Here is a 72,089-nt window from a genome sequence, read left to right as displayed (position 1 = left end):
GATCTGTCAAGATGCTGTCTTCTCAGATCCTAATCCAGGTTTGATCATGATGCTGTCTAATCATTCCGCTTTGTCGATCTGTCAAGATGCTGTCTTCTTAGATCCTAATCCAGGTTTGATCATGACGCTGTCTAATCATTCCGCTTTGTCGACCTGTCAAGATGCTGTCTTCTCAGATCCCAATTTAGGTTTGATCATGATGCTGTCTAATCATTCCGCTTTGTTTATCTGTCAAGATGCTGTCTTCTCAGATCCCAATTTAGGTTTGATCATGATGCTGTCTAATCATTCCGCTTTGTTCATCTGTCAAGATGCTGTCTTCTCAGATCCCAATTTAGGTTTGATCATGATGCTGTCTAATCATTCCGCTTTGTTCATCTGTCAAGATGCTGTCTTCTCAGATCCCAATTTAGGTTTGATCATGATGCTGTCTAATCATTCCGCTTTGTTCATCTGTCAAGATGCTGTCTTCTCAGATCCCAATTTAGGTTTGATCATGATGCTGTTTAATCATTCCGCTCTGTTCATCTGTCAAGATGCTGTCTTCTCAGATCCCAATTTAGGTTTGATCATGATGCTGTCTAATCATTCCGCTTTGTTCATCTGTCAAGATGCTGTCTTCTCAGATCCCAATTTAGGAATGATCATGATGCTGTCTAATCATTCCGCTTTAAAATCTCCAAATCTCTGAGTGGCTTAATTAGATGCTGTCTAATCATTCCATTCTGCAATTTGTGAGAGTCTGTCTCACTATCCCTTGAGAGTCCATCTCAGTAGTCTTTTCGAGAATCTGTCTCGTCAATTCATCTTATCATTCCCTCTCGATGAGAATCTGTCTCGTCGATCCATCTCGTCACCCCCTTGCATCCCTTCCGTTCGAAATCTTGGGCCAGTCAAAATGTGTTGTCTGCTCGGCTTTGGCTTCTGTGCGACAAGCACACTCTGCCAAAGAGGGGCATCTGTAGACACCCCATTTTGACAAGGCCCAAAAATCCCCAAAATTGAATATCCAATAGAATTCCCGAATTTCGAGTTCCCAGATGTCCCGAAATTAATCTCGAAATTCCTGAGGGGCTGGCCCCAAAATGAGAAGAAGGCTCGTGTTTTGGGCATCTGGTTGTGCACATTTGTGGGTACAAATATCCCCGCATGTTGTTAATATCCCCGAGAGTGTCCCTGCAATTTTTCAAAAGAAAATCATACTAGAAATGGCAGATAAGATGGGCTAAATTGGTGTGATTATCAAATCTTGGCTGTGCTGTTATCATTTCCCCTATCTAAAGTAGGAGGGGGTGGTTTATAGAACCAAAGGGTGTGCCACTACTAACCCCAAATGCAGTAACAAGACTCAAAATATTAGTCCCATTGCTTCCCAGGCACCCCCTCCCTTATCGAGGAAAAGAGTAGTTAAAATGCATTAGATGGTGGTTGCCCATGGAGGATGGGGGGGGGGGAAGAAAATTCACCATTTCCCCCTATATATCATCGAACTAGGGTTTAGAGAGGAGGAGGCCTCATTCCAAAAAAAAAAAAAAAACAGAGAGAGGGAGAAGAACCCACAGCCACCACCTAGCCTCTTCCCCAAAACCCATTCTGCCCGAACCCACCACAACCAGCCACCATCGAACCCTCCTCCACCGGCCATTCCATCTCCTCCACCAAACCCACCACCACCACCGGCCAGCAAAACCCACTTCAAAAACAAAAAAAAAAAAAAAAAACAGCCGCCGCACCCCATCCAAACCATTTCCACCTCCTCCGGCAAGCCGCCATCACCGGAGCCACCATCTTCCACCGCCATCTTCAACCTCCTCTGCTTTTACTCTTTTCTATTTCTAACCTCTAGCAAAACCCACATCTAGCAAAGCCCAAACCCATAAATCCCAGGAAACCCACCGGAACCCAGTCGCCCTTCTCCTCCTCCATGGCCGCCACTACCTCCACCTTCCTCCATGGAAACCCCACCTCCACCACCATTTTTTCTACTTTTATAACCTTAAACCCCGGCAACCGCCACCACTCACACCACCACCAGCCACCAAAACCCTTCGAAAATCCTCCCAAGCTGCCGCCCATCCACCATCTCCACCCCAAAGCCGAACCCACTTTCTGCAACTCCCTCACCCCCAAAACCCATTTTCGAGGTCAAACCCCTTTCGAAAAACCCATTCGGCTTTCACCGAATCCCATCCACAACCCCCCATTTCTTCTCCTCCATTAAAACCCCCCACCATTCGCCCCAACCACCTCCACATCCTCCATGTCTTCATCCCATTAAACCCATGACCATCATCTCCTCTGTCCATCCCCAACCGCACCAAACCCATTCAAATATTTTCCCCTGTTTTTTTTATAAAAAAAAAAAAAAAAATCTTCGACCACCTCCAACATCGCCACCTCCTTCTACCTCCACCCTCACCTCCTAAAATCGCAAAAACCCCTTTTCTTTCTAGGGTTACTTCTGTTGTTTTTTGGGTTCCTCTTCCATGGCCTCGGCTGCTCTAAAATAAAAGGGAAGAGAAATCCTAATTTAAAGCGCATTTTGGGGTCCTCTATTCGCCTCTATTCAAGCTGTCGTGGGGCAATTTCGACTCTATTCTCTCTTTCGAAATCGGACCATGTAAATGGAGCGGATTTTGATGGTGGGTTCTGGTGGAGGAAGTTTATGGCCACATTTACGCGCACCTCATGCGAGCTTCTCTTGGAACCTTGGAGGTAATGCCTCTATGGAAGTATAATGGTAAGTATGAGTTCTAAGGCTAGAAATATGTCGCACCATGTGTTCATTTCTATTTTCTCTTAGCTTAATTGGTTAAGCTCAACTTCATTTGTTCTGTATTGATAACTTGTCCCATCTTTTGGTCATAGTCAGATTGTGGATGTTCCAGTTCATCGTCGTGTCCTTTCTCTTCGGGTTCGTCTTTAATTTTGATTGGCTTAGCGATGGCCCACTATCTTAGCAATTTATTTGGGTTTAGGCTATGACGGAACGTTTCTTGAGCCAACCCCTTCCCTTCCCGCCTTAGAGTTTTCGCAGGTTAAGGGATTTCTTCTTTTTTAGAGTCTGTCATAGAGAGTTTAGGAGTCTGTCCTTTCATCTTTCAGAGTCAGTCTTCAGGCATAGGAGTCAGTCCTTCAGTCTTTCAGGAGTCTGTCCTATCATCATAGGGGTTAGGATTCTGTCCATCCTCTCATCAAGTCGCGTAAATTTTATCCGCTCTTGCAAGGTATAGGATGCTGTCCAACCCTTGCAGAGTCGTGATTCTGTCCAATTCCCCCGCAAAGCATAGGATGCTATCTAACCTTTGCGGGACATCAGGAGTCTATCCTACCCTTATGATGATAGGATTCTGTCCTGTTGAGTCAAAAAACATCAAAAACATCTGAAAAATCAAAAATCTCAAAAATCTCGAGTCATTAGAGTGTAGTTAGGAAAATCTGGTCCGAACTACGGATGGCTTGATCCCTAGCTGAGGGGTACGTAGGCAGCTCAGGCGTGCTGCTGGCATCCTGAGTCCAGTCATCACCTTTTTTTTTACACACCCTTTTCATCACCATCTTTTTACACCATTTGTTTAAATCACCATTTTACAAATATTTCTCACCTTTTCGTCCACCCAAGTTCAGTCAAACCTTTTTAATAAATATTTTCAAGCACTTCAAAACAAAAGCAAAAATGGGCAAGGATGGTGATTGCCAGGTCACTCGGAGCCCTCTTTTCATTCCATTTTCGGTTTTCATCTTGATTTTTCGGTTTTCATCGGTTTTCTGATGTTTTATCGGGTTTTGGGATGGGCGATGACGTAGCGTGGCCCCTTTACAGGGATTGTCCTCGCTGAGCCCAACGATAGGTCATGACGATCGCGAGACTTGTTCGATCTTCAGCAGATTAGGACCGCTGGGCTTGATTCCTTTTGAATCGCCCTCTGAGCCTATCGTGTGTTCCATCTTCTTTCCCCTGGCATTTTTTGGTTCTCATACGCCGTTGATTTTCCGATTTCTTTCTTTTCTTACACCTTTTAGCTTGCTGTGTGCTTATTTTAGATTTCTCATGCATTCTAGTTTGTTTGTTCTTCTAGCGTGCGGTCGATTGCCATTTTCTTAGTCTTATCTCTTGCATAGGCTCGCATGCTAGTTTGTTTACTTTACTGTTTTGATTGCTTAGCTATAGCGTTTGTCCATTCGTCTTAGCTTGATTATCTGTCTAGAGTTAGATATTTGCTTTCCTTATCTCATTATATCTGTCATTATCTGCTTAGCTGTAGCTATGCATGCGATTGTTTATTGCTTTCTTAGATGTGATGCGTTAGGATTAGATGCGATGAGTTAGGATTTGGATGTTCACTTTCTTTGCCCATCTCCGGGTCATGCATGATTAGCTAGACGTTATCTCGGGGACATTCGTTCCCATTTCGCATGATTTTCTCCCAAAACTCTTCAAAGTTAATAATAAATGGCATAAGAGACCAGGTGCTTGCACTTGGGCGAATTGGGGGCGCCTAACCCCTTCCCCATTCGTCATCAGGCACGTACCTTTTATATCTCTGGTTATCTGTTGCGACAGAGCACAGCATGGGATTCAGGGCCTACTTCCTTGGATGGCGACTCTTTCTTTGTTTAAGGTGCGTCTCGGATCCGGGCCAGTCCCCGAATCGAGAGGTATCTCACTTTACATCGCCGCTCATGCTGTGAGGGGCACTCTTTCGAGAGTTCCTTGGTGGGGCTTTCCTTCACGTGGATGATCCTGAGACTCGCGTGGGGGCACGTCCCCCCGCCTCTCTCGGATCGGGGTCCACAGATTGGCGACTCCACTGGGGAAATTTTGAAACATTGCCTAACTCTGTAAAAATGCCATTTTAATTAATTTTGAAGAAATTTGGGTCAAAGCCAAGCTAAATGGGAACTTTATCGTTAGAATCCAGGGGCACCAGATAGGTGCGTAATTAAAACGAGGGATTCACACACTGCACATCATGCATCATCATATTCTTTATTTCTTTCATTGTTTTCATTATTATTGGCTCCACGGGATAGATTCGATGCGTGCCCGACTGGGATGTCATTACACCCTGATGGTACTGTTGAATCTATTTCCAAGCTATGCGCCTGTGCTGCAGCCGTAGACATTGGGCGTACTTTTGTCTACAGCAGCCGATGGGCAATGAAGCATACTATGTATAACATTGGGCGTACTTTTGTTATACATGTTAAGTATGTTTCATACGCATAGTACCCGATAGATTGAGTCCGGAGCCCTACTTTGTTTTATATATTATGTATATACTTACTGGCTTAGTGAAACCCAACTAGGAAGTACCCGTGTTTATATACATCTATATTGCATTCATATGAGGACGAACATGTGTTGCTTACACATGTGAAGCCTAGAGTTAGGAGCCTTGTCCCATTTGTAGACTAGGATGGCTCACCTTGCGTGGCTACAGCGCGGTCCTAGTACACTCACGCACATTTTTGAGTCAAGACATCCTTGACTCCGCTAGGTTAGACTAGGGATGGTGCCCCTGGTTAGGATATTTGTATATATGTGTATATGTATATATATTTATATGTATACATATTTGTTATTAGATTAGGGTTTACTTCCTAGTTAGGTTTTCCTTCATAATCTAATCAATTATTCCTCTCTATCCATTCTATGGATTATCATCAGATGCTTGGCTCTTTTAGCCATGATCTATCTCCCATGAGCTTGATCATTTAATTGATCCTGGTCAGATGTACTCCGCATGTCGATTATGAGTCTATCTTGCCATTATCATTACCGGAGTGTGCGTTCTTGCTGAGAGCCCTGCTTTATCTTGACCATGACAGCATACTCTTCATGTTTAGTTGCTGAGACCCTTCTAGTGTAGCTGTCATGCTGTCGATTTTTTTTTTTTGCAGAACCCTTGAGTGTGGTCATCATCCTTTTAGGCTTGTTGACGAACCATGTACTTGCCGTACCACATCTTCATGTACAGCCGTTATACTGTCTGATTTTATCCAACGGAAGGATGTATTGGTGCTACCTTTTGTCTCAACTTGCGCATTACATTGCCATGCGATTTCTTCTCATTGAACCTAGTGTTTGTGATGTCCATGATAGGAATCTTGCCCGGTTGGTTAATCATAGCTCTCGAAAGATTCACCTTTTCAAAACCCATTTGGCCTCGCCCAGCTTCAAGGCTTAACCGCAATTCTGCTTCACCCATTGCACCTCTCACATTGTTCAGATGGCTGAGTATACCGAAAGTCTCATCTTGGCAGAAATGAGAGAGATGATGATGAAATCCAGGACCTGATAGACAGAGATCCCCTCTCTTCTCGAGCTCAAATGCTTCCGAGAACTCGGCACCTAACCGTGTTGCACATCATTCACCCACCATGTGAACCATTTCACCCACTCAACCCTTCACATATCTTACCACCTTTACCTGTACCACCTCTGGGCTGGAAAATAATTGGGAAGGAAAAGGAAAAATGTCAGAGCTTGAACTCCTTGAAAACATCATACCAGAGAAAGCCTTGCCATTGTCAGGTGCCAAAGAGCAATTTGAGCTGGTTCAACAGAAACCGAAGAGGCCCTCCCTTCTGAGATTCCAACTCCAGGATTGCTCTCTCCAATCATTATCATCATTAATGAAGGCACGTTGTCCTTGAACTTTCAGCGCCAATCCGTCGCCTCCGATGAAGTGTCTCATCTTTGAAATTTATTTTGAAGTGTGTATACCAACCCTCCTGTCAAAGTTGGTAAGTCTAACCATGTCAATATCAATTCTAAGTATGTTGTGTTTATTGGTCTCTCTCATTGTGAGCCAATATCCAGTCTTTTGTTGAATTTGATGGAGAGCCTATCGTGGCGCGTCAAAAACCATTGTATATACTTCAAACATTCAATGCAACGAACATTTGATTCCAGTGTCGTCAGTATTCTTGTATATATTCGCTCTTGGATCTAATGTTAATAAACAAATTAAGACCCCTCCTCGGACGAGGATGCCGATGAAATTCTCCTCGAGATTTGAAAGATGATCAAACGAGAGGAAGGGCGTCGAGCAAAGCCACTTGAAGATGAAATCGATACCGTGGATAGTGGTATCCAAATCTGAAACTCGGGAAATAAGTATTGGCAAAATCTCCCGAAGAGCGCAAAGAATCGATAAACCTATTTAAAGGATTCAAGGAAGTGTCGCTTGGTCCTATGAGGATAAGCCGGAAGTGTGCCTTGGCACTGTTCAACGTAAGTCGCCCTCTGCTTCAGACATCAGGTCGAAAAAGAGAAAATTTCAAACGAAGAATTCCAGACATCAAGTGAAGTTAATGAAAAATTGAGAGAAGACTTTCGGACAACAAAGTCATGAGCATAGAGCATGAACCCAAAAAAAAAAAAATTACTTGGGCCATACGTTCCGATGGAATTTCAACTCAAAGTAATCAAAGGGTAAGGGCATTCCCGCATTTCGAATGAACAAAGAAAAAAAAGATAGAATCCAGAGAAGAAAGGAGAAGGGAGCATGCCCCACGTCAACTCCTCAAGAACGTCAGAATCGCAGGAAGCGGAGCCGATAAAGATTTCAAAATCTTCAGCATTCAGAGAAGACCCAGAGTCGTAGAATCCCGAATATCAGTGCAAGATCCCAAAGACAAAATGGGAATTCAACCAGTCTAGCTTGCGCAGTGCATATGAAGTCTCCATCTTGTCAGGAAATGCCGCCAGACTCCTCAAAAAAAAAAGAGAGAGAAAAAAGTTCAAAGCCATTGAACCTTAGCCATTCAAGAAGCTTGTATGCCAAAACATCAGAAGGCCATCCTTGGACACCTGCGCTTTAAATGCCAAAATCCCAAGTCTAAAAAAAAAATCCTTTTGCAAACACCTTCGAGCCTCAACAAAATCAAACATTCTTTTCAAACACCCACAAACCAGGGACATTTTGTCCGAACTACGTCTGACCTGATCCCTTTCTACAGGGTACGTAGGCAACCTGATCAATTCAGGTTCGGTCAACCTTTGGAATAAAAGTCAAATTATTCCCTTTCAACCTTTGGAATAAAAGTCAAATTATTCCCTTTCAACCTTTGGAATAAAAGTCAAATTATTCCCTTTCAACCTTTGAGCTTAAAAGCCAAATCATTCTGTTCCAAACCCCAGCGAACTACGCGGACTTGATCCTCCATTCTTGGAGTACTTAGGCAACCTGACCAATCCAGGTTCGGTCGCAACTTTGAAATCTAAAAGAAATATCTACCCTTTTGAACCCAAGCCCGCCTAGAAAGTCCTTCTTGTGAACAAGCAGAGGTTCAAAGTCAAGAGAAAAAAAGAGACGGAGTCTGAAGATCCGCTAGGCTGAAAACCCGAGAGGGCGGTCTAGGCAAAATTCAGGGTCATTCACCCGCTAAGTTGACAACTGAAAAGTCAGCTTAGGCAAAAGTTAGGGTATCGAGCCCGCTGGACTGAAAACCCGAAAGGGCGATCCAGGCAAAAGTTAGGGCAAGCGGTCCGCCAGATCGAAAACCTGAAAAGGCAATCTGGTCAATGGCAGTGACTTCCAACAAAAAGCGAATCATTGAGATGGAGAAACAGTCTTCAACCAGCGTACAATCTCGGAGTCCAAGTAGTGCCAGCAAGCTTACTTTAACATTCCTCTAAACTAGGGGCATTGAAACCGAGCAATCTGAAAGGGATAATAACCATGACATAAACACCGAAAGAGGAGAGTAGTGCCTCTTGACATGGTTTTTGAAATACTCTAAGAGTGGGTAAGCCATACCCTTGAAAAATAACACATCAGATCCAAGAGCGAAGTCGAAAGCGAGTCGAGTCCTTCGAGCAATAAGAGTCTTCTTTGATTGAGTCCTTGGAAATCTGTTCATCTTTCATATTTGTGTTCTCTTTCCTTGCAAAGTCCAAACTGTCGGGTGCTGAAAGAATGGGAGTATGTCCTCCAAAATGCGAAGAAAATTCAGAGTAAATCCTGGTTTAGGTATCAGAAGGGGCGAGAGACATCTTGTTTAAACCTACCAGAGACCTTAAGCCTCCAAAAGTGAGCAATGCGAAAGAAGAGATTCTCAGACTCGGCCATCATGGTGATTGTCCTACTCTCTCCATACACAAAAAAAAAAAAAACTGTGCAAACTCAAGCTTTCATGAAACGAAGCATCTTTTCTTCAACCATCATCGTTCCACCTCTTTAAAACTCTTGTCATGGAAACACAATATACTAGGGGCATCTTTTATGACTTGCGTCATAAAAGATGTCAAGCACACAAAGGCAATCAGTAAACAATGTCTCCAACAAGTTAAGATAAGAAGGGTACGAGCACATCTCAAGCCAAACCTCTAAACTCCTCAGTTGAGTCCACTCTTCGGAAGAGCCAATTCTCCAAGAAAATCAGTTTCCCTAGCGGAGTCTAGAATTTGCTCGCGCGGCCTTCAATCCCTGGCAAAATTCAGTTCTCTCAGAAAAAATGGTCAATACTCAAAACCTCAGCAGGTTACATGTGTCTGGTTCTCAACAGAGATCGCGCACTCCTAAAGTTCTCGGCAAGAGACAATCAATCCTGTAATGGAATCGATCGAAATCTCGATTTCTTGAATCAAAATTGTTCCTCCTTGAGTTTCGTGTTCTTGATTCCTAGAGTGGTTTGATCATGATGATTGTCTAATCATTCCGCTTTGTTCATCTGTCAAGATGCTGTCTTCTCAGATCCCAATTTAGGAATGATCATGATGCTGTCTAATCATTCCGCTTTGTTCATCTGTCAAGATGCTATCTTCTCATATCCCAATCTAGGAGTGATCATGATGCTGTCTAATCATTCCGCTTTGTTCATCTGTCAAGATGCTGTCTTCTCAGATCCCAATTTAGGTTTGATCATGATGCTGTCTAATCATTCCGCTCTGTTCATCTGTCAAGATGCTGTATTCTCCGATCCTAATTCAGGTTTGATCATGATGCTGTCTAATCATTCCGCTTTGTTCATCTGTCAAGATGCTGTCTTCTCAGATCCTAATCCAGGTTTGATCATGATGCTGTCTAATCATTCCGCTTTGTCGATCTGTCAAGATGCTGTCTTCTCAGATCCTAATCCAGGTTTGATCATGATGCTGTCTAATCATTCCGCTTTGTCGATCTGTCAAGATGCTGTCTTCTTAGATCCTAATCCAGGTTTGATCATGACGCTGTCTAATCATTCCGCTTTGTCGACCTGTCAAGATGCTGTCTTCTCAGATCCCAATTTAGGTTTGATCATGATGCTGTCTAATCATTCCGCTTTGTTTATCTGTCAAGATGCTGTCTTCTCAGATCCCAATTTAGGTTTGATCATGATGCTGTCTAATCATTCCGCTTTGTTCATCTGTCAAGATGCTGTCTTCTCAGATCCCAATTTAGGTTTGATCATGATGCTGTCTAATCATTCCGCTTTGTTCATCTGTCAAGATGCTGTCTTCTCAGATCCCAATTTAGGTTTGATCATGATGCTGTCTAATCATTCCGCTTTGTTCATCTGTCAAGATGCTGTCTTCTCAGATCCCAATTTAGGTTTGATCATGATGCTGTTTAATCATTCCGCTCTGTTCATCTGTCAAGATGCTGTCTTCTCAGATCCCAATTTAGGTTTGATCATGATGCTGTCTAATCATTCCGCTTTGTTCATCTGTCAAGATGCTGTCTTCTCAGATCCCAATTTAGGAATGATCATGATGCTGTCTAATCATTCCGCTTTAAAATCTCCAAATCTCTGAGTGGCTTAATTAGATGCTGTCTAATCATTCCATTCTGCAATTTGTGAGAGTCTGTCTCACTATCCCTTGAGAGTCCATCTCAGTAGTCTTTTCGAGAATCTGTCTCGTCAATTCATCTTATCATTCCCTCTCGATGAGAATCTGTCTCGTCGATCCATCTCGTCACCCCCTTGCATCCCTTCCGTTCGAAATCTTGGGCCAGTCAAAATGTGTTGTCTGCTCGGCTTTGGCTTCCGTGCGACAAGCACACTCTGCCAAAGAGGGGCATCTGTAGACACCCCATTTTGACAAGGCCCAAAAATCCCCAAAATTGAATATCCAATAGAATTCCCGAATTTCGAGTTCCCAGATGTCCCGAAATTAATCTCGAAATTCCTGAGGGGCTGGCCCCAAAATGAGAAGAAGGCTCGTGTTTTGGGCATCTGGTTGTGCACATTTGTGGGTACAAATATCCCCGCATGTTGTTAATATCCCCGAGAGTGTCCCTGCAATTTTTCAAAAGAAAATCATACTAGAAATGGCAGATAAGATGGGCTAAATTGGTGTGATTATCAAATCTTGGCTGTGCTGTTATCATTTCCCCTATCTAAAGTAGGAGGGGGTGGTTTATAGAACCAAAGGGTGTGCCACTACTAACCCCAAATGCAGTAACAAGACTCAAAATATTAGTCCCATTGCTTCCCAGGCACCCCCTCCCTTATCGAGGAAAAGAGTAGTTAAAATGCATTAGATGGTGGTTGCCCATGGAGGATGGGGGGGGGGAGAAAATTCACCATTTCCCCCTATATATCATCGAACTAGGGTTTAGAGAGGAGGAGGCCTCATTCCAAAAAAAAAAAAAAACAGAGAGAGGGAGAAGAACCCACAGCCACCACCTAGCCTCTTCCCCAAAACCCATTCTGCCCGAACCCACCACAACCAGCCACCATCGAACCCTCCTCCACCGGCCATTCCATCTCCTCCACCAAACCCACCACCACCACCGGCCAGCAAAACCCACTTCAAAAACAAAAAAAAAAAAAAAAACAGCCGCCGCACCCCATCCAAACCATTTCCACCTCCTCCGGCAAGCCGCCATCACCGGAGCCACCATCTTCCACCGCCATCTTCAACCTCCTCTGCTTTTACTCTTTTCTATTTCTAACCTCTAGCAAAACCCACATCTAGCAAAGCCCAAACCCATAAATCCCAGGAAACCCACCGGAACCCAGTCGCCCTTCTCCTCCTCCATGGCCGCCACTACCTCCACCTTCCTCCATGGAAACCCCACCTCCACCACCATTTTTTCTACTTTTATAACCTTAAACCCCGGCAACCGCCACCACTCACACCACCACCAGCCACCAAAACCCTTCGAAAATCCTCCCAAGCTGCCGCCCATCCACCATCTCCACCCCAAAGCCGAACCCACTTTCTGCAACTCCCTCACCCCCAAAACCCATTTTCGAGGTCAAACCCCTTTCAAAAAACCCATTCGGCTTTCACCGAATCCCATCCACAACCCCCCATTTCTTCTCCTCCATTAAAACCCCCCACCATTCGCCCCAACCACCTCCACATCCTCCATGTCTTCATCCCATTAAACCCATGACCATCATCTCCTCTGTCCATCCCCAACCGCACCAAACCCATTCAAATATTTTCCCCTGTTTTTTTTATAAAAAAAAAAAAAAAATCTTCGACCACCTCCAACATCGCCACCTCCTTCTACCTCCACCCTCACCTCCTAAAATCGCAAAAACCCCTTTTCTTTCTAGGGTTACTTCTGTTGTTTTTTGGGTTCCTCTTCCATGGCCTCGGCTGCTCTAAAAAAAAAGGGAAGAGAAATCCTAATTTAAAGCGCATTTTGGGGTCCTCTATTCGCCTCTATTCAAGCTGTCGTGGGGCAATTTCGACTCTATTCTCTCTTTCGAAATCGGACCATGTAAATGGAGCGGATTTTGATGGTGGGTTCTGGTGGAGGAAGTTTATGGCCACATTTACGCGCACCTCATGCGAGCTTCTCTTGGAACCTTGGAGGTAATGCCTCTATGGAAGTATAATGGTAAGTATGAGTTCTAAGGCTAGAAATATGTCGCACCATGTGTTCATTTCTATTTTCTCTTAGCTTAATTGGTTAAGCTCAACTTCATTTGTTCTGTATTGATAACTTGTCCCATCTTTTGGTCATAGTCAGATTGTGGATGTTCCAGTTCATCGTCGTGTCCTTTCTCTTCGGGTTCGTCTTTAATTTTGATTGGCTTAGCGATGGCCCACTATCTTAGCAATTTATTTGGGTTTAGGCTATGACGGAACGTTTCTTGAGCCAACCCCTTCCCTTCCCGCCTTAGAGTTTTCGCAGGTTAAGGGATTTCTTCTTTTTTAGAGTCTGTCATAGAGAGTTTAGGAGTCTGTCCTTTCATCTTTCAGAGTCAGTCTTCAGGCATAGGAGTCAGTCCTTCAGTCTTTCAGGAGTCTGTCCTATCATCATAGGGGTTAGGATTCTGTCCATCCTCTCATCAAGTCGCGTAAATTTTATCCGCTCTTGCAAGGTATAGGATGCTGTCCAACCCTTGCAGAGTCGTGATTCTGTCCAATTCCCCCGCAAAGCATAGGATGCTATCTAACCTTTGCGGGACATCAGGAGTCTATCCTACCCTTATGATGATAGGATTCTGTCCTGTTGAGTCAAAAAACATCAAAAACATCTGAAAAATCAAAAATCTCAAAAATCTCGAGTCATTAGAGTGTAGTTAGGAAAATCTGGTCCGAACTACGGATGGCTTGATCCCTAGCTGAGGGGTACGTAGGCAGCTCAGGCGTGCTGCTGGCATCCTGAGTCCAGTCATCACCTTTTTTTTTACACACCCTTTTCATCACCATCTTTTTACACCATTTGTTTAAATCACCATTTTACAAATATTTCTCACCTTTTCGTCCACCCAAGTTCAGTCAAACCTTTTTAATAAATATTTTCAAGCACTTCAAAACAAAAGCAAAAATGGGCAAGGATGGTGATTGCCAGGTCACTCGGAGCCCTCTTTTCATTCCATTTTCGGTTTTCATCTTGATTTTTCGGTTTTCATCGGTTTTCTGACGTTTTATCGGGTTTTGGGATGGGCGATGACGTAGCGTGGCCCCTTTACAGGGATTGTCCTCGCTGAGCCCAACGATAGGTCATGACGATCGCGAGACTTGTTCGATCTTCAGCAGATTAGGACCGCTGGGCTTGATTCCTTTTGAATCGCCCTCTGAGCCTATCGTGTGTTCCATCTTCTTTCCCCTGGCATTTTTTGGTTCTCATACGCCGTTGATTTTCCGATTTCTTTCTTTTCTTACACCTTTTAGCTTGCTGTGTGCTTATTTTAGATTTCTCATGCATTCTAGTTTGTTTGTTCTTCTAGCGTGCGGTCGATTGCCATTTTCTTAGTCTTATCTCTTGCATAGGCTCGCATGCTAGTTTGTTTACTTTACTGTTTTGATTGCTTAGCTATAGCGTTTATCCATTCGTCTTAGCTTGATTATCTGTCTAGAGTTAGATATTTGCTTTCCTTATCTCATTATATCTGTCATTATCTGCTTAGCTGTAGCTATGCATGCGATTGTTTATTGCTTTCTTAGATGTGATGCGTTAGGATTAGATGCGATGAGTTAGGATTTGGATGTTCACTTTCTTTGCCCATCTCCGGGTCATGCATGATTAGCTAGACGTTATCTCGGGGACATTCGTTCCCATTTCGCATGATTTTCTCCCAAAACTCTTCAAAGTTAATAATAAATGGCATAAGAGACCAGGTGCTTGCACTTGGGCGAATTGGGGGCGCCTAACCCCTTCCCCATTCGTCATCAGGCACGTACCTTTTATATCTCTGGTTATCTGTTGCGACAGAGCACAGCATGGGATCCAGGGCCTACTTCCTTGGATGTCGACTCTTTCTTTGTTTAAGGTGCGTCTCGGATCCGGGCCAGTCCTCGAATCGAGAGGTATCTCACTTTACATCGCCGCTCATGCTGTGAGGGGCACTCTTTCGAGAGTTCCTTGGTGGGGCTTTCCTTCACGTGGATGATCCTGAGACTCGCGTGGGGGCCCGTCCCCCCGCCTCTCTCGGATCGGGGTCCACACTTCGTAAGAGCATCGGCCATATAATCCTTTGATCTCACATCAATCAAAGTGATAATACCTTGTTCTAGAAGATAATTCAGCGTGGCATGTTTCTGCCTGACATGTCTCCTCTTACCATTAAAGAGTGAGTTTTTCACAATCGTAATTGTAGCTTGATTATCACAGAACAAACTTAAAGAGTTTATCTTTAAATGAGTCAATGGAATGTCCAGGATCAGATCTTTTATCCACTCTGCTTCATCTCCTGTAGAAGCTAAAGCATAAAGTTCTGATTCCATAGATGACAGACAATACAAGTCTGTCTCTTTGACTTCCATGCAACAGCGGCTCCACCCAGTGTAAAAACATAACCACTGGTAGATTTACTGTCTCATAATTCTGAGCCCCATGATGCATCAGAATACCCTTCCAGAATAGGAGGATGGCCATTATAACATAGAGCATATCCTTGAGTACCCTTAAGGTATCTCATCAGCCTCATAAAGGCATCCCAGTGCTCATGGCCAGGATTACTAGTGAAACGACTCAGCATGCCAGCTGTAAAGGCTATGTCTGGCCTAGTGCAACTCATAGCATACATAAGACTACCAATCATTTTAGAATAATCTAACTGATTCACACTGTCTCGTTTATTAGAGATCAGCTTCTTGGTATAATCAAATGGTGTCTCAATCGGTTTACACTCACTGTATCCCCATGTAGAAAGTAGTTTTTCAATATAATGGGCTTGGCTAAGAGTAATCCCTTGCCTTTCAAAACTTACTTTCATACCAAGAATGGTGTCAACCACACCAAGATCTTTCATGTCGAATTCTTGAGCCAAAGTTGTTTTCACGTCACTAACTACAGAGAGATCGGAACGAAGAATCAACATATCGTCTACATACAAACAAATAATCGCAACCTTATTCGACACAGAACGATAGTAAAGGCATTTATCTGAGTAACTGGTCTGAAAACCAAAGCTCTTTACTACCTTGTCAAATTTTTGATGCCACAATTTAGGTGCTTGTTTAAGACCATACAAAGATTTGTGTAACTTACAAACTCTGTTCTCGAAACCCTCCATGACAAACCCTTCAGGTTGGTTCATGTAGATTTCCTCTGTGAGGTCTCCATTAAGGAAAGCCTTTTTTACATCCATTTGATGCACAACATGCTTCTCAATAGAAGCCAAAGCAAGAAGAATTTTTATCGTTGCCAAATGACAGACCGGTGAGTAAGCATCAAAGTAGTCTATCCCACTGACTTGAGTATAGCCCTGAGCTACTAAACGTGCTTTATACCGAGCTATGGATCCGTCAGGATTAAGTTTCTTCTTCAAAATCCACTTACAACCCACAGTCTTAGCCCCTTTTGGCAAATCGACTAGCTGCCAAGTTTGATTTTGTAACAGAGAGCTCATTTCATCATCAATGACTTCTGCCCACAACAAAGAGTCCCTAGATCTCATCGCTTCCTTATAGGTTGACGGATCATTCTCTACATGGTAGGTCACAAAGTCCTCACCAAAGTTCTTGGGTACTCTATCTCTTGTAGAAACTCTTAAAGGTTCTGATGTAGAAATCAGTGTAGGATAGGTGTCAGAAGTATTCTGTTCAAACTCTACATGCGATTCTGTAACCATCTCAGTATCGCCAGGTAGGTTCAAACCATGATCTCTGAGAAATTTATTCTCAAAGAATACTGCATCTCTAGATTCTATAACCAAATTGATAGATAGATCCAAAAACCGATCAGCAGCACTATCTTCTGCACCACCTAGATAAACACAAGTGTTTGTTCGAGGTCCTACCTTAGGTCTTCTAGGGTCTTGTATCCTCACATAAGTAATACAGCCCCAAGTCTTAAGAGTGTCATATCTACAAGGATGTTTATGCCATAACTCATAAGGGGTAGAGGGCAACTTAGAGTGTGGTACTCTATTCAGGATGTGATTTGCAGTTAAAGCTGCTTCTCCCCAATAGCTAGTAGGCATGCCAGCTGTCAATAACATAGAGTTTAACATTTCAGTTAACGTCCGGTTCTTACGTTCAGCTATGCCATTAGATTGAGGTGAGTAAGGAGCAGTAGTTTCAAGGATTATGCCCTGAGAGGCACAGAATTCCTTGAACTTTGTCAAAGTGTATTCTCCTCCTCTATCACTCCTAAATCGCTTAATTTTCAAGTTCAATTGATTTTCAACACGATTCTTGAAAATTTTAAATTTATCAAAAGCTTCATCTTTCGAATTTTATGAGATAAATATGACAATATCTAGAAAAATCGTCTATAAAGTGATTAAATACTTCCGACCATCTCGAGTAGTAAAACTTTTAAAGTCACAGAGGTCAGAATGTATTAACTCAAGAAATTGTGTGCTCCTAGAAACTGAACGAGAAGGTTTTCTAGTGATCTTGGTTTGTGCACACACTTCACATCTGTCAAATCTAATCGATGTATCTAAAGGTATATTATAAGTTTTAGCAAGTTTGACCATTTTTCTATAGTTCACATGTCCCAATCTAGTGTGTAACAACTTAGGATCAATCAAAGTGGAACTAACCTGACTAACGGTTTCATTTGCTAAACTCAGTCTATACATACCATCGATTAAGAAAGCACAGCCAAAATAATAAGAGTTAACAGTTAAAGTTACTCTACCACCCAAAAAAGATGAACACATGCCAGCATTGTCCAAGAGACTAATAGAAATTAAATTCTTTCGAATAGCAGGAACTACTTTAACATTTTTTAAAGTTAGTATTTTACCTGAAGAAAGGACCAGGTTCGCAGTTCCAGTGTGAGTCACTTTTGCCTCAGCTCCATTAGCCACTGTAACGGTCTCCTTCACGCCAACAACATCCGTAAGTAGTTTCTTCGAGTTGCAAACATGGCAGGTGGCTCCTGTATCTAACCACCAGTCTGAAGAAGTACTGGCCTTACCATTGCCTAACATGGCAATAAAATTCTTAGGCGCAGCACTGCCCACCATCATATGAGCTTCCTTTTGTGGTGTGTCAGATTTAGCCTTCTTAGGTTGTTTACACTCTGCAGCAAAGTGACCCCATTTCCCACAGTTGTGGCACTTGCCCTTCTTTTTCTGAAAAATAGTCTTTTTGGCCTCCAACTTGGGATGGTCACTTTTAGGTGACTTGAATTTCCGAGGAAATTTCTTGGGATATATTACCGCGTTAGCAGCAGATTGTTGCTGTCTAACCATCTCCAAGTTATTCCTAGCTCGATTCTCATCTTCGATTCGAATGAATCGTTTGAGATCATCCAGTCCCACTTGCACCTTTTTCCGATACATCTCGGTTTTGAAAGAGGGCCATGCAGATGGTAACTTGTATATAATTGCACCCACAAGAAACGAATCACAGACAACTATTTTCTCATTATGCAACTTAGATATCAAATTCTCTAGATCAGTGACTTGAGGAGTGATTTCCTTGTCTTTTTGAAACTTGAAATCCATGAATTTGTCCACCAGATGGGTCTTGGACAATTCCTCCTCCTTCTTGAATTGAGCATCTAAGTTGTCCCATATTGCTTTAGCAGTGTTATATTTACTATAGGTTTCTGCAAGACGATCTGAAAGACAATTCAACAAGTAGTCTTTGCATAAATCCCCATCTCTAAGCCATTGAGATTCATCAACTTCTTCATCCGTCTCAGCAAAGGTACTCAAAACGGTGTAAAAACAATTTATATATTTTAGACCGAATTGAGTCTTTCGCTTCCAAGAGTTAAACTCAGACCCACCAAAGGATTGAAGTTTGACCGTCTCAAAAGGCATAGAATTCTTTTCCATTGTATTATTTAGATGAAATAAAAGTTGGAAAGAGTGCACCTGATCGGCGAATCGCAGCACCAGATCGAAGAACTGAATCCAAGAATCAAAAGCAAGGACCGAATCCAAGAAATAAGTTTCAGCTTCGGTTGCACCAAAGCGAATCCAAGAATCAAGTGCCAACTCTGGTTTCACCAAGAACGGAATCCAAGCATTGTAACCCCAAAATTGATTGTCTACAAAATATCATCCCAAGAGAAAATTCGCCACCAAAGGATGTCTAAAAGACCGAGATGGGGAGGTTTTAAATTCTCTGTTTTGAGAATCCACCCAAAAAATCCACAAACAAAAAATTCAACCGGCGAATTCTTGCAGAAATTTGTAGAAATCGGGTTGAAGAAACCCACGACCAACCAATCAAATAAGGAGAAGATGTAGGCGGTGAAAGATGACGCCCACCAACATCAAGGGTCGGCCCGTTTGACAAAGACAATCCCACGGCCAATTCCGTTTATGTGTGGGAAGATTTGCCACCAACTTTCTGCCCAATCTGAGAAACACAAGAAACAGAGATGTTTGTTTTCCTTTAGATCAAAACCCAAACCAAACACAAGAATCAGAATCGTTGTGGAGAAGAAACCCATGCCCAATCTGAGAAACACAAGAAACAGAGATGTTTGTTTTCCTTTAGATCAAAACCCAAACCAAACACAAGAATCAGAATCGTTGTGGAGAAGAAACCCATGCCCAATTTGAGAAACACAAGAAACAAAGATGTTTGTTTTCCTTCAGATCAAAACCCAAACCAAACACAAGAATTAGAATCATTGTGGAGAAGAAACCCACGCCCAATCTTGAAAAAACCCACGGCCAAAAAACCAACTGAGTCTAACGAGGGTCGGTGGTTTGCAGAGATCCACCTCTGGGAGATGAAACCCACTTCAAATAACGATCCACTCCCAAAAAACCTTCTGTGGGAGATGCAAACCCACGTTTAAAACGATTTGGAGGAGAAAAGCTTTTGGGAAAAACGGCTAGGTTTTTTTTTTTTTTAATGCTTTAAGACTGTTAGTGTAATTAGGGTTTAAGCAAGGATGCTTAAAGCATTACACCCAAGGTATCTAGTTTGGAATACCTAGTTTGTTGCCTCCAGCCGCTATATATAGAGATACACTAGGGTTATAAGAGGTTAATGGGCTCCAGCCCAAATGGGCCCACTACACCTGGTCCATTACCTATTGGGCTTATATTAGAACATACATGGGTTATATTATATACCCAACATCTTTTTCTATAGTTAACTTGATTTATTTCTATGTTTATCATTTGAGTTCTCTATATAAACACTCGTTAAGCTCATTGTAAATCATCCAAGAATTAGTTTTCTCAATTTTATCATGGTATCAGACCAAGTCAATTGGACCTCGCCCTGAGCACAACCCTGATGTGGACACCCAATCTAGCCATCCGCCCGGTCTGGTTAGATTTAGGAATCCATCCACAGCTGCAAACCTAAAACCACTTCTTTATACCGGCACTCCAAATCTCTAGTTGGTCTTTGTTGAACTTATTTTGTCTGGATTTTCATTAGCATTATCATGCTTTGTCAGTGCAATGTTGATTCGGCCTTCGCTCTTTGGGTTAGCTCTTTGTTTTGATTTTCTATCTAGAGATACTTCTTTTTGGGTCATTTGATCAATGTGCTTTTTGAGCGGTCAGAGCTTAAAGTGGGGCTCATTTTACTAAATCATGCATTTTTGTGCATGGCAAAGCCCAAAAGGTAAATGGCATATATCATTGAATATTGCACCAAACTTCTTATGTAACTATCCTTCAATCGAATCTAAGCTTGTTATTTTTTTTTTCCTTAAAACTTTTATTATTAGTGATCATATTAAAAATTAGGGATTTGCTAGCGTCCATCGCAGAAGGCATTTCATGGATGTACTGTTGCATGTGAGAGGAGTCACACATGCCCACTTTTCAGCAGATTTTGTTTTCATTTATGAGGTGGCTGCTCTCACATGCAACAGCCCATCTCTGAAATGCCTTTTGCGATGGATGCTAGCAAATCCCTAAAAATTATTTTAAGTTTGATTAAAATATACAAACAAAAATGTCTGTGCAAATAATATTATGCTTTTAATATTATTTAAAGAGTATTTTTGTTAAAAAGAGAATAGTGTCTAGTGTATATTAACATTTGGGAGATTTACTAGGCAATTTCACACAAAGCTATTTTGTGACTCACTTTTGCAGGAGAGAACAGCCACACGGGCTCACTTTTTAGCAGATTTTGTCTTATTCATTTAATTCATATGAGGTGGCTCTATGCTGCAAAGTTCAGCCTCCAAATGACTTTCCATGAAATTGCCTAGCAAATCCCTAACATTTGAAGTGTTTAGGGACTTCAGAAATATTTAAAAACTGTTATTTTCTTTGCTTAAGCATAATTCTTAGTGACTTAATAGAATGTATTTTATTTTATAGATCAGGGACTTATAAAACCCAATGAGAAAAAGCAAGTATAGTTGTAGAATGAAATTTAGCTCCAATTTGAGTCAACTTTGGGTTGCATTTTGTAATCTCACTAGTCACTACCCTACTTCATTGATTTTTGCATCTTATCAAAGATTCTCTTGGTTTGGTGTCTCTCTCTAAGATGTCCTTGGCTTAGCTGTTCTTTTCTTTCTTACATGCTCAATGTGCTTTTTTTTTCAAGAAAAAAATAATTTCAACAACGAATAAGAAACAGTCTAAATGAGGTGTAGTTATTAAAACAGGAGAGCACAATTGATTTTTGTGCCAACCGAATGTATGTCCAAATAAATTACGGGTGCAACTTGGGTCGGGTCGGGTTGGGTTGAGCTTATGCTAAAAAATGAATAGGAGTCAACCCTAATCTGGCCTGAGGTAAAATCTCAACCCAAATTCCTAAAAATCAACCCGAGTTGCAACCCTAGACTCCAGACCACCGACAATTGGTTTTGGTCACAAACTAACCGGGCCGACAAGTAGGGTCGGCAATTAAACCCGTGAAAAAGGGGATCCGTCCTGCCCCGCCCCAAACAGGGCGGGTATTCCCCGATCTAAGCAGGGATGGGGGGCGGGGATGGGATTGCTTTGGCCCCGCCCCGTCCCGTAATCCCCGCACAAAATTGAATTTTTCGTTATTAGATTGGGATTTTTCGCTTTTAATTTGGGTAGCGGTACTTATCATAGCACAAATTCCATTTAGTATTCGTAAATTTTACTTAATATCATTCTCAAATGTATTTTTTGTAGAATTTTCTAATAAAAATCTATTAAACACATTTTCCCGTAGTGTGAGGCGGGGACAGGGCGAGGACTAGATTTTCCCCGACATCCCCGAAGCGGGGAATTTTCTTTGAGGCGGAGATGAGGACGGGAATGCAACATCCGGGCCCGCCCCGTTGCCACCCCTACGGACAAGATGCATCAGTGAAAATATCAAGACATGGTCGTATCATTTAAATAGGTGACAAAGGCATTACCGATCCCAAAAAGCTCAGATACCCAATTAAAAAACGAGAGAACGTGTAGTTGTGCTGACATCATTTCCCATAAGTTCTTTCCCCTGTTTTTTTTTCTAAATTTTGGTTCCTGTGTTTTCTTTTGTGGACCTAAAAGTAAAGGGTTTTAGAAACCCAATAAATACCCTACTAAGGATACCTGTACGCGGCCATTCATTCGAGTTGCCATTCTCTCTTTAGTTTCTTTGATAATCCATCAAAAACCTTGGAGTTTCATGGCAATGGCATCTGGTATAGTCTTCTTCCTCTCTTTTATTCAATTGAATGGAACTAATAAAAGTAATTTTTCTCAATTGAAATTTAGTGGGCTTCTTTTCTTTAAGCTTGATTAAAGTTTGTTAATAGGGAGCAATTGCCTTTCATCAACATATTTTTTTATTTTTGATGAAAGCCATCTATTAGAAATTTCAACTCTGAAGCTCTCCTAAAGTTTGTAAACAGGGAGCTTTTACGAACCCAAATCAGTTAGCAACGTGATTGATCAAGATCACCCTCTTGACCCACTTGGAGGGAATGATCAGTCCTCCCCAAATCAGTTCGCAACGTGATTGATCAAGACTGCTTACATGTTATTTATATAAGTAGGAGCATTTCTTACCCACCTTGCATATGATGTTTATGTTTGTATTTCTTTGTTTTGCCCCTTAATCATTCCTTCTGCCCTTTTCATTTGGTTATTCATTTTTACTATTGAGGCAGAGCTGTACCATTTCCTTTTGACCACCATAGCCCCATTTCCTGCTAACACTTGGTAGAACATTCTTATGTTTTGTGAAAAGTGACAAATCTTTCCCTTTGACATTGCCAGGATTTCTTTTATTCCCTCCATACAGCAAATATTTTGTGTAAATCACTAATGTTGACTCACCACACAACATCTTTTTATGAATATGTGTGATGAACTCTATGATGTCTGCATCAAAGGTTGCGCAGAATTAAAAGTTTGCAAGGTTTCAATTTGTCCATTTACTTTCTAGTTCTATTGATTTTTCTATTGTACCTGATAGGGTGTAAAAACAGCAGCCTCTAGCAGGCCACCACCTGTCCTAGAGTAGGTGAACTCTAGCCTCCAGCAGGCCACCACCTGTCCTGGAGTAGGTGAACTCCAGCCTATAGCAGGCCGCCACCTGTCCTGGAGTAGGTGAACTCCAGCCTCTAGCAGGCCACCACCTGTCTTGGAGTAGGTGAACTCCAGCCTCTAGCAGGCCGCCACCTGTCCTGGAGTAGGTGAACTCCAGCCTCTAGCAGGCCGCCACCTGTCCTGGAGTAGGTGAACTCCAGCCTATAGCAGGCCGCCACCTGTCCTGGAGTAGGTGAACTCCAGCCTATAGCAGGCTGCCATCTGCCCTTGGGTGGGCAGCCCCACGTCACCAACCTTCCCTCTATAAAAGGAGGTTCAAAGCTCAAACCAAGGGTAATGAATAACTTCTCACCCACCACTCTTAAACTCGCTATGCACTCCTGCTCATATACTGACTTGAGTGTCGAAGGGCCTGTCCAGAGTAACACCCGGGTTGGTCTTCTGACCTCGTTTGCTTCTGTGCAGAACACAGTTCCTTCGTTCCAATCTCGCTGAACTCGACTCCTTCACTTCGATTCCTCTGGTCATTCAGCTCAGCTCTTACGTCATTGTCGTACCTGTCTTGGAGTAGGTGAACTCCAGCCTATAGCAGGCTGCCATCTGCCCTTGGGTGGGCAGCCCCACGTCACCAACCTTCCCTCTATAAAAGGAGGTTCAAAGCTCAAACCAAGGGTAATGAATAACTTCTCACCCACCACTCTTAAACTCGCTATGCACTCCTGCTCATATACTGACTTGAGTGTCGAAGGGCCTGTCCAGAGTAACACCCGGGTTGGTCTTCTGACCTCGTTTGCTTCTGTGCAGAACACAGTTCCTTCGTTCCAATCTCGCTGAACTCGACTCCTTCACTTCGATTCCTCTGGTCATTCAGCTCAGCTCTTACGTCATTGCTGTACCTGTTACTGATTTTCGGTCTAACAGATTGGCGCAATTCGTGGGACCCCAGAACTAAAAGCTGTTCAAATCTCTTTACAAAAATGGCAGGGCGGAAGAGCGCCTGAATACCAACTGCACGGACTACCCAAACCGTGCTACCTTGCAGGACCCGGAGTGAGCGAATCGCCTCACTGATGGTGGCAGCCTTTGCTACAGCTGAACAGAGCCCGGCTCGTTCGGAACACCTCAACCCTATGCCCACTCCGGATCAAGTTCAAGCTCTTTTCCAGCAGATGATGGCTCTGGTCGGTCAATATCAGCAGCTACTCCAAGCGCCTCCCCAACCCCCTCCAGAAGCTTCACGACCCGTACAGGAAAGGTCGAATATTCATAGAGGAGAGGCAGCGCGCCACGATGAAGACCAGACTCACCACTTAAGGCAAGTCCATCACTCAGGGGCCAGGCATGCGCATACGGAGCCTTACCGCCGCCGAAGGTCGCGGTCCCGCTCTCCGCGAAGGCCCCGAGCTCGTGAAAATCGGACACAGCAAGAGAAGTTCCGGCCTCGTCAAAAGAGTCCGGAAAGTCAGTCCGGCTTTGCGGCGAGCCCGTCAGTGGAAAGAAACAGATCACCGGACCAGCCAGACCGTAGAGCTAATCCGATGCTACGAAGAATGGAAGAGATGGACCACCGAATAGAAGAGCTGGCAAAGGATCAGAGCCAGCCCGCTTTTAGGGCGTTCTCAAGCAGAACGCCGTTCACCGACGACGTCATGAGTGCCCCAGCACCTAGAGGGTTCAAAATGCCAACCGTCCCGCAATATGACTGGACAACGGACCCAGTGGACCACTTAGAGACGATCAGAGCGATGATGCTCCTCCACGGCGCATCCAATGGCTTCCTCTGCAGAGCATTCCCGACAACACTGACTGGTGCGGCCCGGGACTGGTACTCCAGAATTAAACCGAACTCCATCAGCAACTTTGAAGATTTTAGGGACGATCTGGTCCGCCATTTCATGAGCAGCCGCAGGCCAAAGAAAACAACAGCATCCCTGATGGCCTTGCGGCAGGAGGATCACGAACCTCTCAAGGTGTTCGTTCGCCGCTTCAACAGGGAGGCACTCCAAGTACCGAATTTGGACCCCTCAGCGGCAATGAGTGCACTCCTCGCGGGCGCCAGATCTAATGATTTCCGCCGCTCAGTGGCTCGCCAAAATCCGCACTCACTGGCGGATCTAATGACCGGAGCTGAAGAGTACATAGCAGTGGAGGAAACGCTGGCAGCCCTGGACTCGACTCGGAGGAGAACCTCTGAGGACAGGAACCCTACCAAGCAGCGTAGGGAGGATAAGGCCCCCAGAAGAGAGAAGTCCCCCCAGAGGAGAGAAGAGAACTTCACGCCCCTCAACACCTCCCAAAAACATATACTGGCCGCCATCAGCGGAGAAGAATTCGTGAGGTGGCCAACCAGAATGATCTCCAAAGGAAACAAAAGAGACCAATCAAAATACTGTCGGTTCCACAGGGACCACGGCCACGACACCGACGAATGCTGGCAACTCAAGGAAGAAATTGAGCAGCTGATAGGCCAGGGCTACTTGAAAAAATATGTCCGAAGTGATGGCCACAGACCAGAGAGAAGAGAGAAGAGTCCTCAGAGCCGCAACCCTCGACGGTCGCAGCCGCCCCCTGTCCGGAACCAATCTCCTCTGCCATCCAGTTCGTAGCCAGGGGCACAACAACCCCAGCCAAGGGGGGTCATTGGCACGATTATGGGCGGACCGGCCGTGGGGGGCACATCAACCGCTGCTCGTAAAGCATATGCGCGCCGAGTCAACGCCGTGCACACATGCAGCAAGAAGACGAAGACGGAGAACGAAATCTCCTTTTCAGACGCAGACCTGGACAACCTGATACTGCCTCACGACGACGCCTTGGTTTTAACCATGATCGTTGCAAACTGGGGAGTAAAAAAAAATCCTTGTGGACAACGGGAGTTCGGCAGACATCTTGTACTATCATGCTTTCCAGAAGATGATGATAGGCGACGACCGTTTGAAGCCGGCGAATTCAGACCTGTTCGGTTTCTCAGGAGAGGTTGTGAAAGTAGAGGGACAAATTGAACTCCCAGTCCTCGTCGGAGAACCGCCCTGCCAAGCCTTCGCCATGGTCAATTTCCTAGTAGTGAGGGCCACTTCGGTCTATAACGCTATCTTGGGACGGCCTGACCAGAACCTGATCCGTGCAGTCGCTTCAACGTATCACCAAAAGATGAAATTCATAAAGCCAAACGGCGTGGGAGAAGTTCGGGGAGACCAACCCCAGTCCAGAGAGTGCTATGCAATGGCACTCAAAGGCAAAAATGCGGTGGAATCGTTGCCGATTGAGCTACTCAATCTGAGGGACGAATTTCGGGGGACTCAATCCGCCAAAGACCTCATCTATGTCCCGCTGAGCCCAGACGACAATGATAAAGTCGTTCAGATCGGCTCCTCTCTAAGCAGCAGTATCCAGCACCACCTCACCGAGTTTCTTCAAGACAATGCGGATGTCTTTGCGTGGGCTCCCGTTGACATGCCTGGCATCGACCCAGAGGTTAGCACGCACAGACTCGGTGTTGACTCAACTTGCAGGCCGGTGAAACAGAAAAGAAGGCATTTCGCTTTCGAAAGACAGCAGGCGATAAAAGAAGAAGTGGAGAGGCTTTTAAAGGCTGACTTCATTCGAGAAATTCAGTATCCGGACTGGTTGGCAAACGTAGTCCTGGTGAAGAAAACAAATGGGAAGTGGAGGACCTGCGTTGATTTCACTGACCTGAACAAGGCCTGTCCCAAGGACAGTTATCCGCTCCCGAAAATCGACTAGCTCATTGACGCCACCGCAGGTCACGAGCTGCTGAGCTTCATGGATGCCTTCTCCGGGTACAACCAAATCAGATTGTATGAGTCGGACATACCAAAGACTTCGTTTGTGACAGATCAGGGGACCTACTGCTACCGTGTCATGCCCGTCGGCTTAAAAAATGCCGGGGCCACTTATCAGAGGCTCGTGAACAGACTCTTCCAGAACCAGATCGGCCGTAACATGGAAGTCTATGTCAACGATATGCTGGTCAAAAGCAGAAGTGCACAGGATCATGTATCCGATCTGAGAGAGACATTTCAGGTCCTGAAAAAGCACAACATGAAGCTCAACCCCACCAAGTGCACTTTCGGCGTCAGCTCAGGACAGTTCTTAGGATTTATGGTAAGCCAAAGAGGAATAGAGGCCAATCCAGAAAAGATCAGGGCCGTGGTGGAGCTCACTCCACCAAAAACTATCAGAGAAGTGCAACGGCTCACAGGAATGGTGGCCGCGTTGGGGCGCTTCATCTCGAAATCTGCAGAGAGGTGCCTACCCTTCTTCAACGCAGTCAAAGGACTCAAGACTGCGCCCTGGACAGAGGAGTGCCAAACCGCATTCGAAGAGCTAAAGCAGTACTTATCCTCTCCACCGCTGTTGACGAAGCCGGAGCCGGGTGAGGAGCTACTCCTGTATCTGTCTGTAAGCCCCACGGCTCTAGCAGCCGTCCTAGTCCGTGAAGAGCACTACCAGCAAAAGCCTGTTTATTATGTCAGCAAAGTTCTCCATGACGCCGAAATCAGGTATCAGCGAGTCGAGAAATTGGCTTACGCGCTGGTGATGGCAGCCAGGAAGTTGAGGCCATATTTTCAAGCCCACACTATAAAAGTCCTGACCGATCAGCCGCTCAGGCAAGTCCTCCATCGACCAGACATCTCGGGACGACTCGTAAAATGAGCCGTGGAGCTGAGCGAGTTCGACATCCAGTACGTGCCCAGGCCAGCAATCAAGGGTCAAGTGTTGGCAGACTTCGTAGCTGAGTGCACCATCCCCCAGCAGATCACTGAATCCGAAATTGTTCAAACCCCAGTTGTGGAAAAGGCACTCACAACGGAGGAACAATCAGAAGATGGGACTGAAGCAGCAATCATCCCCGCACCAGCAGAGCAGAATCCATCAACCGCCGAACTAATCTGGGAAGTATACGTCGACGGATCTTCGAACAAGGGTGGCTGTGGAGCCGGTCTGATTCTCACCGAACCTGATAACTTCACTGCAGATTATGCCCTGAGGTTCGGTTTTCGCGCGTCCAACAACGAGGCAGAATATGAAGCCCTCCTCGCCGGAATGAGTCTCGCAATTCAGACCAGTGCCCAAAGGCTTAAAGCGTACTGCGACTCCCAGCTGGTTGCAAATCAGATTCAAGGAGTCTATGAGGCCCGCGACGAGCGTATGATCAAATACCTCTCCAAGGTCCGCCAGCTTGCCAGCAAGTTCAAAAGTTTTGAGGTCATCAGAATCCCCAGAACAGAAAACACAAAAGCGGATGTGTTGTCCAAGCTGGCCGCCTCCGGGTATACCACTCTCGGAAGTATATGCATGGAGTTCTTACAGAAATCCAGTATCGAAAGTGAAGCCGCTGAAGTAATGCAGGTGGAGAACGAGTCGTGTTGGATGGACGAAATCATTGAATACCTGCGCAGTGGTAAACTTCCTGAAACCAAGAAGGAAGCCCGCAAAGTTATACAGAGAGCCGCCCGGTTTTCCCTCAGTGGTGAGAATCTGTACAAAAGATCGTACACCCTCCTGTACCTAATGTGCCTCAGGCCGGGCGACGCCGCATACACCCTGCAAGAGACGCACGAAGGGATCTGTGGAGAGCATCTGGGGGGCAAGGCCCTGGCAATCAAAGTGCTGCTCAGAGGCCTGTACTGGCCTACCTTAAGATAAGATGCACTGAGTCTGGTTAGAAGGTGCGAGACATGCCAGAAATTCTCTCCCACCATCCACCAGCCTGCCGTGTCGATGGTCCCGATCATCAGCCCACTCCCCTTCGCAGTATAGGGGATGGATATCCTGGGCCCTTTTCCACCGGCCTCCGGGAAAGCGTGTTTGTAGTAGTCGCGATTGACTATTTTACCAAGTGGGTGGAGGCTGATCCTCTGGCCCAGATCACAGAGCAAAATGTGCAGAACTTCTTCTGAAAATCAGTAGTTTGCAGATTTGGGATCCCCAGCGTTTTGATAACGGACAACGGGAGACAGTTCGACTGCAAGAACTTCCGAAAATTCTGCTCCGACTTGAAGATTGAGCAGAGATTTACTTCACTGGCGCACCCTCAGACGAACGGGCAGACAGAAGTGACGAACAGAATCCTGCTTCAGGGAATTAAAAAGAGGCTGGATGATACGGCTGGCCGATGGGCAGATGAGCTTTATCATGTCCTGTGGGCGTATCGAACCACCCCGCGCACATCAACGGGAGAGTCACCATTCAACTTGTCCTTTGGGACGGAGGCGGTAATACCCGTCGATGTGGGCGCCGCGTCTCCCAGAGTCACCAACTTCAGTGAGCAACTCAATGATGACGGGCTCCGTGCGAACCTCGACTTGCTGGAGGAAGCCCGGGAAGAGTCTCGAATCAGGATCGCCGTCTACAAGCAGAAAGTGTCCAACTACCATAATTCAAAGATACGCCCCAGAGAATTCCGAACAGGAGATTTAGTCTTGAGGAAAGCTGCCGTCTCCCAACCAAAGAAAGTCGAAAAACTCTCCCCGACCTGGGAGAGGTCGTATCGAGTGAAAGAAGTAATTCGCCCAGGAAGTTATAAGCTGGAGACACTGGAGGAGCACCTATTACCCCATGCATGGAACTCCAAGAATCTCAGGAAATACTATCAGTAGCCAAACGTCGGACGTGAAAGGTGATTTTGTAAATGTAAATACATGTCAAATATGAATGATATGGAAACTTTTTTGCAGATCTCCGCGCCTTCTGGAAACCCAGTTCGCTAAAACTTGGGTACTTATTATTTGGAAACCCAGTTCGTTAAAACTTGGGTACTTATTATCTGGAAACCCAGTTCATTAAAGCTTGGGTACTTATTATTTGGAAACCCAGTTCACTAAAACTAGGGTACTCGCTGCTTGGTTCGCCACGGCTCGTCTCCACAAAGGCCGGGAGCTCACTTTTGGTCCGGAACCAGCCCGGACAGCAGAAACCAAAGCCGCTTGGAAACCCAGTTCGCTAAAACTTGGGTACTTATTATTTGGAAACCCAGTTCACTAAAACTAGGGTACTCGCTGCTTGGTTCGCCACGGCTCGTCTCCGCAAAGGCCGGGAGCTCACTCCTGGTCCGGAACCAGCCCGGACAGCAGAAACTAAAGCCGCTTCGAAACCCAGTTCGCTAAAACTTGGGTACTTTTTATTTGGAAACACAGTTCGTTAAAACTTGGGTACTTATTATCTGGAAACCCAGTTCACTAAAACTTGGGTACTTATTATCTGGAAACCCAGTTCGCTAAAACTTGGGTACTTATTTTCTGAAAACCCAGTTCTTCAAAACTTGGGAACTCACAATATAGTTTATCTCAAATGTCCGCCCAAGGCATAGAATTAAACAGTATTAGTCAGAGGCAGACAAGTGGAGAACAGGTAGACATCAAAATATAATTTCTATTCATAAAAAAGTAGGGCCTCGAAGGGCCATTACAAAAATGAGGCCTCAAAAGGCTGTTACAAAAATGCGGTCTCTAAGGACCAGTACAAAAAGAATCAGATGAGACGACTCAAGAGGCCACTTGGCTTCCACCCCGTTGTAAGTCCGCCTCCGGGACCACTGCGGCCGCGGTAGTGACCGGCTCATCATCGTCAAGCACTGGTGGTTCAGGGATATTCAGGCCGGTCAGGGTCACGGTTGGATTGGACACTTTGACCTGCTCGAGACAGTCAAAGAATCCAATCTTGTAGGCCTCACTGGACAAACTGAATAGTTCGTCCTCCTTCTTTTGTAGGGCCTCCGCGACGGCCTCTGCGACGGCCGCATTCTGTCTCTCATTGGCTCTCTCCTTCTGGACGTTGAGGGCTTCGGCTGCTTTCTACTTCTGACGGGCCAGCTCCTCTTTAAGCAGCTTCTTCTCCGCCTCCATCCGTCCAATGTTAATTTGGAGCTCTTCCGCCTCCTTCTCCAGTTTCTCATTCTCCGCCTCTGACTTTGTTATAGCCTCGGAGAATTTCTTGCTCTTCTCCCGAAGATCATTATAGTACACTCCAATCTGCAGGCAAGCAAGTGTCAACACAAAAAAGCAAGGCAAAAGACGGAACACAAACGAGCATACTCGTGAGCCACCTTACCTGTTAGAGTGAAGAGAAGATGGCCTTGTCGGCCGTAGCTGGCGGTTCATGAAGAACCTGCTGCTTATCCTTCCTAAGGATAGCCTTGCTGAGGATCTCCGCAGCGACCCGGCTCTCGCCCAGGCCGGTGTCATCTTTTTGAACGGCCCAGTTGGGCCGAAACACATTGTCTCCCGTCTTCGCTGGGGGAGGACAGGCTCCAGCTCCAGCGGATGTGCCACCAGACTTTGAAGAGCCGGCCCCTCGGCCGTAGGCACCAACCAGTTTCACCGTAGTTTTGCCTTTGGGAGGCGGTTGAGGCGCAGTGTCTTGGGTGGGGGCCGGACTCGCCATCTCAACTGCTTTCCTTTTATGGGCCTGCTGGACCTGCTGGGCCCTTGGAAAAGCCCCTTGCCTTATTCTCTCGACCTTCGATTGTGCTGCATCTCTGGAAAATGAACATGAACAGAACAGTCAGAAGCAAAAAAGAAAACAAACGGGGAGTTTAAAGCAAGTCTAGTCACATACGTGCCGGAGTCGCAGTACTGAGACCAAGCTCGACCAGAACCTCTTCCCCATGAAAGTCCGCACAGTGAATGAAGCCCCCTCGTTCCACCTCATCACGCATTAGGGCAAACGTCGTCATATCTTCGCCCTCAAGAAACGGCTTGCGACTCAGCGCAATTGTGTCCGGGATATTCCATGTTAGAGGAACCGGCCAGGGCTCGCTGGATTCCCTGTCTTCGACGTAGAAGAACCTATTCTTCCACAAGTGTATTGAAGAGGGAATGCCGGTGATTATTTTCAACTCGGGGCGCTGGCTAATGTAAATCCAGCCCCCCTCCTTATGCCTCTTCAGGTGTGCACAAGCACGGAATAACGGCACAGATACGCTTCTTTCCAGCTGACCATGAACGAGGTACATGAACCCAGTCAGCAACCTCCACGAGTTCGGGGCAACCTGAGCTGGGGCCAGTCCGTAATATCAAAGCACCGCGGCGAAGAACAGGTGCAAGGGGAATCTGAGTCCAGCCCTCAACGACTCATCATAGATGCAGACGTCCGAGCTTTCATTACAAGCCCTATCTCCCTCTGCCGCCTCCCTCAGCCCAAACCTCGGGGGCACACAGTATCTGTCTCTAATGTCCCTCATCATGAACTCATCAAGGTAGTTCTCCTCGACAAGAGCCCGTATGTTGTATTTAGGGTTGGCTTCCATCCGCGCCCTAGCTACGACCTCAACGGCCCGGCCAGGATGAAACGTTGTGGACGCCTCAGGGACGTCGCTACCAACACTCCCTTCTGCTCGAAGGTAACTATCCGTTGGGAGTGGGGTGGTGTTTAGATCCAGTATCACCTTGTCCTGATCCACCCCGTCATCGCTATCTACAATCTCTACTCTAACGTCTGGACTTGCCATTACTGGACTCCGAACCGGACTAGACTCTGAGCTACTGAAAGAGGACTCTGAACCGGACTCAGAACTAGAACTACTATGGGACATGAAGCAGAAAAGAAAAGAAAGGCTGAGAAGAATACCGGGCAGAGTAGAAAGTTCCCAATCCGCAACCGCTCAGAACCACGCACTATGCAAGCCGAACTGGCAGAGAGGAGAGGAGGAGGCGAGAAGAAAGTAAAAAGTGAAAAATGAAAGGTTAAAAACCTCCTTTTATAAAGCTTTGGCTAAGGCGGTTCGCATTTAATACAAGGCACGCACTTCGAGAGCGCCTGAATGAAGGCCGCGTGTCTTTCATTAATGACGAACACACACTTCGAGGCGAAGGCGTATGCGAAAACGCGCGTATCTCCAAAAAAGCTAAGGGCATCCGTTACGTACTCATGCATCAGTCCGGCCCAAGCCGGACTGGATATGGTGCGTTCGCTAAACGACAAAAGTCAGTCCGGCTCAAGCCGGACTGGATATGGTGCGTTCGCTAAACGACAAAAGTCAGTCCGGCTCAAGCCGGACTGGATATGGCGCGTTCGCTAAACGACAAAAGTCAGTCCGGCCCAAGCCGGACTGGATATGACGCGTTCGCTAAACGACGAAAGTCAGTCCGGCCCAAGCCGGACTGGATATGACGCGTTCCGCAAAACGACAAAAGTCAGTCCGGCCCAAGCCGGACTGGATATGGCGCGTTCGCTAAACGACAAAAGTCAGTCCGGCCCAAGCCGGACTGGATATGACGCGTTCGCTAAACGACGAAAGTCAGGCCGGACTGGATATGACGTGTTCTGCAAAACCACAAAAATCAGTCCGGGTTGGGCCGGACTGGATATGACGCGTTCGCTAAACGACAAAAGTCAGTCCGGCCCAAGCCGAACTGGATATGACGCTTCCACTAAACGACAAAAGTCAGTCCGGCCCAAGCCGGACTGGATATGACGTGTTCCGCAAAACGACAAAAGTCAGTCCGGCCCAAGCCGGATTGGATATGACGCGTTCCGCAAAACGACAAAAGTCAGTCCAGCCCAAGCCGGACTGGATATGGCGCGTTCCGCAACACGACAAAAGTCAGTCCGGCCCAAGCCGGACTGGATATGGCGCGTCTTGCTAGACGACAAAAATCCCAAGCTGGACTGACTCACAAGCCGGACTGACTCACAGGCCGGACTGACAAATTTCTGGACTCATTTCCAGCAAGTTTCCGGACTCATTTCTAGCAAATTTCCGGACTCATTTCCAGCAAATTTCCGGACTCATTTCCAGCAAGTTTCCGGACTCATTTTCAGGCCGGACTGACAAATTTCCGTACTCATTTCCAGCAAGTTTCCGGACTCATTTCCAGTAAGTTTCCGGACTCATTTCCAGCAAATTTCCGGACTCATTTTCAGCAAATTTCCGAACTCATTTCCAGCAAATTTCCAAACAGATTCCACCCATTCAGGAATGTAACTCACCACACTTCCCCAAGTCACTACAATGACTTGGAGAACTGGGGGGCAACTGATGGGGTGTAAAAACAGCAGCCTCTAGCAGGCCACCACCTGTCCTGAAGTAGGTGAACTCCAGCCTCTAGCAGGCCACCACTTGTCCTGGAGTAGGTGAACTCCAGCCTATAGCAGGCCGCCACCTGTCCTGGATAGGTGAACTCCAGCCTCTAGCAGGCCACCACCTGTCCTGGAGTAGGTGAACTCCAGCCTCTAGCAGACCACCACCTGTCCTGGAGTAGGTGAACTCCAGCCTATAGCAGGCCGCCACCTGTCCTGGAGTAGGTGAACTCCAGCCTCTAGCAGGCCGCCACCTGTCCTGGAGTAGGTGAACTCCAGCCTCTAGCAGGCCACCACCTGTCTTGGAGTAGGTGAACTCCAGCCTATAGCAAGCCGCCACCTGGCCTGGAGTAGGTGAACTCCAGCCTATAGCAGGCTGCCATCTGCGCTTGGGTGGGCAGCCCCACGTCACCAACCTTCCCTCTATAAAAGGAGGTTCAAAGCTCAAACCAAGGGTAATGGATAACTTCTCACCCACCACTCTTAAACTCGCTCTGCACTCCTGCTCATATACTGACTTGAGTGTCGAAGGGCTTGTCCGGAGTAACACCCGGGTTGGTCTTCTGACCTCGTTTGTTTCTGTGCAGAACACAGTTCCTTCGTTCCAATCTCGCTGAACTCGACTCCTTTACTTCGATTCCTCTGGTCATCCAGCTCAGCTCTTACGTCATTGCCGTACCTGTTACCGATTTTCGGTCTAACAGTACCCTTCTTTTCAAAAACATGTTCCCCTTTAGCCCTTTGCTACATGATTTCTTTTCTTTTTGCTTCTTTTATATTCTTCTGCCTTGTTTCATCGTCCTGTTTATTATGTCTGTCCTGTGATTTTTTTTTAAATTTTTTTTCACTATTGCTTTGGCAAGTATAAGCTCTACTCTGGTGAACAGATAGCATAATATGTAATTATGTAGCTGATTACTTCATATATAATTTGTTGCATATAAGCATTTACCATTTTACGGCACAGTGCATTGCTATATAAAGGGGAAATTTGGTAAGCTGCCACTTGTTCTAGTCATTAACAAGTGCAGTGATTAGTGGAAGATTTGCACGACTTACAAAACACTTAGGGCCCGTTTGGATACCCCTTGGATTTGGATTTGGAGGGGAATTTGGATTTCCAAAATCCATGGATTTGAAATCAAGAATTTTAAAATTCACAAATTTATAAATAATTCCGTTTGGATGACTACGCATAGATTTGGATTTCAAATCTAAATTAATTTTTTTTTGTTTGGATGTTCTTTGGATTTGAGTTTGAAATCTAACATAACCAAAAAGCCCTAAAATACTTGACATAGGGGCATTTCAGCCATTTTCCATGATCCAGTGGTATTCTAGTCATTTTACCCTATATGGGGGTATTTGGATAATTTTTTATGTCATAAGGGTGGTTTAGTCATTTTCCATGACTCAGGGTATTTGGTCATTTTCACCCGGTAAAGGTGTATTCCGGTCATTTTGCATGACCCGGGGGTATTCTAGTCATTTTACCTAATATGGCGTTTTTTTATCATTTTTATCTCATGAGGGTATTTTTAGTCATTTTAGTCATTTTTCATGAGCCATAGGTCATTTTAACTTGATATAGGGGTATTTCGATAATTTTCCATGATTTTGGGGTATTTTAGTCATTTTACCCTATATGAGGTTATTTTGATCATTTTTATGTCATAAGGGTATTTTAGTCATTTTGTACGACTCGGGGGTATTTTGTCATTTTTACCTGGTTTAGGGGTATTTCTAGTCATTTTACCTAATATAGCGTATTTTTATCAATTTTATCTCATGATGGTATTTTTAGTCATTTTTATGAGCCATGGGTTATTTTTACTTGATCTAGGGGTATTTTAGTAATTTTTCATGATATTGGGGATTCTAGTCATTTCACCTTGTATGAGGTTATTTTGATTATTTTTATGTCATAAGGGTATTTTAGTCATTTTGCACGACTCAGGGGTATTTTGTCATTTTTAGGGTATTTCGGTCATTTTGTCATAAGGGTATTTCTAGTCATTGTACCTAATACAATGTATTTTGATCAGTTTTTAATGTCATGTGGGTACTTAAGTCATTTAACACTTTTCTGGTATATTTTGGTCATTTTAACCCCTTACGGGTGAAATTTAGATTTATAAATAACATCTCGCAGAAAGGATTTATAAATCCAAAAAATTACACTAACATGAGGAATTTGTAAATCTTGTGGATTTCACTCAAATCCAAATCCAGATATCATAAAGGCTTGCCAAACGCCGAATTTGGATTTAAAAATCCAAATTCACCTCCAAATCCAAATCCAAGGGGTATCCAAACGGGCCCTTAAGCAATTCACAAGAAGTTCCTTTCCTTGACAAGTCTGGGTGGTTGGTGAACCTATCGGTGCTCATCGCTCATGGAGCATATATCTGCTGTTAATGTTGGAAATTTATTTTCCTATGATATTTCTTCCAAAGGAATATATTGTCGGTCCCTTGTTTCCAGGCACCTGTGTTTTGGCACAGAAACATCAGCATATATCTGCCATTAATGTTAGACATTTATTTCCCATGATATTTTTTCCAAAGGAATATATTGCCAGTCCCTTGTTTCCAGGCAGGTGCATTTTGGTACAGAAAATCAGCATTTTTGAAACAAAAATCAGCATTTTTGAAACAAAAATCAGCATTTTTGTGTTGCAATTACAATCAATTACGTGATGTTGTACCTGTGTTTTTTAACGATAAGCATCTGGCTTGAAATGTAGTAAGACAGACTAGCCGTTACCAGTTAATTCCGAGCACTATATGTTCAAGTCAAACATCTTTCTCCATAAGAGGTCTCACTTATATGGTTTGGTATTTTTATTTCAATACTTTTTTTCTATCGGGTCCTTACTGATTCTGAAGTAACTGGATTTATGCAGGTGTCTCTAAAGCTCTTGCTAATGATGCAAGTGGGGCGGAAGGAAAAAGCTCGCTAGTAATTTGCTTTGGCGAGATGTTGATTGATTTTGTCCCAACTGTTGGTGGCGTATCACTTGCAGATGCTCCTGAATTTAAGAAAGCTCCAGGTGGAGCCCCTGCAAATGTTGCTGTTGGGATATCAAGACTGGGCGGGTCATCAGCTTTTATTGGAAAGGTGTAATGATCGACTTTGGACATCTTGCTTCTTCTTTTTTTTTTTTTTATGCTGATGATTTGTACTTTGAACTTATAATCAAGGTTGGTTAAAAAACAAAAGAAAAAAAAGAACCACCTAAGGTCAATAAAACAGTCATTAATTGAAAAGACATCATCTTTGAAGACGTGGTATTGCAGACAAAATCAGTTAACTTTCCCTGTGATTTGGCACTGTTTTATACACACTGAATATATTCATGTGCTCTTTGATGTATATATATACATATTCATTAAGAAAATATTTTTGAATACTTAATCTTAATATTGTAATGTTTTAGAAATGCTATATAAACTCCATAATTTGCCGCATGTCAATAGGCTGTGTATCTGTGTCCACCATGCTCGATAGTTTAGGGTTCTATGCTTTAAGTCTTTATGAGATGTTCTCCAACTTCAAGCAAACTATTGGACCAACTACATAAATCTATTACGAGTTTGGGCCTGGAATCAATGTTTGAGGCTTTATTTCTCAACCTTGAGGTCCCAGTTTTATCCCAGCTTACCAATAATAAGAAAAAAACTTAAATCTATTACGTGTGGCTCTTAGTCAATGATGCATTTTCTTTTTTTTTCACTGCTGATACCTTTATGTGTTTTCAGGTAGGCCAGGATGAATTTGGCTATATGTTGGCTGGAATTCTGAAAGAAAACAATGTTGACAATTCTGGCATGCGTTTTGACCCTGATGCACGAACTGCACTGGCATTTGTTACGCTTAGAGCTGATGGTGATCGTGAATTTATGTTTTTCTGCCATCCAAGTGCAGACATGCTTCTTCGTGAATCTGAACTTAATGTAGACCTTCTTAAGCAGGTAAAAGTTGCTCGAACGATCTTCTCTGTTTATTTTTATTCAATAACTTTATACATATTATGTTAACTCCGGAAACTATTGGTGAGATAATACATGAGCTAATTTGGTTTAGAATGTTCACTTTTTCTGATATTTGTAAATGCAGGGAAGTATTTTTCACTACGGCTCAATTAGTTTGATTGAGGAACCATGTAGGTCAACACATCTTGCTGCAATGAATATTGCTAAAAAGTCCGGAAGTATCTTGTCCTATGATCCCAATTTGAGATTGCAACTATGGCCGTCGGCAGATGCTGCTCGGGAGGGCATCATGAGCATATGGGAGCAAGCAGATGTCATTAAGGTGACTTTTGACAATTTTGCGAACTTGGGCTTGTCATATGACATCTCTATTTCATGGAATGCAACAGAATTGAATTTTGTGTTGAGTTTTTTTTTTTTTTTTTTTTTTTTTTTTTTTTTTTAAATGTTGTGTTGAGTTAGTTAAGTGTTTTTCTCCTGGGATTTTCTTTTGCGCTTTGCAGATTAGTGAGGACGAAATCTCATTTTTAACTGGTGGAGATGATCCTCATGATGACAATGTGGTACTTACAAAGCTTTTCCACCCTAACCTTAAACTTCTGATTGTAACTTTAGGGGGAAAGGGCTGCAGATATTACACCAAGGTAATTATACAAATAGTCTTTGGCCATGATTTTAAGAATACCTTGGGAAGCCATTAAAAAAAAGAATACCTTGGGAAATGCTTTGCTTATAAATAATAATTTTATTGTTCAGTGGCTTGGTTTCTATGAGAAGTTTTCAATGCAAGCTATGTTATTTATGTCTCATCGTATGTCATGTGTCTTCACTATATCATGTAAATATGTAATAGAGAATACATGTAAATTGTATGTGATGCCTAGTTTTCCAGTGCAAATATTGAATGTCTGAATGGATTCTTTATCCTTGGATTTATTCATTTATTCTAATCTATGAAGTCTAATGGCTAACCATTTCCTCTTGAACTAGCCCAAGGTGTCGTGCATGACAAGTTATTTGACCTTTGACATTGACTAGAATCTTTGTGCAGAATTTTCATGGAAAAGTTGGCGGTATTAAAGTTAACGCTGTTGACACTACTGGTGCTGGTGATGCATTTGTCAGTGGCTTACTTTTCATTTTGGCTTCTAACCTAAATCTGTATCAGGTATTCTCTAGTCCTGAATGAGTTTAAATGAGAACTATTTGTTTTAAGGCTTATTCTTTAGTTCCTCATTTTATTCTGTTCAAATTTTTCTTTAATAAGTGGTAATATCTAAATCCACTTTTCCTCTTACCAGTTCCATGTGGTTGTTCTATTCACATTTCTGCTCTCTTTATTATTTACATTTTCCCCCCTTCGTGTGTGTGTGTGTGTTAGATTTTTCATGTTGCTCTTCCTATTTTGATTGTGATATACTGGGACATGTTTGATTTTGTGGCATGTACAGGACATGTCCTTTCTTTCCACTTTAGCCGAATCTTCAGAAAACATACTGAATACTTCCAGACAATGACAGACTGCCTCAAATGGTGATACAAAACAGTCTAGACTTACTTTCAAAAAAAAAAAAAAAAACAGTCTAGACTCAACCAGTTTATGCGTGCATCTATTATACCTAGATACAGATACAGATATAGGTACACTCTTGGTATTTTCAAAAAGCGCAGACATAATTACAGGCACGAGTATCATCTTTCGCGCATAGGCAGTTAATAAATAGACCCTGCAGAGAAGGGGTTAATTTGTTAGTCATTTGACTGATCTGTTCCTATTTAGTATCGACACAAATTTCAGTATGATATGGAGAATGTTGCCTAATAGAAGTATCTGAATGTTGCTGGCATTACATATACTCTCACGACTGTGTTCTGTGTGAAAATCTTTTATCATTATAGTACTAGTGACCACTTGCCCTATATCCATGAGATCTCTGGAAGTAGGATATTGATTTTCAACACTTTCTTTTTGTGCACATAGAAATCTTTGTAAGCCAGAATTTTCATCCATAACTTTCTAGCTCTCTCCCCAAGAAGCTTAAGTTTACACCTCACCCAACTTCTAACTTCGTTTTAACCTTTGAGATAAGCCGCTTATCTTGATTGTGCTTTCTCTAAGCTTCGGTTCAGCTTACTGGTCATTGCCCTTGGTCCTTTCTCCCAATGAACCTCTTATTCATGATGTTTCCAAAAGAGAATGGAACAAAAAGTTTGAAATAAAATGAGAAAAATATGAAAATGTGGGAAGAGAAAGAAATCCAAGTTGTGGGAAGATAAAGAAGGGAACCAGAAAGAAATAAAGAGGAAGGGAATTCATATGGTTTGAACACACACACACACACACAGACAGACAGACACAAGCACGTGCATGTACGTGCGCATGTGCACGCATACATGCGTACATACATACATAGATATATAGATACATAGATACGTAGATAGATAGATAGATAGATAGATACATACATACATACATCTGTTGCTTATTTCTTTTGCTGTTTTTTTCTTTAAATAAATTTATCATTGTTAAGACGAAAAGAAAAGAAATTGATTTGATATCGATGGAGCCTTTTAAGTGCCATTTTTACCCAAATCTTCCAGAGTTCCTGACCTTGGCTTGAATCTGTTTATCTTGCTTCATAACTACCCAATACCCAAACTCTGGTTAGTGAAAGAATATTCTGGGCACTTCATGACAATTCTCTTTGTAGTTTAGGTTATTAGCCTTGGCCTATGAGCATGCCTCATGGATATGACTCTGCCTCATAAACTGATGTATTCCATATTCACCCTATGCTGTTTGTACTAAACCTGGTTAGTGATGAAAGGTCCTCAAGTGTAAGAGTCACACACACTTCATAATTTGATAAACTATGTTGTTTCACTCCTTTGATTATGACACTGAAACCGTCATCTTTTCAATGGCCTTTAGCATCAAAGTAAATGCAGTGGATGGTGTATGTATCACCTTCTTCCTCAAGTGCAAGAGTCACACACACTTCATAAGGGCCTCCACCAACATTATAAACAGATATGGGGACAGCAGGTCCCCTGGCGCAAACCCCTCAAACTTCCGAAGAATCCTTCTGCTGATCCGTTCAACAGGATGGAGAAAGAGGCCTATGATATGCACCCTTTGACCCATCCACGCCATCTCAACATGAACCCCATTTTTTCCAGAATGAAATCTAATATCTGCCATCAACGTGATCGTAAGCCTTCTCTATGTCTATTTTCAACACCAAGCCCCTCTGTTCTTCCCTCTTCATTGAGTCCAACACTTCGTTAGCAGTTAAGATACCCTCCATGATCTGTCTTTTATTCACAAAAGCGCCTTGAAATTGATAGATTATATCACCCATAACACCCTTCAGCCGATTTGCCAGAACTTTGGAGATGATTTTCGACACACTGTGTAATAGGCTAATCGGTCTAAAGTCTTCATACCACACACACTGTCCTTTTTTGGAATTAGGGTTATGAAACTAGCATTGGCCTCCCGATTCACGATTCCTCGTTCATGGAATTCGAGAATGAAAGATATGACGTCCTCCTTAACAGTCCCAATAATTCTGGAAAAAAATCATCGGGAACCCATTCTGCCGTGGAGCCTTATCTTTTCCCATGGAAAATATTGCAACTTCTACTTCTTCAACAGCAAACTGTCTCTGCAACATATCACTCTGTTGTCGAGATATAGACAGAATTGGAATCCTTCCATTTTGTGTCTCCAAGGATTACCAATATAGCTTCGAGAAGAATGCGAGAATGGTTTCCTTAATTTCCTCCTTTTCCTCCACGAATAATTCCCCTACCATGATACAATTTATGGCCTTTATTCTTCTCCGCAAATTCGCCATTCTATGAAAGTACTTTGTATTAAATCACCCTCCTTTAGCCGCAGTGGTCTTGATTTTAGGCGCCATTGGACTTCATCTCTTCGCAGGATCTCCTCATAGTCCTCCAATAGTGTCAACCGCTCTAGTTTCTCCTAAGGCCCCATGACACCCAACTCCTCTTTACTCTCCAGAGTGTTCGAAGCGCACAAAACATCCTCTTTTTTGTGTCCCTTTGATTCCAGTTCCTGCTTCTGCCATTCCTTGATTTTTTTGTTTGACTGCCTTTAGTTTCTTACACAGAACAGAACCCTTCCATCCCTCCACTCGAATTTCATTCCACCATGACTTTATTTTCTCACCAAACCCTGGACAATCGCATAAAGTTGCATCAAATTTGAAGGGTCTAGCTCCTCCTGAAAAATTTGTGATTTCCAACAAAAGAGGATTGTGGTCCAAAGTAGTTTTCGGGAGAACCCTTTGATAGACCAGAGGGAAATACTCTTCCCACTCTTTAGAGATTAAAATACGACCCAGACGACATAGTATCAGGCAATCTTGATTATTAGTCCAAGTGAATTTACCTCCCTCTAATCGTAAGATCGATAAGAGAGCTGTCTAGTATGAAGTTTGATAATTTCCTCATACTAGTTGTAATTCTGCCAGGACGATACCTTTCCGAAGGAAACCTTACTGTGTTGAAGTCACCACTGACTATCCACGGACCCTGCCACTGATCCCTTATTTCTTTCAGTTCCGCCCATAAAGCTCCTCTTTCCCTTGCTCAAGGTTTTAAATTTCGGTTTCGGTGTCGGTTTCGGTCACCACCGAAACCGAAACGTTTCGGTTTCTGGTTGAAATTTCGGCCGAAATCATTTATAAAAATGATTATGATTTCGTTTTTATTTTTAATTTCGACCGAAATTTCGGTGATTTCAGTGGTGGGAATTATAACATTCGGTGAACTTTTTTAAAATATCAGTGATTCTATTTAAAATTTCGGTGGAAATTTCGTAAAAAATGCTAAAAACGAGAAATTTCGCCGAAATCTTGTAAATAAACGACTTAATGTAAATTTCGTTTCGGTCGCGGCCGAAACCGAAATAAAACCATGCCCTTGCTCTAGCTGGCCCATATACCACTGTAACTTTCCACCTCTCATTCCAGATTGATGAAGTAAAGAGGACAGACAAAGTAAATTTTTTCGTGCAAACCTCTTCAAGGTGGAATAAATTGCTCTTCCATATTATGATGATTCCCCCGGCCGTCCCTACGGCTTCTTTTGCCACCCATTGACGGTGATCCCTCCCCCATACTTTGTTAATTACTCCTTTTGTAACCCCCATCATCTTTGATTCCACAATGGTGATGATATACAATTTTCTGATATGGATAAGATCCTTCACTGCGTTCCTCTTTTCCTCTGACCCGAACCTCTGATAGTCCACAAGCCTATCTTCATTGAGAACAATTTGTTTTTCCCACTTGCGAAAGACCCTAGTCTATCGCAGACTACGGACTTCCCTGCTGCCCTTTTTCGCTTGTTTCTTAGTAATAGGTTTGCCTTCATCCCTGTTCTCAATATCCCGGAGGATATTTGATGCACGGGAGGGGGCGGATGGCGGAAGCTTTTAATTTAATTAGAAGGAAAAGGAAATTCAAATGAATCAGGGTGGAAAGCGGAACTACAGGTGAGGTCTTGGGTGAATTAAAAGGAGTTAAGAAGGGTTGTTATGATCTAGTAAAGGGGCTGCTATTGAGGGATGAAAGGGCTGTCCGGCTGAGAATAAAGGGCAGTAAATAGGGACTGTTTCTACCAAGAAACCTAAGAAAGAGATGGCTGAAACGAGGTGGAGTTGGATGGGAATAAATAGGGGATAAATAGAAGCAGAAATGGGGCTGCTTCAATGGTGAAATCTTGCATAAAACAAGATAATAAGCCTGCATAAAACAGGGATAAAATTTAAGGAGAAAAGAAGCTTTCATTAAGAAAACCTTCCACTGTAAGAGGCAACAGATCTTGGCGATTAAACATTGAGAAAATCACAGAAACAATATGGATTGAATTTAAATGAGAAAAATCATACCGGAAGCCATGAATTGGGTTTTTCTTTCTCTCTGAGTTTCTCTTCGCTACACAACCGTCGGTGATGGGGACCGGTTTCTTTCTCTTCAAGTGTGGATTCTCAAAGATTCAAAACGAATTTGTTGTGTGCAAATAAGACCCAAGAGTTCCCTTTTATAAGCGTTTGTGGGAAGAGATGCGACTCCTCATCACGCCCATCCCTCTCCCCAAACGTCTCTTTACGTTCATACCTTTTCACATAAAGTCTTTTCATTAATGACTTTTCACAAAACCAATTAACTAACCAAATGATCTTGACCATCGATCTTGCAAAAGCCACATCCACCGTTAGGATTATTTCCTAACATTCTCCCACTTGGCTAGCAAGATCTTTGAGCCAAACATAAGGATCATAACTTTAAATTAGTTAGATAATAAACCCAACATTCCGTTTAGCAAAACTACCAACAATAAACCATGTAACCATTGGGTCACCAACTCTACCCAATAGCCTACCCCATGATTATATTATTAGTAATTCTTACTAACATGAATGTAAAAGTATACATGCATAAGATGTAAACATGGTCCAAAACAGTCATACAGACACATTCTACCTCTTATTAACAATCCATTTACAAAATGTGCACGAAATGGAGCGGTAGAAAATAATCATAATATATATCAGAATCATAAAATATAATGTGATCACAACAGTGTATCTCAATACCAAATGCAGACTCCCACTATCATAGGCTATCAAAAGTGTCAACCAATCCCATGCGCGCTACATGCTCTCTGAAGAGCTTTGGTGACAAGCCTTTAGTGAAGGGATCCGCCAACATAAGTGCGGTGCTTATGTATTCCACAGATACATGCTGATTCTGAACTCTTTCCCTCAGAACAAGATACTTTAGATCTATATGCTTCGAGCCGTCTCCAGACTTGTTGTTCTTGGAAAAGAAAACCGCAGCGGAATTATCACAGAGAAGTTTCAGCGGCCTCTCAATAGAATCAATCAAATTAAGCCCTGAAAGAAAATTTCGCAGCCATAAGGCATGAGCCGAAGCCTCCGAACATGAAATAAACTCTGCCTCCATAGTGGATGAAGACGTCATTCTCTGCTTGACGCTTCTCCAAGAAATAGGTCCTCTTGAAAGCATAAAAATATAACCAGAAGTGGACCGATGGGTGTCCCGACAACCAGCGAAGTCGGAATCAGAATAGCCAATCACCTCAAGGCTATCTGATCTCCTAAATGTGAGCATGTAATCTGAAGTCCCTCGCAGGTAGCGCATAACCTTTTTGGCTGCCTTCTAGTGATCCAGACCTGGGTCACTTTGGTATCTACCAAGCATGCCAACTGCAAATGAAATATCTGGACGGGTACAGACCTGAGCATACATGAGACTACCAACAGCGGAAGCATAAGGAATATGTCTCATCTCATCCCGTTCCAGTGCGTTCCTGGGACATTGTAACTGACTGAATACATCACCCTTAACTATAGGGGCAAGACTAGGGGAGCACCTCTCCATGCTGAATCTCTTAAGGACTTTTTCTATATAGGTCTTCTGAGACAATCCCAGCAATCCTCTAGTCCTATCTCGATGAATCTCTATTCCTATAACATAGGAAGCTTCACCAAGATCTTTCATATCAAAATTCCTTGAGAGGAATTGTTTTGTTTCTTTCAGCATGCCTAGGTTACTACTGGCAAGTAGTATATCATCAACATATAACACTAGGATGATGAATCGACTCCCACTAACCTTAAGATATATGCATTGATCTACAGCATTTTCCTTGAACCCAAAACTAGACACTACCTCATGAAATTTCAGATACCACTGCCTAGAAGCCTGCTTAAGTCCGTAAATGGACTTTTTAAGCCTACAGCTTAGGTGCTCTTCGCTCTCAGCCTTAAAACCTTCAGGCTGAATCATATAGACATCTTCATGAAGATCACCATTTAAAAAAGCAGTCTTCACATCCATCTGGTGTAACTCTAAGTTATAATGAGTCACCAAAGCCATGACTATCCTCAAAGAGTCTTTCCTTGATACTGGAGAGAAAGTCTCTTTGAAGTCTATTCCCTCTTTTTGAGTGAACCCTTTAGCGACTAGTCTGGCCTTATATCTTTCAATACCGCCCTTAGAGTCTCTTTTGGTCTTGAAGACCCATTTACAGCCTACAGGCTTGACCCCTTTAGGTAACTCGGTGAGTTCCCAGACACGGTTCTTTTCCATCGAGAGCAACTCATCCTTCATGGCTTCAAGCCACTGAGCTGATCGGTCGCTATTTATGGCCTGACCAAATGAAAGTGGATCATTATCCATTTCACCGTCGTAGTCACACTCGTTTAGATAGACAACATAGTCATCAGAGATGGCTGACCTCCTCTCTCTCTGTGACCTACGCACAGATTGCTCAGCGACAATCGTTGCTGGAGCATCAGGAATGTGGGGTGAAACCTCCAATGTGCCATTTGGTGAATCAATATCCTCAGGTGGAGGAATCGACACTACTCTTTCTTGGATTACCGGTATTGGAACAAATATCCGGTTCTCCTCAAAAGTAAGTGACCTAGGCACAGAACTCCCACTGAGATCACCATCCTCTAAGAATACAGCGTATCTAGTCTCTACAATCCGGGTGCTATGAGTAGAACTATAGAACCTATAACCCTTAGACCGTTTAGGGTAACCTATGAAGTAACAAGAGATGGTCCTAGCGTCTAACTTTCTCAACTGTGGGTTATATATTTTGGCTTCAGCCATACAGCCCCAAACATGCAAATATCCTAGCTTAGGCTTTTTACCGGCCCATAACTCATAAGGGGTCTTAGCCACAGCTTTACTCGGTACACGGTTTAGGATATGAACGGCTGTTTTCAATGCTTCTCCCCACAAGGACTCAGGCAATGGTGAATTGCAAATCATGCTCCTCACCATATCCATAAGAGTACGGTTTCGTCTCTCAGCAACACCATTTTGCTCAGGTGTACCTGGCATCGTGTACTGAGCGACAATACCGTTCTCCTGTAGGTAAAGTGCGAACGCACCTGGACTGCGGCCCGTATCGGAATATCTGCCATAGTATTCCCCACCTCTATCGGACCTCACAACCTTAATCTTCCGGTCAAGTTGTAACTCAATCTCAGCCTTATAGATCTTAAAAGTATCCAGTGCTTCCGACTTTTCTTTGATGAGATAGACGTAGCTAAAACGTGAAAAGTCATCGATAAAGGTAATGAAATATCTCTCGCCACTTAGGGCAGGAGTAGGAAATGGCCCACATATATCAGTGTGAATAACTTCTAACAGGCCGGTACTCCTAGTGGCGCCCTTCTTACTAGTTTTGGTTTGTTTACCCTTAAGACACTGCCTACAAATCCCGAAATCAGAAAAGTCAAGAGGAGGAAGAACTCCATCCTTCACCAGTCTTTCCATACGACTAATGGAAATGTGGCCTAAACGCTTATGCCACAAACTGGAAGAGTTTTCATCAACTCGACCCCGTTTATTGCCACGGTAACTGATTTCCTCATTCACATGCATGGATAACAGAGAATGTGCAAACGAGCTATCTAAATAAATCATATATAGATTGCCCACAAGAGGACCAGAACCAACAACATTGGAATCATGGAGTAATGTAAAACCTTTATTCCCAAACTTAAATTCAAATCCAAAGGAAACAAGTTTGGATACAGATATAAGGTTTCTGCTCATGGCAGGTACATAAAATGTGTCTTCCAAATACATAATGAAGCCACTATCTAATACAAGACGAAAAGTGCCAATAGCCTTGACGTCTGCTTCTACTCCATTTCCCATCTTAATGGTTCGCTCCCCTTTCTTGAGTCTCCGTCTCTCTTGAAATCCCTGCAAGGAATTCGAAATGTGAATAGTGGAACCTGTATCTATCCACCAGGTATTTCTAGGAGCATCTACAAGGAAAGATTCATGACAAACAAAAACTGAATTATTACCTTTCTTATGCAGCCACTCTTCATACTTGGAGCACTCTTTCTTTATGTGACCAAGTTTCTTACAGAAATGACACCTAATGCGACTTTTCATCCCACCGGTCAAGCCCTGAGCCGAACCACTTGCTACCTTCTTCTTGCCTTTCCCAAAGCCCTTTCCTTTGGTTTTCTTCTTGAAGTGACCCTTCGATGTTCCCTCTGTGGTGTAATGAGCACTTTCAGGTTGTTCGGTCTTCAACCTCTCTTCTTCTTGAACACACATGGCTATGAGTTCACTCATTTCCCACTTCTCTTTCTGCGTATTGTAATTAATTTTAAATGGAGTAAACTGCGCAGGAAGAGATGTCATCATGAAATGAACAAGGAAACCCTCAGAGATCTCCATGTTCATTTTCTTTAGCTGGGAGGCCATGTCATTCATTCGCATAATGTGCTCTCTCACACCACTACTACCATTGTACTTCATAGTGATCATCTTCATCATCAGTGTACTGGCAAGAGCCTTAGACGATCCCTTAAACTGATCCTCTACTGCCTGTAGGTACTCGCTAGCAGTAAATTCCTCATTTTCCTCTGAGTCGGGAATGCCTCCTCGGATAGAGGTAGAGATCGTGCTTTTCATAATCATAAGGCTCATGCGATTTGACCGTTCCCATTTTTCATAGGTAGCCAAATCCGCAGCAGTACTTTCATTAAAAGGCACTTCAGGTTTGTCATTCCTAAGTGCATAATCTAGGTCCAAACAACCTAAGACTATGTGAATATGATCCTTCCATTTTCCGAAATTAGTCCCACTCAAAACCTCGATCCCGGACAAATAACTAGAGATAGAACTAGGGTTCAATGCTGTAGACGAAAAAGACAGACAGTTACAATTTTGCTCACTATCTAAGACACCATTTAAATCCACAAAAGGAGTTTATTCAGTAAAATCCACGATTTAATGTAATCCAACTTTAAAATAAATGACTAAAGTAAACAGAAACACAAAATACATAAGTGTGTTCTTAATGGAGCACCCGGTGTGTCACCGTGGGATGTCCGTTGGGCCATGCCACGATACACAAGTGGCTCCATTTTTAAGTCAATTTATCTTTAGGGAAGTTAGTTGGATTGCCTAGAATCACATAAACACATAAATGTGATTTTAGGGAGACACCAGCGTATCATCATGGGTCGTGCTACGACACACATTTGGCTATCATCCATGAGACTAACTAGGGCCAAATAACTCTATACTTAAGGTACACATCACCGTTGGGCAGAAGCGCAACCCCAAACCAAGTTATCCAGGCCTAGTCCTCTCACACCGCATATTTGTGCAAAGCAACAGTCATCCGTTGGGCTGAGTGTTGCTCTTGGACAAATGGACGGAATTTAAAGTGGTTTTGTAGTTCATAATGTGTCACTATATGCGACACTGTTCTTTATTTAAACCACTAATCCTAAGCGATTCCGTTTCCCAGTCGGAATCACAATTCTTTGTTCATTCACAACTAAAATAATGAACAAAGTGTACAAACATGTGTACATAAAACCCGTTTTCAAGTTCCATGAAAAACAGACATCAAATTTGGGTTCAGAGGGGTGGAAATCCCCTAAATCTGGATTTACCCGGCCCAAAACCCAAAAATAATTTAACTCAAAATCAAACAAATAAAACCAAATTTTGTTGAATTTACACTGTAACCATATAATACAGTGCTCATATGAAAAAACTGACTCCAAAAATGGGTTCAGGAGGGTTCCAAACCCCTAGAACCAATATTAGCCGGACCCAAAACCTCAAAAAATGCCAGAAATGGCCCAAAAAAGGTCCTTGGGCCGATTTGGGTTGGGTCTGCTGGGCCCAGACAGGTTTTATGGGCCTTATCTGTTAACTGGGCCTTTCAAAAATCGCGGATCCTTGATGGATCCTTAACGGGCCTGTGCGGCCCATCGGCCCATCACTATTCATCATCTTCTCCAACAGCAGTTACAAATTCCAGAAAATCCCAAAAAAACAACAAATTTCAATTTCAATTTCTGGGTTCGTTTGACATCGGATTTAGGCACCGTTTGTTGCATTGGACTCGTCTCTCGACGAACTTCACATCCATACCGGAAAATCACCGGTCGGAGCAACCGTTTTCCGGCGATGTCAAAAATTCCCAAAAATAAATAAATTTTTTCAATCAGATTTTCTCGCCGTTTTCTCGCTAGAACCGTGGCTCTGATACCACATGTAAGAGGCAACAGATCTTGGCGATTAAACATTGAGAAAATCACAGAAACAATATGGATTGAATTTAAATGAGAAAAATCATACCGGAAGCCATGAATTGGGTTTTTCTTTCTCTCCGAGTTTCTCTTCGCTAAACAACCGTCGGTGATGGGGACCGGTTTCTTTCTCTTCAAGCGTGGATTCTCAAAGATTCAAAACGAATTTGTTGTGTGCAAATAGGACCCAAGAGTTCCCTTTTATAAGCGTTTGTGGGAAGAGATGCGACTCCTCATCACGCCCATCCCTCTCCCCAAACGTCTCTTTACGTTCATACCTTTTCACATAAAGTCTTTTCATTAATGACTTTTCACAAAACCAATTAACTAACCAAATGATCTTGACCATCGATCTTGCAAAAGCCACATCCACCGTTAGGATTATTTCCTAACATCCACTTCTTCCAAACGAAAAGATAAAAGAAGGAGATTTTTCTCCACCCAAAAGAAACGAATATTTTATTCAAAAGGGTTGGTTGGGTTATTAGGATATGGTGGCAGAAGCTAATTCTTGGGTGATGAAGAAGCAGGTATGGGGCTGCTTCTATATGACAAAAAAAACTTGCAATAAACAAGTTAGAAGGTGATGAGGAAGAAGATGAAAACTTGAAAATTTCAGTTTTTGCAAATTTACTTCCAAGGAAGAAGATTGAAGATAAACAAGGAATATAATTCCTAAAATAAACTCAAAACTTTTATTCATAAAATTCAGCCTCCTCAAACGTTTGCAATGACGCCATATTTTTAGGCTTTTGGCTTGGACGTTTCCTACTTCTTCTAAAACTAGGAAACAAGATAAAGAAAACTCCTATAATATCTCTAGACAATATTTATCAAATCCAAAGTATCGTAAAACACTCAAACTCCTCAAACTTCTAAGGTTTTAGACGCAACCTTCTTGGAAATTCGCCCAACTAAGAAATCCTAATTAAACTATAATTCTAATAATAATAAAAAAAGAAACTCTAATTAAACTAGAACTTTTCATGCTATGTGATCAATGTGAGCCATTGATCTATATGTCGTCCAGTTCTCGTGGCAATTTTAACTTGATTGGCCTCCTAAGAATATGACCTCACATAATCTCGATCCCGATCGTCGATACATGTTATCAAAATTTTGTGATCCAATGGTCCGAAATGGCTCGATCATGGATTTGTAATTTTCGGCCTTCGAACGGCATAGAATCATAGATACACCTGCATCAATATTCCAAGATCTTTGCCCATGGTCATCATTTCCTCCTTCTCTTTAGGCAATGACCCCCCAATCAAATCATCCTGACCACGAGCGTTTTGCATTGCATTACAGATCTTTTCACGCAATTCAGCCTCGAGTGTGTCTTGCGAAATTTCCAGGCTGACATTATTACGGTCCTTCACTGTATCCGTGTCTATCTCCCTCGTCTTTGTGCCCCTGCAAGGATTCCGAAACACAACTTGTTGATTTGCAGATTGCCTCCTCCACAAAGCCCTCCTTGATTGCAGAGCTGGAAGATATATCTTCGATTGAACCATCCCCCTCCATGTTATCATGGTTACCTCCCTCTGAGAAGATCATCTGAGGTGAGATTACAGGATCCTCGACTGGACAGACTTTTGATCATTTTCACATTAGTTCGAGGAATTCCTGGGCGATCTCCTCTTTTGCCGGTGATTCATTTACTTCTTCCAAGGCTCCCCTCTTATCAAAGAGGTCCACTGCCGCAATAGTTTCCTTCCTTATCTCTTCCAAGATCTCCATATATCTTTGTTCAGTTTCAGTTTTAATCCCGGATTTCCATTTATTTTTCCATGGTCTAAGATCTCCCCTTCTCTGTCCGACGTTTGCATGATATGATCTACGCTTGGGCTATTGATAAGCCTTTCTTTTTAATGAAATTACACGCGGCCCTGCCGATCTTCGAGGAAAACGTCGATCGGAATCAACGTGTTGTTCATGTATCAATCCGAGTCTCGATGCTGGTCATGCTCCGCTATATCCTTAATGATTATGAAGCACGGGTACGGGTACGGGGTGCGGGTACGACACGACACGGGTACGTGGGTACGTGATTTGCCAAAAAAACCGGGTGCGGGTACGTTCGGGTACACCGAATTTAATAATATATTTTAATATTTTATTATATATTTATAAAAAAATATAAAAAAATTGTAGAGCAATCAAATAACAATAACATCACCAAAATGAAAAATTCTAATATTACTCTTCATTTCATAAGTGATTAAGTTCCATATTTCATAACATGAGGCATCAATACATCATTCATTAGAAAAAAAAGTCTGTCGCCAGTGTGTTGACCAGTGCCTGACAAGATGAATAATTTTTAGAGACCAAATTATGAGATTTTTTATACTGGACTTTTGGGATTTAATAATGTTTTGACATGATAGATTTTATGAATTTTTAAAATTTGAAAAATACCCCACCGTTTGGAAGTTAAGAAAGTTAAAATTTTGACCCGACCATTTTTCTTCGAATTTTGTACTAGAACAGGAGAGTTGACTTTTTTCCTTTTAGATTTGGGTCTTGAAACTATTTTTAATAAATCCAAATGGGGGGTACTCCGTTATTTTTTACATGTAAATACTGAGTACAGGAAAGGAGAGAGAAGTACAGGAGAGGAAAGAGAAGCACCAGGAAGAAGTAGGACGTGTTGGATACGCGTGGGTGCGTAACCTAAACGCACCCGACATGCACCCAACAACCAAAATTGTTTTTTTCCTTTTTAAAATGGCGTATGTACCCAGGATACTCGGGGCGTACCCGCACCACATCGTGTCTGGTATGGGTGCGGGAGCCAAGGGAGAGTACCCGTGCTTCCTAGCTTAATGATATCTACTTTGTTCTTTAGATCTCTCTCGTGTGGAAATGCTAAGCGTAGGGTGAGATTTTGTTTCAAATGTTTTATTTAGAAATGGTTTTCATCATGAGATTTGAAGTCATGCATTCTTGCCAGGATTTTCGACCCAAATGTTTTAATCGTGAAACTTAATTTCTTATTGACCATGCATTATTGGCAGGATGAGGAGAGATTAAGGGAAACTCTTACGTTTGCAAATGCCTGTGGTGCCGTCACAGTCACACAGAGAGGAGCCATTCCCTCGCTGCCCACGAGAGATGCAGTTCTTAAACTGTTACCCAAAGTTGTTGCATAAGAAAGAAAAAAAACCCATTGCTGTTGTGTATTCCTTGTAATATAACAGCTTATATAAGCTGTTTCTCCTAGCTGGGGTAATGCAATTCCTTGCTTTTGTTTTCCCTGCCAATAAATGGGTCGGATCGGGCCAGTCGGTGCTGATAAATGGGTTCCATGAGGACTACTTCGGCGCAGCATATGGTTCTGAAGATTCTTGTTCCTTCGCTCGAGGGTGTATCAGGTTATAAATAATTGAAGTGGGGTTGGAACTTATATATAGCTTGGCATGGGGAAGTTGTAGCCCATCGTGGTAGTGTGATTTTCTAGCAGATCAAAGGTCATTTCAATGGTATTTTCTTGCAGTTCAGAGGTGTGATTGGGCACTCGAGCGTACCATATGCTTGGTATGCTAGAGCGTGTGTATATATATATATATATATATATATATATATATATATATATATATATAGGAAAAGGAGTGTGCGGTCGAGCGCACCTAAGCTTAGGTGCGCTCGAGGGCCCAAACACATGGGTCCCACATTTTTTGTGTTGATCAAAACCATTCACTTGCAAGGCCCCATCATAGATAGAGTGTGTACAAAAAATCAGCTCCATTGGATCATCCTAACCCCTCCAAAAGTGTAACCCCTCGAAAAGTGGAGGGCAAAAATTGGCAAATTTGTGGCAAACGGTGTCTGTCCATTTTGACCTCCACAAATGGATGGGTTAGGATGATCCTATGGAGCTGATTTTTTGTACATACTCCATCTATGTAAGGGCCTTTCAAATAAATGCTTTGGATCATCCTAACAAAGTGGGCCCACATGAGTTTGGGGCCCTTGACCGCACCTATATAAGTGGCTTTCACGATTCTCAATTTGGCTGCAATTTGCTGCAATTTTCTGCTATGGACTTTGGCTTTAAGGTGGTGAAGGGTCTTGAAGAAAGGACAACTTCGATGCTCCTAAGAACTTACACACTTGGTTATATGAGGGGATTCTAATCGGTGGTGAGGTCGAGGGTTGATTTTGATGCAATAAATTACAACAACGAAATTACACACTGTTCTGCCAAACAAAACAGATTTTGATCGAGTCTCTACTGGTTTGATTGAGTTGGGCTCGTTGCGGGACTTAACCCAAAACCTTATTTAAAAGCATGGCGGTAAAACTCGACGAAAGCATGGTAGAGTTAACTCACCTAGGCAGCAAATTGAGTCAACTCATCCTTGTATCTGCTGCATCGGTTCAAAGATCCATCAAGAGTTAAAGACAGGCTACAGCATAGAGGCAAAGATGCAAAGTAGCCATTTAACCTATGTAAATTAATGAAAAAGAATTACTCGTTGCCCACTCACCATTGACTGGATCAATGGGATGCACACATTTGGGTCGAGTTCCTCTCCCCCACAATTTCGTGTGCCAAAGTCTCCCTCATTTGTGGGTGACAAGAAACTCGGCCCGAATATGGATCGAGTTAAGCTCGTGCCATGAGGTGTTGGGTTAAGTACTGCACCGATGGCAACTCGTTCTAGTCATTGGTGACTCAGATCAAAAGCCATTTTGTCATGTGATTTCTAGAGTTGGACTTACCAAAAAGTTACCTCATAGAATAGTGGTAAGTAGTGTTTGGTTGTCAACCTCGTAGAGTAGCGGGAGGGGAGTCGGAGAGAGGGCAAAGAGATGGAAAGAGCAAAAGTATCATTCCCAAGAAATCCAATAAGAAAACCACCTATTTTGTGGTTTTTGGCTTGGATTTGTTGGGAGGAGACTTAGGTGACATGTTAGCAGATAAGAAGAGACAGCCAAGGGGCATCTCTTGTAGTCTCCTAGGATTTCAGTACTATACGGGCAACCAAACAAGGGGTTTTGCTGATGTGGCACCCAAAAGCCAGACAAAACCCCCAAGGCATCCCGGCTTTTGTGCGACCAAACGGGATCCTTTAGTAATCCGAAGGGGCAAATGTCTTTAGGGCACTGTCTTGGTTTTCCACAAGGGGTTCTTGTCTGTTTTGAAGCATCCATCCAAGCTACCAAATTGTACGTTGGGGGCTCCCTTATAGACTCAAAAATATACAGACTGAAAGTGGGTTAGCCTACTCTTGTCATTTTGGCGACGCAATAAAATTCAAGTTCACAGAAAAAATAACATAAATATGCAGAACTAACATAAGCTTAGCATTGGGAGGCTTTTACAATCGTTGAGATGAAAAATTTTGCTTTTCAACAGAACCACATTGCAGAGATGGGAATTGCTAGCGTCCATCGCAAAAGGGTTTTCGCGGTTGGTCTGTCGCACATCAGACCAGCCACCTTGTTAATGAGGACAACAGCTTTTGTCTCCATTCTCGAGGTGGCTGGTCTGACATTCAACAGACCAAACTGCGAAAAGCCTTTTGCAATGGATCTTAGCAAATCCCTGCAGAGATAACGACCGTAGCCCACTATCAATAGAAAATAATCACTTGTCCTTGAGACTATGAATGATCATGCAAAATCTAATAGCAAAGCTAGTAAATTGAAAGTGCTAATTTCAACAGAGCTTATGACATTCAACAATTAAACCCGTTAAATTCATGGAGATTGCAGGAAACCCACCCATGTTGAATAGTGATTCAAAGTTTCAAACTACTACTTTGGACATGAAGTTAATACTACAGCTAGGGGTGTAAACGGATTGAATTCGGAGCGGATATGGCTATATCCGAATTCGATTACAGTATACACAATCCGAATTCGGATTCGGATTCGACGGATATTTAATATCTATTACCGAATTCGTATCCGTCGGATATTGTTCGAATTCGGATATTATCCGTATCCGTTTATCCGGTAAATTTGAACATTTTATTGCAGCACTTTATCTTTTTTCTCCTACTTACTCGAATGAATTTTCCAAACCCTAAAACTAGACCTCTACATTCTCTTCACAAAATTAACTCTCAAACCCTGAAATATATGAGATCCTCTTCTTCCTTTTAAAACAAAGGCAGAGAGAGAGAGAGAGAGAGAGAGAGAGGGAGAGAGAGATGGATGATAGTGTTGGTAGTGGTCTTTGGGTTTTTTTTTTTTTTTTTGTATATGATGGAATGAGTTTGGGTTATTTTGATGGAATGGGTTTGGGCTATTTTTGTTTTTATTTTATTTTTTCTAAAAAGAATATTCACTTTTCTTATAGAAACAAAAGATAGTGTGTCATTACTAAAAATAAATATTAATGATATTATTAATAATAAATAAAAAAGATTTACTTCTCGGATTCGGATGTTAAACAGATCGGATATACCATTTACCAGATTCGCATCCGCTAAGAGCCGGATATCTCATAAACGGATTCGGATAATATCCGCTTGAAACGGATTCGGATGCGGACGGTAATCGAATTTCCGAATATCCATTTACAACTCTAACTACAGCTGTGTTCCACTCATGCTTTCAGGTCCTTACTGGAACTCTTCCGCAGCACAAACCCAACATACTTAACACAACTAAGAACTCTGATATAGTAGTTAAATAAAGGGCGGGCCCGTTTGGATGCGTCTAAAATTCAGATTTGAATTTAGATTTGAGATTTGGAAATATGTGAATTTGAAATCCAAAACTTCCAAACTCACAGGTTTGTAAATAATTTGTTTCCAAATATGATGTTTGGCCACTCTTTGTAAATGAAATTGGATTTAAAATCTCGCATATCAACATCACTTGACATTTTTGCTGTTTAAGCAGCGCGCCAAGTTTTACACAAAAATGCACAGCCCATACTGAAAAAAATTACTAGCACTTAAAAAAAAATTATCTCAAAATAAAATTACTAGCACAGAGAAAAAATTATCTCAAAATACAAGTGACAAAGAGTGCATTAAACAACATCCTTCCAAGAAATGTTCAGTGTACATTGATCAGGGTCAACTTCCCACTGGTTGCGCGACTAGGATTTTATGCTGAGAAATCTCGAGCCTAAAGCTTCACGATTTTAAGGGGTCAAAGTTAGCCATAGCTTACAAATAAAAAAACATATTATGGAAAAGATCCAAGACCCACCATCCATTAGTCATTGGCCCCAGCAACTACAGAGATTGAGAACCACCAAATAACCTGAGGCATGTAGTAGAACCACCAAAATAACCCGAGGCATGTAGCAGAACTACCGATTCAACCTGCACAATAGGCACTAACAATTATCCTAGTGAACTATTAAAACCCAAAGAAACGGAATAAGTTGCAAATAAAAAAGCATGATTGAAAATGCTGTCCACCTGCACATCTGCAAAAACCCAACAACTAATATTTCAAGTCCCAGTTCATCCAGCTAAGAACTAAAGAACTAAAGAATCCAACAACTAATATTTCACTGGCAGGCAGCTAATTGAAAGGCACAAATAGAGAGATGAACACCCTAGACGTAGATTATAGATTTTATGATGGAATATATAAAACGGAGTAATCAAAACATGTAGATTGAATAACCACAGTTTTAAGATGCCCTGTCAACTAATCTGCTCACAGCATCATACATCAAGAGCACAGCAGCAAAAGCAAAACTGCTTTCAAATGTGTAACTCCAACATTTTCAGCCACACCAAGTAATATTACTAATTCTTCAAAATCATAGTGATTTTTTTTTTTTGAAAGGTAATGATAATTTTATTTCAAAAATAAGAGGGGGAAAGGAGTCCCACAAAGATTACAATGATCAACATTGCGGAAATAGACCCCAAGTACATTACAAGTACAGTACATCCCGATATCGAAAAATACAATACGCGTCGGAAAAATATCAACCCCCTCCCTTTGCCAAAACATCAGCTTGACAATTTGCCGATCTCCTTCTATGCTCTATCTGAGTGTTGATGATCCGGATGAGGTCGTGAATCTCCTCCAATGTTGAGTATAGTTTCCACGGGCATTTTCCTAGGGCCCAGCCAATCGCATTGGAGGAATCCCCTTTGACCATGAGAGGCCCAAGGTTGTTGGGTAGATACCATTGGAGACCATACAACAGGGCCTTAGCCTCAGCCTCAGTGGCATTACATACACCGACCGAGCCAGCAAAAGTCATAACCATGCGACTCGCAGAATCCCTAACAAGGCCTCCAATGCCGGCTCTACCAGGGTTTCCGATGGAACTGCCGTCGAAATTGAGCTTGAACCAACTGTCCGGGGGGGGGGGGTTCCCAGCACGGGTGGATGCTATAAGTCCGCCTACCTTCCGAAATGATGGTGTTCCAATTGAGTAGAAAGACACCGATGGGGTACGGGATACCAACACAGCAGTGGGACCAAGATATTAGAGATACGGATATCCAGAACGAGGTACTGCCAAATTTGGATTTGTTCAGGAAGACACGGCCATTTCTCTCCCTCCAAAGGTGCCAGATTCCACCAAAGGAAGAGCCTTCCACATAGCCTGCCCTATGCAGCCGTTGAAAGCCCTGACCCAGTGAAGGATAATAGAGGAAATTTGATTAGGTAAAACCCAGGACATACCAAAAGCATTAAGGATGGCCATCCACACCCTGTGCGCGAATTTACAGAGAACGAACAAGTGGTCCAGAGACGACTCCTCTGCATGACACAAAACACACCAGGTAGGCAAGTGGAAACCCCTTTTCTTCAACCACTCACAAGTGTTAATACAGCTATGACCGACCGTCCCTGCGAAGGCAGCAACACTAGGAGGGACAATGGTATCCCATACGCCAGAGATCCTCGAAGTCGACTCATGATCTTCAGACAGAAGGCGGAAAAAGGATCGAACGGAAAAACCCCCTTGAGGGTCGGGAGTCCATATCCAACTGTCGTCCACGTGAGGGGACAGATAGTAAGGCTCCAAAATATGAAGCAAAGATTCAAAATCATAGTGATTACAACTGCAGAAATAGATGTATTTGAAAATATACACATCTGAACTAATCCAAGTTTTCTTCAAAGTTTTGCTTGACAGCATCAATGGATAGTGGCATCCATCTTGCCAATACTTTGTCCGACCTATTTAATCTTGCAATCATTTGAATCCCATAATACATCAATAATTGTATGTCCAAAGTCCTTCCTCAAGGATGACTGCCCAATTCACTGTGGCAAACTTAACATCAAGGTTACCCAGCTATAAACTTGACCGTCCCCTCAAATATTCATTTAATCCTTCCATTCCAAACACACCCATGTCGTAGCAAAGGGAATAATTTGCCAAAGAATTTTTCCTCTTTACAAAAGGACCTTTCAACCATCATACACAAACCCTCCTTGCTGACTTGGAAAGCAGCCAGAAGATAAAGGACGAAATCAGAAGAAGATTTACAAAGAATAAACAAGTGATTCATGGATTCCTCTTCCTCTAGAATCTTGTTCCCACCCTCCCAAACATCTTTAGACGTTCCCAGTTGTGCATCCGAATTCAACAAAGGTTGGAACCATGGCACAAATGAATGATGCACCGACAATATCACGAGTCAAATCTACGCCAAACTAGGGTACAGATCAGGTCAAGAGAGCAGATTTATGGCGCTGGCCATGACTATGCTAAACAAATGGCAAATATTTGTGATGGGAGATGAAAATCCGCCCCACTTTTCTACCAAATCCCTGCGCCCCCCACACCCCCCCCCCGGCCGCGCCACACACACACACACACACACTTATGGGTCCCGAAAAAAGTGTACGACGTCTCTTTATTTGATGAGAGATGATAACTCCACCACCTTTTTTCACCAAATTCGCCCCTCGTACTCCCCACTTTTTGACCACATTCACTCCCTCTTACTCTCCGCCCCTTTTCCACCACATTCGCCCCTCTTACTCCTTCCACGGGCCCAACTAGTAAACCCTCCCGCCCCTTTTCAACCACATTCGCCCCCCTCTTACTCCTTACACAGGCTACAACTCTCTCTCTCTCTCTCCAAACTACCCCCCACATGCTATCTTTTTGCAAAAATCAGAGAAGATAATCTATGAGCAAATCGTGATCTTTGGATATGAGATTTCGCAAGACTCAATACTTGTTCCTCTTGGTTTCAAAATTCAGGTAAACCAACCGCGTCTCTCATTTTCCATCTTTTCTCATCTCTCAATTTCAATACTTGTTTCTTATTCTCTCAGCCAACCCATTTGGATCCCTTTCTCTTGCATTTTATTTAGGCTATTGATATTAGCACTACCACGCTTTAAATTTTCTTTTTAATGACACTACCATGCTTTAATAATTGCACAAACTAAGCATGTCTTTTCTAAAACAAAAACAAAAACACACACATCAGCACACATACTTCCATGACTCTCTCAAACCCTAATCTTAATCTTAATATTTGATCAAGAAACTATAAACATCCTATTTCATTAATAAAAGGAAGTTCCTAAATTCCTAAAATAGAAACCCAGGTTCAACCCCCCAACTCTACTATTCATGCTTTCACTTGATAGGGCCAAGATGATGCAGGGCGAAGTACGCGGGACCAGAAAATGCATAGGTTATCTAAATAAAGAATTGGATGAACGGCTGCGTGTGTGATTTTTAGCTCAAAATCCCAAGTTGTGCGGTCTAGTAGTAACTGTGGATCTCTATCCCTATTGAGCTTTTCATGTTGATTTACTCAAGAACTATCAAGTAAATAGGTCAGCTCGCAGCAGAATACAAAGAACTGGTCTCGGCCATCAATTGGATTAGTGGGCAACCTATGAAAGGCTTCCAAATTCTAATGGCAGCTCAAGGAAAGCAAGATGCCTTAGAAAAGGTTCATTGTCCCAGCTGTCTGTGTTCAAGGTAGAAGTTCAGACCAATAGCAGTGCCTTGTAACTTGTGGTTAACTTCCCAAAACTAGTGAAAACGAGTAATCCATGATCATGTGACTCACTTTAGGGCTCAAAACCGAGAGCTTATATGGGCCATGAGTTAGGTCCGGCAAGCAGTCCAGAAAACCTTAGAATCACATAAGCAGCCAGACCTTTCAATTTTGCTTACAATATCTAATGTCCTTAAAGCTTCAAAGATCTATTGAATTAAGAGGAGATGAGCGGATATTTCGTTCGAATTAGGATTATGGAAGGCCAAACTATTACATGACTTTAACAAGATTTCTGAACTGAGCTTTAACCTTTATTTCCTTCTTGCAGAAGCCGACCACAATTTCAAACAATTAGAGCCTGTTTGTTTTAGATTATGACAACCGAGTGTGTAGTCCCCAACCGATTATTGGACTCAAATTTAGTGCAATTTTCGGTCCAATAATCGGTTGGGGACTCCACAATCGGTTGTCATAATCTCAAACAAACAGGGCCTTAATCACTAAGATGAAAATGCTAATGAAGATGACGGATATCGCTTACAGGATTCCGAAATTTGCATAAGAATAGATCTGCAGATTGTGCCCTTTCTTTGAAGGCCCTTCAATTGGCTTTGATGAAATTCAGCAGGGGGATGCCGAACTCTCTTAGTTTGAAGAAAGTCCTTGATCCCATCAAGAAGAAATTGGCTTGGAATTGGAGAACGAGCTGTGAATTCCAGCTTATAATCCTTCAAATTCACGAAAAGAAGCAAGAAATCCCCCCCCTCTTTGCAAAGGAGAGGAGAAAATTCCCTCCAAACTTTCTAATTTCTATCTTCTCCAAATTCAAAATTACACTTCCAGATCTGATCTAAAAAAAAGAGGGAAATTGGCTTTTATAAAGACCCCTTACAATACCAATAAAAAATAATAATAAACTTACAATGAAATGACACAATACTAATTGGTAAATGACTAAAAACCCATGTACCCTAGCAAAATAACCAAACTACCCTTACTTCAACCAAAAGACATAAAAGGACATGCACAACACCAAAATGACTAGGCCGTCCTACTAGCACAAGTAATGCAACAAAAATGGGATATCCTATTCTAATGAGCTAGGATGGGCCGATGTGATCATTGCCAAGGGGATGCTCCTGCATAACATGGCTACATAAACCCAATCTAAGGAATCTTGTACCTTAGATAGAAGGATTGAGAGTGAAGGGATTGATTTCGCTTGCGCATTGAGAGTTTTGGATGAAGCCTTTTTTTAAGGAATCTTGTACCCTGACCCAAGTAGATATTGAGTCTAGTCTCTCTTTCTGACCCGGAAACAAAGGGTACAATAGCAACAAAGGGTACCTGCCAAGGCAGCAGAGAGCACTGAATAACGGGACAATAGCAACAAAGGGTACCTGCCAAGGCAGCAGGGAGCACTGAATAACGGGGGATGAGCTGGCATTAGACCTAATGATTGAACACCCCCTCTCAAACCCTATTAACGCCCCTCTCATGTATGTTGAAGTTCGCTTGCTGCTTCATAATCGCGCTAACACGCACCTTACAACCTATACTAATAATGGCATGAATTTGTGTGTGTGTGTGTGTGTGCGCGCGCGCGCGTGGGTGGTGGTGGTGGGGACGGAGGAGGGCAACTACAAAGTTCACAAGCAAGGCTTGGTTAAGGGGATGAATGCTCACAATATGAAGATTGATGAGACTTATTTGACTAATTAAAGAATAAGAAAAACTGTTGCTGACGGAGTAGCTCTGCTTCGTAGACAAGGCTCATTCCGTACTTGACTTACGAGCTCATGGACTGCATAAGGCCCTTTAGAGATAGGGGTGCGGCCTGTAGTACCCGCGCCTATCTCTTTCATTTCTCGGATCTTCCCAATTATAGCATCACAACAATGCAAACTTATAAAAACTATTATTCCTAAGAATATTTGGTAGAAAATATCTGAGGTGCACACAGTATATACCTGCAACGGCATCTGATAGGCCACATATAGAGTAATTGCCACAGGCTTCTTTGCACTTTACTTGTTTGTTGCTTTTAAAATTATATTAGAAGCAAGCATCACCATAATTTGAATGCAAAACAGATAAGCACAAAAATCAGGGAGATATAATTGGAAGAAAGAAGAATGATTCAAAGCTTCAAAGCTAAAAATCTCCAGTTTAAAATTTCTGAGGATCCCCTAGGAAAATGTTTGCCGTAGCTTCTTTATCAACCCATGACATAGAAGGGACATAGGCAAGCTGAAAAAAATCATATTAAATCTAACTGATTTACAAGCCCTTTTTTAACACATGAATCTTTTCTCCAACTCATTTTTGTTCCATGGATGTTTGAACTCTGACCAACATTTTTTTTTTTTTTGAACGGATACTCCAATGAACAATTTAGAGTCAGCAATAGCTAAATGCATCTTTAAAGCTGATCATATGGCTGTCCTTTTGGTGTAAAGGTTGTAATCACCAAAGTCTTTAACAGTCAAATAATATCATTTTCTTCAAGACAGTGCACAGTTGTAACGACCAAAAGGATAAGCATGCTGCAATCCTAAAATTTAACAAAAAATCATAATGCAAAATTTTAACAACAAACCAGATTTTCTATTGTTTAGTCAGAACTACAAAAGGAACAGGCATAATAGCTTGATTACAGTAATAAAAATAAACAGAGAAATTTATAAGCAAATGCCAAAATCAGATAGGGAGGCATCAATCATTAATAGTGCCCGATGAAACAAAACCAACATCACAAAGATTTCACCCTTGACAATGAAAATATAAAGAAATAGGAATTACCTTGCAAGAGATGAACCGATTGCATTCTTCCACGAAGTAATAACAATAATGTTATCTTCCAGCAATCCTAAGTAAAGGAGAAATGATTCCTTGTATCTCTTGCAAGGAATGCTGTATCTTTATCTCTTCATCAATCATTTGCCTCAGATTTCTAATGGGATTTTTGAATGCATCCGAATCCCTAATGTCCTTTGTGCGTAACTGAAGGACCTTCCTTGCCAACCCCATCAAGAAGCTCGCATATCGTGGCATTGTGGAGAATCTACATAGAAAATTCAAAAGCAGTAAGAGCTCATCCACATCTAAATTTGAAACGCATTTTAATAACTTCTTTCTCGCAATCAACTCCTCCATAACTGCTACCGTGCTCCGTGGGTCCTTCTGATTCAGCACAGACACAAGTGCCTCCTTATGCCTAAACTTCCTCAATAACTTATCATGCTCCGCTATCTTTACCATCCGCCTTTTCTTAATCACAGAATCCCCCTCCGACGGTTTCTCAGTCTGCCCACGGTGGAAGTACCGATAATTCGACAGCTTCAAAACCCGTTTCTCCATTCGCACAACCGAATCTCCTTCTAATTTCTCCAACCCATCATCAACCTCCGCTCGTTCCTTCCTCTTGCCAATAAAAAGGTTTCCATTTGAAGTCCCAATCACATACGAAGAACACAAAGGCGAAAAACCCACCGACATAAGCGGGGCAGGAAACCTCATCGAATGCGTGATCCTAAACCCTGCGTAATCAAAAACCTTCATATACCCATCCAACGAAACACTGAGAATCCGTTTCTCACCACTCTTTTCAACCTTACCAATACAAAGAGAAGTAACAGTCTTATTATGACTATCCATAGTATGTAAAAGCCTACCCCCACCAATAACATCCCAAATCTTAACCGAATTCCCACCTGCGGTCGCAATCAAACCACCAGACGGTAGGAACAAAACATCCTCCACAGGTTTCCCATGATTGAATTCCATAACACAAGAATCAGATTTCGAATTCGAAACTCTAACATCCCATACCTTAACATTATGATCATACGAACCCGTGGCGAACAATTCGTCAGTTACAGGAGAAGGCGACCCGCTTCGTATATAATCCTTGTGGGCTTGGAAAGATAGGATTTGGGTTTCTCCGGCGACATCCCAATACTTAAGGAGGGCATCGTCCCCGCCGGAAAATAGGTGGAGCTTATCATTTCCCGCGGGGTATTTGACGATTCGAACAGGGCGAGAGTGGCCGCGGAGATGACGGAGGGGGAGACGGGTTTTGGGGTCGAAGACTTGGACGAGGCCGGATTCTCCGCCGGCGGCGAGGAGGCGGCCATCGGAGCGGAAGGTGGCGGAGTAGGCGAGGTCGGAGAAGGAGGAGATTGTGGATTTGAGGGTGAAGGATTTGGAGTCGTAGATTGAGATTGAGGCAGAGGAGGTGAGGGCGAGATCGTTAGGGTTTGAAGGGGAGAAATCTAGAGAGGCTATAGAGGAAATTAGGCCGGAGATTTGGTCAGATTTGAAGGATTTCCAGTATTTGGATTCAGGAGAGGATGAGGGCTTTTTGGAATTGGGTTGGAGTCTTGATTTTATGGGGAAGAGTTTTGAGGTAGGGTTTTCTGCCATTGCTGCTATAAGTTCGGCTAAAACCCTAAACCCTAAATACGCCAAAGAGATACAAATGCAGGAGGGGGCTAAAACCCTAAATACAGAAGAGGGAAAAGACCGACATATAATTTGATTACTGAAATGATAAATTCGCACCCAATGTAGGATGATTCGCAGGCTTGTTACACGTCAAAAAGCGTTAAAGTCTGCCACAATTCACGTGAAAAGGCAGAAAAGTGGTGTGAATCATCCTACAGGGGTTACGAATTTATATAGGAAATGATGTATTCGCCCACTTTTCTTATCTGCGCCACCCTCTTCTATGTTACCACTAAAAGGAGGTGGCCTATTTGGCACTTTTCTGTCCTAGGCCACGCTCTTCTTCTGTTGTATCCATGGTTTAAAATTTCGGTTTCGGTAACCGTTTCGGACCCATCGAAAACCAAAATTTCGGACCGAAATCCAAAATTGGTCGAAATTTAAAACCATGGCTGTATCATAGTAGTCATAAATGTAAGAAAGAGAGGTGGTCCAGAGAAGAAGTGGGGCAAATATATTACTTCCCCTGATTGTGTGTGTGTAAAATGATATATTCCTAGTTTTTTACTTGGGACAGCCCCTTTCAATGTAAAAGGGTGGTCATAAATACACTACATGGGGCTGTCCCAAGTAAAAAAGGGGGCAAATATATCAGAAAAAATCATTGAGAGTTTTCCCAGGAAAAGAAAACAAACTCATGGCAAGGTTGATTTTCACTTTTTTTAATGAAATTTACCTGGAAAGTTACCGAACGTCATATTCATTTATTCAAGATGAAACTTTCAGCATATAAAAATGAAAAATGATTTTGAAGATCTCACATAGCTTTGACAGGGAGATGCAGGTCTTCTTTGGATATGAATCAAATAAAGTGGGTATAAAACCGCATATAATGAATATTTCCATATAAAACTAGGTACAAATAAGACTACATGCATATAAGATTATAGATCCAAATGGCTTTTCATGAAGCAAGAGAGATAGAGAGAACACTTCCTACTAAGCTTAGTTGATTTCTTAAAAGTGATTCTAAATTTCTGTTTTCTAGCCGTCGATCTCGTGGACCACTTTGATGTTGAAGAATTGAAGTTCTTGCCCTTGTTAGCCCTTCAATTTCTTCCAAAACCAAGAAATGAAGGTCCTTCGTAAAATATGTCAACTCTCTTCTTGGTAAATATTATCTATATAGTTATGTAAACTAAAAACGAAAACACTTCAAAAATGTGATTTTGTTTGGAAAATATGGACGGAAATGAAATTGACCATCGATTTGGTCTTTTTTACATTTTTTTTGCATTTCATGGGGATTCGAGCTCACTTCCTTGTCTTCTTACGCATGTGTCACGACATGGAGTTTCGTCTTTATTTTCCAAATGAAATCCTGTTTTGCTAGCAGCCCTCAACTAAAAATGTTTCAAAAGGTACACCCATCTTTTGGTAACTATGGTTTGGTTAGAGGAGCATATGAGGAAGGAAGAATGCTTAAGAGAAGGGAGTCCTTACAAAAATCAGCCCTGAGGACGCCCCCAATGGACCCACATCATCAAAGTTCATTTATTCTTGACTTTGACATTGTATATTTCTCCTTTCATTTTAGCATTCTCATAATATAATTTCAAAAATAAAATCAAAAGGACAAGTGAGGGGCTTCTAAACTGTTTTTTTATTTATAAAGAAAGTATGTCTTTTGGAACGGAGAATTTATTATGGATAAAATTCCAAATAGAAATGACCAAAGCTTCATATTCCACTTGATATTGTATAATTAATGTAATTTTTGTCTCGTAACCATTCATGCCTCCCGTCTCTTTCACGAGGTTTGCTTCCCATCACACGCCATGTGTTATTGGGATTGTGGCCATCCGCAATTTTATTTTGGTCCAACAAACATTCCATGTGCCTTTCTTTCCTACCAATTTTTATTTTATTTTAAGATTGATAGATTTCCCTAACTTGCTTTTGTGTTCCACATAAATGTTCATCCGTTTAGATGCCCGTGATCATAGTGGCTCCCACCATAAGATAAGCCATAAACCTTACTAAGACTAAAGATGTCCTCACTTCCTTGCTGGACACTATCTTAATCATAGTTAGCAAAATGTGATACGGCAAAAATACTGTACAGGAAAATTCGGGTTTAATACGGCATTGGATAAATAATATGTAGTAAAAAATGATCAAATAAACGGAAAAGCCAAAAATAGAATAAAATGAGTTTAATATGTATTGGTTTTTTTTTTTTAAAAGGGACTTAAAAGAACGCCTATGTTCACATTTCCGCCTCTATATCTCTTTACATGGGAAAGCACACTAGAACCAGAACACTACAACCACATCATAATTTTCCATTGAAATGGAGGCTAAAAACACCATAACCACACCATAACAATGTATGCAAAGGGGTTCAACATGAATCATGTTGTCATTCTTTGGTTTTGAATCAAAAGAAAATTGTCTGTTTAAATACTTTCAATAGATATTTTCTGTTTTCTTTTTTTAGCTCGAAGAAGAAACATTTTTTAATCTTGCCCATGCTTTTGGACCTTCCGGCTACAAGATATTTTACAAATCACAGCTCTGAACATGCAAGAATGGTATTCAAATGCCAACATGGGCTTTGCTACTCCAACCAAGCATTCACCAAAGAGTCAAATCTTTCTTTTAATTGGTCTCCTCTGCCCACAATTGTTTCAAAGCTTTGGTCACGTCATCCGAATTCTCAACATACTCCAATTTGCAACAAAAAGTGGTTTTCTCAAAGAAGATAGGTATTAAAATCAAATGGAATAAAATATAAAAAAAACTGGATAACATGTATAAAAATCTAGATAGAGAATCATAAAGGCTAAAAAAATCATCGAAGGTGGAGGGGCTGCCAGTTTTTTCTTCTGCTTCTTCTCGTATAAGACGGATAGGGAAGGCGGATCTGTGCGGAGAGAGAGAGAGAGAGAGAGAGAGAGAGAGAGAGAGAGAGAGATTAGGGTTTCTCTTGAGAGGGGCGGCAATGAAAAGCTCGTGCGATACAGATAAAAGAAAGTAGGGAAAATTACATTTACACCCCCTCTAGTTTCTGACACATCCACTTCAACCCCTATAGTTTAAAACGTGACAAAGACATCCCCTCTAGTTTTATTTTGTTATAAGTATACCCCTTCCGTCAACTGGCCGTTACGCTAACCCCACGGAACCGCAGAAAGTAACCAGGGTTGATATTTTATGGACCAAAATACCCCCGTATCTGTGTTCTCTTTGTATAAGGCATTTACAGACCGTTTTTTTTAAAAAAAATCTGAAACAGAGCTTCGTTGTGGAAGAGGGAACTTCGAAGGGTTAGGGTTTTGGGCTGGACACACCTCCCACGTGGTTACATGTATGTTTTGTGATTTTATACTACATCTATTTATTTCGTCATTTCCCTTTGTGCAAACAAAGTAATGTACTGTTAATCACGTATGTGTGGTGAAATTTGTTACTATTTGAGGCAGAAAAGTTTGTCATTTCATCCAATGTATTTTTGGTTGTTGTGTAAACCTAATGTTACTTCTTAATAAACCCTAATATTTGTTGTTTACTTGGATGTGATTTTTGGGGGTTTTCTTGTGTTTGATTTGTGGGGGTTTTTTTGTATTTGAATTCTGGGGGTTTTCTTGTATTTGATTTCTGGCTGTGATTTATTTGTCAGAAACCCTTGTAAGTTAGAGTTTGGAATGAGTTTTATTAATAGAAACCCTACCAGTTAATGCATGTTGGTTAATTTACAAGTAAGAAACACTTATAAGTGCATTATAAGGGTTTGCCTAATTTGACACATAGGGTTTGCCTAATTTGGAAAAAAATGACAGTTGGGTATTTTTTTGGCCTAGGTAGATGGCATTAGCTGGTTTCTCTTCAAGTGGTCAACATTCACAAGGTTCTGCCTTCACACCATGCCATTGTGGACAACGAGCGCCACTAAGGATATCATGGACTAGCAGTAACTTCGGACGAAGGTTTTTGGGGTGTTCTGGGTATGAGGTGAGCAATCTTTTGTGAATAGTCATACTTTGGATATGAATTATGGGGTAACTCTAAATGAGCTTGTATGATTTCAGATGGGTGCTTCTTGTGGTTTTTTATAATGGGTGGATCCACCGATATGTGTAAAAGAAAGTGCTATCGTACCGAAGGTTATGCAGAAGTTCTCAAAGGCGCTGGCGGAGCTTGAAAGGTTGGACGCCGAAGTCGACAAGTATCGTCGCAGGGAAAAGATTTTGCGGACCTTACTTGCCATGTCATGGGGTGCTGCTCTTCTATGTGCTGTTTTCTTAGTGGGCGTAGTTTGTTGGAATGGGATTGTGAGTGGGAAGAAAATGTAGTACCCATGGATTTGTCTGTATTGAAATGATGTTTTGAAAGATTTCTAATCTAACTCTATCTATGTAGGAAATGTGTTGAAGAAATGAAAGTGGATTTCAATCTATTTCTTATCATGATGCTTGGTCTTATTTCAGTTTTTACGTCTTAATTGGGAGGTTTGAATACTTCTTAATGGTTGGTCTGAATTACTAGGTTCAATTACCAAGTTTACTTACCAACCATGAAAGGCATCATTCAACCAACATTAATAATGATTGAATGCAATCAACATCAATTGCCAGCATCTTCAATAACCACTGTGAATTACCATGTTCAATTATCAGGTTGAATGAGTTGGTTGAATTGCCATGTTGAACTACCATTTTGAATTACCAGGTTGAATTACCATGTTCAATTACCATAGCATATACCATCTCAACCCATCTTAACCATATAAGAAGACAGACCTAGACACCAGACCATATACTATCTCAACCATTGCCATTCAATACAACACATATGAATTGTACGGTAAGCATTACAACCCATTTGAACCCTATGCTAAGCAATACAATCCAGCTGAACCCTATGCCATTCCATACAAACCGTAAGAAGCAGATGCCATTCAATAGAAGCATAGAGCACCTGTTCATTGAATACAACCCATCTGAAGCATCTGTCCATTGAATACAAGCATGAAGCACATGTTCATTGAATAGAAACATGAAGCACCTGTTCATTCAATACAAGCATGAAGCACCTGTTCATTGAATACAAGCATGAAGCAGATCCCATTCATTACAAGCATAGAGCACTTGTTGATTGAATATAAGCATGAAGCAAATTCCATTCAATACAAGCATAGAGCACCTGTTCATTTAATACAACCCATGGACAAATATCCATTCAATACAAGCATAGATCACTTGTTCATTCAATAGAAGCATAAAGCAAATGCCATCAATACAAGTCTAATTATCAGTGACGCCATATATTTCGCCACTGAAAAAAGATACCATTTTAGTAGCGACTTCTGAAAAGTTGTCACTAATATTATTCCCGCCAACATTTTCCGCAAAATATTTTCCGTGCCATTACATAGGATTAGTGACGCTATATAAAATTGCCACTAAATTAAATCTTTTGTGAAGTCGTACAAATTCCCACAAACATTTTCCCATTACATAAGATTAGTGACGCCGTATAAATTCGCCACTAATTAAATCTTTTGTGACGACTAAAAAATCTTGTCAAATAAATCTACTTATTAGTGGTGACCTATATTTCGCCATTGAAAAAGAAATCATTTTAGTGTCGACTTATGAAAAGTTGTCACTAATATTATTCCCGCAAAAAAATTCCCCCGTGTATTGATAAAGTGGCGAGATGTTTAGTGATAAGACAAATGTTGTCGCTATATTAATGCAATTACGTAGGATTAGTGACAAAATAGAAAGTCGCCACTAAACTATAGTCTTTAGTGGCAAGAAATTTTTAATTAGTGACAAGATAGGACCTCATCACTAATGTATTAAATTTAGCGGCGACTTTTTTTTCTCGTCACTGAAAACTTGTTATTAGTGGCGAAATGTAGGTCGTCACTAAAAATATCGCCACTAATGGCCCAATTTCTTGTAGTGTCATTTAATACCAGCCATGGAGAAATACATGTCTGTAATTTGCATTACAAAGACATATATGCCATCTGAAACCCTTGTCAAATTCATCTGAAACCGATGTCAAATTACACCTGTTCATTACAAAAACCCAAAACCCTCCACATGCAAGAAGAAGACAACCAGTCGGTCCACAAACAGTCATGTACAAGAAACATTCTGTATTTGACCCCCCCAAGTATTCATGAAGAACATAGAAAAAACAGTATTTACATAACATTGTTAACATAACATAACTAATCCCTGCAATAAACTTCCAAAACATTGGCCA

General features: G+C 42.4%; 3 protein-coding genes and 1 long non-coding RNA gene across 5 annotated transcripts; 2 read left to right on the top strand and 2 right to left on the bottom strand.

The window, feature by feature from the left end:
- The first annotated feature begins 22,135 nt into the window (after window positions 1-22,135).
- Window positions 22,136-53,933, top strand: LOC143887183 (putative fructokinase-7). Of its 2 annotated transcripts, XM_077391286.1 has the most exons (8): window positions 22,136-22,403; window positions 37,043-37,114; window positions 37,202-37,416; window positions 38,058-38,270; window positions 38,416-38,613; window positions 38,795-38,935; window positions 39,343-39,459; window positions 53,466-53,933. In XM_077391286.1, the coding sequence occupies exons 1-8, from the start codon at window positions 22,388-22,390 to the stop codon at window positions 53,598-53,600; spliced, it is 1,107 nt and encodes a 368-aa protein (XP_077247401.1). In that variant the 5' UTR covers window positions 22,136-22,387; the 3' UTR covers window positions 53,601-53,933. The 2 variants fall into 2 exon arrangements, with proteins under 2 accessions (XP_077247401.1, XP_077247402.1); XM_077391287.1 differs by lacking the exon at window positions 37,043-37,114 and having other exon boundaries at window positions 22,137-22,403.
- LOC143887182 (uncharacterized) lies at window positions 22,618-24,019 on the top strand. The gene is made up of 3 exons (XR_013254092.1): window positions 22,618-22,753; window positions 23,180-23,586; window positions 23,719-24,019. It is a non-coding gene; the product is annotated as an uncharacterized LOC143887182 (long non-coding RNA).
- On the bottom strand, window positions 47,855-48,868 carry LOC143887181 (uncharacterized). The gene is made up of 2 exons (XM_077391284.1): window positions 48,187-48,868; window positions 47,855-48,079 (listed from the first exon to the last, which is right to left on the bottom strand). The coding sequence occupies exons 1-2, from the start codon at window positions 48,818-48,820 to the stop codon at window positions 48,033-48,035; spliced, it is 681 nt and encodes a 226-aa protein (XP_077247399.1). The 5' UTR covers window positions 48,821-48,868; the 3' UTR covers window positions 47,855-48,032.
- A 3,439-nt stretch (window positions 53,934-57,372) lies between the features above and the next one.
- SWA1 (transducin family protein / WD-40 repeat family protein) lies at window positions 57,373-65,963 on the bottom strand. Its single transcript, XM_077392020.1, has 2 exons — window positions 64,164-65,963; window positions 57,373-57,737 (listed from the first exon to the last, which is right to left on the bottom strand). The coding sequence occupies exon 1, from the start codon at window positions 65,784-65,786 to the stop codon at window positions 64,215-64,217; it is 1,572 nt and encodes a 523-aa protein (XP_077248135.1). The 5' UTR covers window positions 65,787-65,963; the 3' UTR covers window positions 57,373-57,737; window positions 64,164-64,214.
- Between the last annotated feature and the right edge of the window lie 6,126 nt (window positions 65,964-72,089).

Source organism: Tasmannia lanceolata, unplaced genomic scaffold (assembly GCF_043159265.1).
Source record: "Tasmannia lanceolata isolate RefF3 unplaced genomic scaffold, GAP_Taslan_0.1 ptg000012l, whole genome shotgun sequence".
NCBI lineage: Eukaryota > Viridiplantae > Streptophyta > Magnoliopsida > Canellales > Winteraceae > Tasmannia > Tasmannia lanceolata.
The sequence above is the reverse complement of the archived record's forward strand: the minus strand, read 5'-3'. Positions and strand labels throughout refer to the sequence as shown.

What these genes read in the sequence shown, in the direction of transcription:
- LOC143887183 (XM_077391286.1), top strand. An exon ending in CATCAGCTTTTATTGGAAAG is followed by an intron (nt 37,417 to 38,057) that starts GTGTAATGATCG and finishes ATGTGTTTTCAG; the next exon opens with GTAGGCCAGGATGAATTTGG. An exon ending in CTAACCTAAATCTGTATCAG is followed by an intron (nt 39,460 to 53,465) that starts GTATTCTCTAGT and finishes CATTATTGGCAG; the next exon opens with GATGAGGAGAGATTAAGGGA.
- SWA1 (XM_077392020.1), bottom strand. Translation starts at nt 65,786, where the DNA reads ATGGCAGAAAACCCTACCTCAAAACTCTTCCCCATAAAATCAAGACTC.
- LOC143887181 (XM_077391284.1), bottom strand. Translation starts at nt 48,820, where the DNA reads ATGAGCCTTATGATTATGAAAAGCACGATCTCTACCTCTATCCGAGGA. An exon ending in AGAGTGGCTGCATAAGAAAG is followed by an intron (nt 48,080 to 48,186) that starts GTAATAATTCAG and finishes AATTCCTTGCAG; the next exon opens with GGATTTCAAGAGAGACGGAG.